The sequence below is a fragment of the Phaseolus vulgaris genome, chromosome 8 (assembly GCF_051622355.1).
Source record: "Phaseolus vulgaris cultivar YP4 chromosome 8, ASM5162235v1, whole genome shotgun sequence".
In the NCBI taxonomy this organism is placed as follows: Eukaryota; Viridiplantae; Streptophyta; class Magnoliopsida; order Fabales; family Fabaceae; genus Phaseolus; species Phaseolus vulgaris.
Genome location: NC_143505.1, coordinates 2,647,368 through 2,705,709, shown reverse-complemented (window position 1 = coordinate 2,705,709; position 58,342 = coordinate 2,647,368). Strand labels below are relative to the sequence as shown.

The 58,342-nt window shown below is 29.8% G+C and overlaps 6 protein-coding genes across 13 annotated transcripts; 3 read left to right on the top strand and 3 right to left on the bottom strand.

The window, feature by feature from the left end:
* Window positions 1–6,281: 6,281 nt before the first annotated feature.
* Window positions 6,282–11,727, bottom strand: LOC137825685 (putative FCP1 homology domain-containing protein C1271.03c). 4 transcript variants are annotated; one of them, XM_068631423.2, is made up of 8 exons: window positions 11,263–11,727; window positions 8,539–8,567; window positions 8,099–8,265; window positions 7,929–8,010; window positions 7,716–7,782; window positions 7,216–7,401; window positions 7,037–7,097; window positions 6,282–6,764 (listed from the first exon to the last, which is right to left on the bottom strand). In XM_068631423.2, the coding sequence occupies exons 2-8, from the start codon at window positions 8,550–8,552 to the stop codon at window positions 6,604–6,606; spliced, it is 738 nt and encodes a 245-aa protein (XP_068487524.1). In that variant the 5' UTR covers window positions 8,553–8,567; window positions 11,263–11,727; the 3' UTR covers window positions 6,282–6,603. The 4 variants fall into 4 exon arrangements, with proteins under 4 accessions (XP_068487524.1, XP_090150580.1, XP_090150581.1 ...); XM_090294454.1 differs by lacking the exon at window positions 8,539–8,567 and adding an exon at window positions 9,739–9,867 and having other exon boundaries at window positions 11,263–11,709; XM_090294455.1 differs by lacking the exon at window positions 8,539–8,567.
* An 11,866-nt stretch (window positions 11,728–23,593) lies between these two features.
* LOC137825594 (putative methylesterase 11, chloroplastic) lies at window positions 23,594–29,292 on the top strand. The gene is made up of 5 exons (XM_068631293.2): window positions 23,594–24,276; window positions 25,577–25,813; window positions 27,076–27,219; window positions 27,508–27,639; window positions 28,388–29,292. Exons 1-5 carry the CDS (start codon window positions 23,962–23,964, stop codon window positions 28,658–28,660), a joined length of 1,101 nt encoding a protein of 366 aa, XP_068487394.2. The 5' UTR covers window positions 23,594–23,961; the 3' UTR covers window positions 28,661–29,292.
* Window positions 29,293–30,841: 1,549 nt separating this feature from the next.
* On the bottom strand, window positions 30,842–33,912 carry LOC137827095 (receptor-like protein kinase ANXUR2). Its single transcript, XM_068633309.2, has 3 exons — window positions 33,730–33,912; window positions 31,946–32,614; window positions 30,842–31,291 (listed from the first exon to the last, which is right to left on the bottom strand). The coding sequence occupies exons 2-3, from the start codon at window positions 32,595–32,597 to the stop codon at window positions 30,924–30,926; spliced, it is 1,020 nt and encodes a 339-aa protein (XP_068489410.2). The 5' UTR covers window positions 32,598–32,614; window positions 33,730–33,912; the 3' UTR covers window positions 30,842–30,923.
* Window positions 33,913–35,038: 1,126 nt separating this feature from the next.
* Window positions 35,039–42,732, top strand: LOC137823652 (putative disease resistance protein At1g50180). Of its 5 annotated transcripts, none has more exons than XR_016514837.1 (5): window positions 35,041–35,109; window positions 35,951–36,979; window positions 37,858–39,633; window positions 39,911–39,964; window positions 41,513–42,732. XR_016514837.1 is itself a non-coding variant. In XM_068628871.2 (4 exons), exons 2-3 carry the CDS (start codon window positions 35,968–35,970, stop codon window positions 39,627–39,629), a joined length of 2,784 nt encoding a protein of 927 aa, XP_068484972.2. In that variant the 5' UTR covers window positions 35,039–35,109; window positions 35,958–35,967; the 3' UTR covers window positions 39,630–39,633; window positions 39,911–40,195. The 5 variants fall into 5 exon arrangements, 2 of the variants coding, with proteins under 2 accessions (XP_068484972.2, XP_068484971.2); XR_016514836.1 differs by having other exon boundaries at window positions 39,911–39,986; XR_016514835.1 differs by having other exon boundaries at window positions 39,911–39,997.
* LOC137823511 (receptor-like protein kinase FERONIA) lies at window positions 41,509–42,507 on the bottom strand. Its single transcript, XM_068628684.2, has one exon. The coding sequence runs from the start codon at window positions 42,505–42,507 to the stop codon at window positions 41,509–41,511; it is 999 nt and encodes a 332-aa protein (XP_068484785.2).
* A 2,731-nt stretch (window positions 42,733–45,463) lies between the features above and the next one.
* Window positions 45,464–47,972, top strand: LOC150025348 (PI-PLC X domain-containing protein At5g67130-like). The gene is made up of 8 exons (XM_090293575.1): window positions 45,464–45,605; window positions 45,677–45,799; window positions 46,316–46,453; window positions 46,804–46,902; window positions 47,028–47,331; window positions 47,426–47,649; window positions 47,756–47,842; window positions 47,937–47,972. The coding sequence occupies exons 1-8, from the start codon at window positions 45,522–45,524 to the stop codon at window positions 47,970–47,972; spliced, it is 1,095 nt and encodes a 364-aa protein (XP_090149701.1). The 5' UTR covers window positions 45,464–45,521.
* Window positions 47,973–58,342: the final 10,370 nt, after the last annotated feature.

The window sequence follows — 58,342 nt, the reverse complement described above, 5'->3', positions numbered from 1 at the left end:
ACAAGGTAAAGACCAAATAGAAAAATTTGATTATGGGACATTGTTGTTGTGATTTTTTATAAAAACAACAACAATAAAAGCGTAGTAGAATCAAAAGTAGAAGACCTTGAAAGACTTATCTCTGAGACTTAGCATGAAATAGGTTTAAACTCAAAAAGTCCAATCTGAACCAAACTGCATGTCTCAGAGTTTGGTCCAGTTTTTATGAAATGAGGTTACCCTTTGGAAAGGTCAGATGTTAAGCTGGTCACGAGTTCAATAAATGAGTTCATTCGTGTAAAAAAATATGCAATATAAATTGGAAAAATATAAACATATATCATTTAGTGCTTTTAATAAATAGGGGGAAAGAGTAATCACAACAAAATATTCAATAAGAATAAAATTTAAATACAAGTTTTCTTAGCCTTTCCATATTAAAATTGTATCGGTACTGGGCGAGGCCGGGACCCACCTGCCTGCCCGACTCCCAGTCAAGCCTGACCGAGAGATTGATAAGTCAATATCTTCAGAAATCCAAGGAGTAAGGTATGTCATTATTACTGTTCACCTACCTGAGAGCTAACCACCCGCTTTACTGACTTGAGCGTCGGAGTGCCTTCGCAGGTACCCCACCATCCGGTGTTCACCCGACGACCGAGTCCCGAGTGCCGAGGGATAAGCAGAAGGAAGAGAAGGATCTCAGTTCATCACTCAGCCACCTGCCCGACCGAAGGAAGGAGAAGAAGACTTCAACAGTTCTCTAGATCCCATCTCCCTAGCAGGAACAAAAATAAAGTTTCATTATGACAAATCTGTGGAACAAATATTTATATTAAATGTTGGTTTCAGGGTATACTCCAATCTAAATTAGAGAACCGACAAAAAAATATTTAGTTTTTTGTTCTTCAATTAAAAAGTTGATGTTATAAATGTAACAAAAATACATAAATGTATCTTATTTAATGAATTATTAAATTTAAATAATTTTAAAATAGTGTGTACATTTATAAAAGTAACCTAATTAATAAGAACTTTAGATCGAAGGTTGGACTCATAAAATTATGTGCAAAAACAATATTTCTTTTAAACTATAATGTTTTTAAGGTTTTTTAAATCGATTAAAAATAACAATTAATGTGTTAGTTTTTTGACAAAAAAAAACATTTCCTAAGTTAATTCATTATTTTCATCGAGATACAAATAATTAATGCATTAACAGATTAAAAAAAATTACTGGAAAAGTAAAAACATCAATTAATTTTTTTTGAAAGTGCATTTATTTTAAGATAAAGAGAATATTAAAGAAGGAACTTTACTCTCAGAATAACTTTGACACTTTATATTTTAATTTTAAAACTATTTGATAGAGTTGTTATATTCAACTATAATGAAGAGAATAGATGAATAATGTCTCTTTGAACGAAAATATTGTCCCCAAAAAAAAGTCAATGAACTGATAAATAAAAACTTAAATATATTACCTACCAATCCTGAATTAAAGTAGCAAAACAAGTTTCACTTCAAATACACTTATTGTTCACATGACTTCCAGAGTCCAATTTACGGTAAATTTATTGGAATTTGGAACGGATAATGATCATCTATGAAATTTTGAGCCACTATATGTTTATGCATGCTGCATACAAACTAAATATTCAATGAAAAAAATCACTAGAAACAAAGTGTTCAACAATGTTAATGTTAAGTGAGGTTTAGGATTTAGGATTTGTTGTTTTTTTATCTATCAACACATGTTTTAACATACTTAGCTTAATTGTAATTTAAAATATAATAATCACATATTATTCATTTTTACTTTAAAATTTTCTTAGTCTTTAAAAACACATCGATAAATTATAAATAAAATATATATTTAAAGTATTATTAATCTCGACTTTTAATATATATATGAGATTATTGAATATTAAAATAATAAATATTTTTTTATATAATTTATAATTAACTATAAGTCAAGTTATAATATTTGGAAAAAAAAATTATAACTTGAAATGTAGTTTTTAGGTACTTAAAAGTACACTTGGTTTCTAGAGTTACAAAATAGCTTCACACATCCTCCTTAAGTTTATGGTTTACTTTTTCACCTCTCCTTATATAAATGAAAATACATGCTTAACTAATCATAAAATTCTTTTTATTTCTATTTTATGCTAAAATCTATCGTTATTTCGTTAAATATAAGGACAATAATGGTATCATGATCACATGCATTAACAGAAATTGAAATAAAATTAAAAATAAAAATAATTATTATAAGTAAAAAAGTGACATTCATGACGACTAAAAGAGAAAATAATATATGTATAAACACTAAAATAAAAATAAAAAAACATGTTTTCAGAAGAAAAATAAATAAATATTCAAAGGTTAGAAGTAAAATATGTTGAAAAAAAAAGAGATGGGTTGAAGCATATGTAGTCGATTTAAAGAGGGTTATGCACTTAAGAAGCATGGAAGATGAAAAATGTTTTGATTATTGGTGCATATAGCTAAAGAAAAGAAGGTTTGGGAAGTAGGAGGGTTGAAGTGGAAGTTTGAAAAGAGATGCTGAAAGCACATGCAAAAAGTGAAGCATCACGAGCTACCTTACTTTTTATTGCCCACGTACATCTATTAACTAAGCAATCTACATCATCTTAATTCCAAACCAAGCTTCCAAACACACCTTTACTCTTTCTCTTATTGCCACATGATCCATGTCTCATCAAAGTCTCCACTAATTAATATCTTCTTAATTCACCAAAAAAATTAGTTTCTATCGTCTCACTCTCATTTTATTTCAATTAAGAGTAATGGAATCTAAGCAATTAACATATATGGGATATACAACCTTTCAAAATACTCAACATATTCAAAATATTTAAGAATTATGCATAATTGAGTTTCGATAGGCTATATACACAAATCAAGTTAATAATTTTAAGAAAAGATTAAGAGTGTAGTGTTGGAGAGTTCCTTAATCTTAGACTTGTTTCACTTTACGAAGATAGAGTGATATTTCTTGGATGATAATGAGGTGAATCCTATAATATTTATTATTGAGAAATTGTATTAGTAAGAAAGGTTTGTGTTAATAAGTGACCGAAGTAATGTGACACATACCACCGAATCATTGTGACTATGTGATTGACGAGATATAAGTATATATGATCAAATATTTAAGGGTCAAACAGAGGTTGATCATTCAAAGATGCTAAAGAATGAGACAAAAATATTTCACACATTTTCTATCGAAGAGTACAATAAAATTTTAAACTCTAAACCTTAAACCCTAGCGAAAAATTGGATTCATTAATAATTCTACGAAGAAACAACTCATTCTCAACCGGTGTAAAATATTTTTGAGTTTCCAATTTTTTTAGACAAAATTTGAAATAAGTTGAGTATTTTATGAATGATAGATGAGAAGTAGAGAGGATGAGTTGGAAGAATGAAAGATATTGATCTTAATTGAAAAGGGAATAGAGAGGGAGGCAAAGGTAGAATGTTGTTAAGAAATAAGGGAGTGGCCAAAAAGGGTTTTTAGATGATGTAACCATTAAAAAAGGGACAGAGCATTGTTAAGAGAAAGAATCCTTGATTCTATCTTATCCTATTCCTATTCCTATTCCTTATTCCTATATCACATCACATGAGGAGACAGCCTTTCAAATCTACCATGTGGAGCACATACTCATTAGAGATTCAATTAGAACTCATAATATCTTATTTCTCTTCTCTTACACCTTTCTTACTCAATTCCAATAATTCAATCATATTGCTTTTCTTTCCCAACATTTTCAAGATGAACAAGATATGAATGTGCTTCGGCATTCACAGGTGCTCAAATAAATACCAAAATAATCACACGTGGAGGATTGTGGACCTAGCTAGGTAATTCATCACTTCTGGACGCTAAACTTTTCATTTTTCTGACAAATTCTTTTTCTTATACCAAATGAGAAAAAGATGAAGAGTGTAAAGTTTATCTCAATAATAGGTGGTCACGTGGAGTAACTATTATTTCTAATGTATTTTGCGTATAAACAAATTTTTGTAGTAAGAGTGTTACAAATCAAACAGGTCATCACAAATCAAAAGTTTTCATCTTCACATGCCCCAACCACGAACCTCGCAATTTTTTTTCCTCAAAATATGAAGATTCCATTCTGTTTTCTGGTCTTGTCGTTTCGATATTCAATGGTTCCCATGGGGGAAATTTAGTTTATTCATGTACCAACTATTTCATATATTTTTGTAAAAAATTAATTTACATAGAGAGCTATTGAAATTTTCGTTTTCTTCTTTTCATTGGTAAGTTGTTAGAGTTTCATCAGAATCATTATGATCTTCGTGCTACTCCTTAGTCTCGGACGAATGCCAAATGGGGGAGATACCTGCAGAAGACACTCCGATGCTCAAGTCAGTAAAAAGGGTATTCGGCACTCGGGTAGGTGTACAATAATAATAACATACCTTGTGTCCTTTGAATGTGTGTTATTTATATTATTTTAATGAACTTACTTCGTTGAGTCTTATTAGTGGAATGATAGTTTAACTTCACTGACCTTAATTTGAATAATTATATGTGTCGGTCGACCAGACCGTCCGTAGTATTTTGGTCAGCTTAGTCAAAAAGACCGAACTAGTCAGCTTGATCGGTCAGTCATACCGGTACATTAATCATACCAATTAAATCGATATATTAATAAATTAATTATAATTTTGACGAAGTTAATATTAATCTACATTAGTAGTGTTAATCATGTCTTCGTCTACTACCAATAAACATGCTAAAAATCGTTACCGTTGCAAAAGAAAAGTTAAAACCAATCATGGCATCAACACTTCTGCTAAGTTTGGGTTCTAATTATATGAAAACGGAACGACTCTCAAGATTGGCATCATTTTTCACCATTTTTTTAATAGTGATGCAACTATTTATAAATAGAATTTTCTTTAATCATTTTAAATTAAAATAAAACTAAGTAAATATAAATAAAAAAATAAGTGGTTGAATTTATGAAAAAATTGTTTAAATATAATGTAAGATTATGACTGGGACTTAAATTAATATTTCAGTATACTATAATGTCTTCACAGTGACATAATCAAAAGTTATGGAAAAGTATGATGGTAAGAAACAAAGTGAGAGCGTTGGAGCTGCGCCAAGACAGTGTGATTTGGAAAACCGTACAAAGGCGTGCTCAAAGAAACTCATCAATCCCTGCTACAACTTCAAGCTGCCATCATCATGGCCAAGGAACTAAACCTTGTCCTCATTATAGTATAATAAAATCGCTCTTTAAATGGATCATCAAAATAAATTAAAATTGGCATTCGTATATTTTTACTTTTTCCAGTAACATTTGATTTTTAACTCTGTATATAAATTGGTAAGAGGTGGAATGCAGAAAGTTTTCCCTGTTCATAACAGAGATATTATTCTACGAAGCTCAGGAAAAAAAAGGTTAATATTTGCTGCAGTACTTCAGTAATAATTGAAGTTATTTGGTAACCAGGGTTGATGGATTTCATTCAGACGGAAAGTTGAAAGTAACTTAACTTCAATCCAATGAATTGATCGTGAACTTTTAACGCATTCAGCATTAGCTTGTACTTTAAGCTGAAAATCGAAATTGTATTCGTTCACGAAATTGCACCAAAACGACTTAAGAACGTGCGAGTCACATAGCAAAACTTGGCTACTAGTTATTGCATTCTGTTTGATAAAAAAAGACTTGGCTTGTAGCTAGTAGTAGCTAGGTAGATTTGTCAGAGATGAAAAGATTTTCACGTGCAAAGTATTAATGGGAAACGAAATATCATGAAACAGGGACATTAAGACTCATTAATCAGACTCACATTTACACTGAAGCTTGTCTCCTTTCCTAACCATGCTTCCATTTGACTAGGGAATAGCCCTTACCATCATTTCCCACAGACTCATCCACATTAAATAGGAAATTCCGTGCCTTCGTCCTGTGATTCAATGGGCTCAAGCTTTCCAACAAAGTTTTGGCCCATTCCACGTGAAGTGGACCAAACAAAATTTAAGGCCAGATATAATTCGGCCTAACGCCACATGCATAGTCTCAAAGTAATTTAGGAACAGCATAAGGAGATTTCATATGTTAAAGCAGTTATAAGACTGAAGACATCAGAATTTTAAGAAGTTTCAGCTCTTATTCTTTTTAGTTCATAAAACAAAGTTAATGAACCATCATCAAAAATGCTAAAGTAATCGATTTCGTTACCTAATAAACAAGGTTGTTGTCTATTTAAAGAATGAATCAAATGTGTACTAGTGAATAAGCAGATGTCGTATATAGATATAACGAGTGTATAAGAATTGAAAACACTAATAGAAAAACATTCAAATTCAATGGTAAACATGCATACTACTTCAGTTTTGAGGTCTCACTCAATGTTCCTTTCAATTCCAATAAGCCGTCTTGCTGTTACAGCTTTTCTTCCATATAAATTGTTTTGTAAGATATTCTAAGGTTAAAGAATGGGGAAACAACAGCTACTGACTCCATTTCTTTGGAAAACTGTGACTCTTTCCGTTGGCAGATCAAAACATTGAAATCCATGTGGACAGACACCTTCTCACTTTTCAGGTTAGCAGGTAGAAAGACTATTGAGAACTCCGCGGTAGAAGCTCCAAAATTTACTTTTTTCATTGATAGCATTTTGACCAAATGGGTGTTGCTTAACATACTTCTGCATATTTTCAGCATTTGCCAATCCCTCCAAATATTGTTGCAGAGCACCTCCAGCAGCTGTCATAATTTATTTGTGATTAATTAATAAAGTCTTGCATGAGCTTTGGAATTCATAGAAGGGAGCGTACACTAATCAGCGATTACCACTAGAAAATAGTGCTCCAACGAGAAAACAAATGATCCCTTAATGCATTTTTTGTGGTTGAAAAATTATAATGAACCAAAATTATAACTTGCATACAATACCTATAACATTGGTGATGTTCTCCAATCATATTTAGATAATTACTTTGATAAATTAGAAGGTCATTTTGTTGTTTGGACCATACCTAGTGAATTGTCTCTCCGATTCTGATATTTGAATGTGCGCGGGAACACGGAGGTGTATGGCTAAAATAATTTATTGAAGCATTCAAGAGCAAGTTAGTAAAATAACAGAAATATGCAGGTAGTTTAGATATTATTGAATGAAAATTGGAAGAAAGAAAGAAAGAAAGTAGTTATTTACAGGATTAAGTAATGCCTTGTACGGAGAATCATCCAACAGCAATGTATTTGATTCATTATAGTATCCCTTCTCCCATGGAAGATTGGAATCATACTTCTCCCAAATTTTCCTCAAATCTTTAAAAACCAATGGCTTGTTCTTGTTTTCAAGAGTTTTGAAACTTGTTTGAGTACAATAAGAAAGATCCTACCAAAGTCAATAACATTTATATGAGATGCAGCGAGTAGGCCATTATCTCAAGGTAACTCCATCAAAAACAAATAATTATGTCGAAGAACAAATAAATCAAGAACGAACAAATTCCCATTCCATGCCATGATAAATAAGAAGGAAAAAACTGGATCATTGTTAGCTGTTACTCACATGGTCGGTCGAAATCCCACAAGCCCAAACATATATAATTTATACCAAATTTACTAAAACACGTTCTCCATAATTTTTTGAAAATGAGGAGCTAGAGTAGCCAAATGAGTTTCAGAGATAACGGATAAAATACTTACCCAACAAAAAAGCAACCTTTGTTTCATATTTCCCATCAAATAATCAATGACTTTGTCGATATTTTTCCTGAAAAATAGTAATATGAAAAATCAATACGACACAGATAAAATATCACTATAAGAAAATGGAGATAGCTACTGAAAAGATGATGCAGACAAAGTGAATACCGAAGTTTTTAACTGACATTTTAGAAAAAGATGGTTGTAGACTACCTCATTCTTGAAGACCATATGGCCACTTCAAACTTCTCAAAGCAGAAGTTCAAGAAGTCAAGATAGAAAGGCCTCTTGAATACTGAAATGAAGCATAACCCAATTAGTAAAGAATGCATAAGGTACACCCTCTTAGTATACAAAAGTAGAATAACAGAGTTGTTTCTCACGTGCTTTCTTTCCTATGGTTGCATCTGCTTTACGATGCTTTGGAGGGGGGGAAACTATGTCCACAAGAAGCCCATTTACATCAAGAATAATAAGCTTTTTCTTCGAACATACAATCGATGGTCCAACTAAAGAAATTCGCAAAGTTTTTGGCCTATCTTCTTCATTCCTGGTAGAAACAGAAAATTTCCTCATTTCATTCCTGTCAGAAACCTGTCTGCTATTGTTTGCTTCATGTAATACAGTCGACTCAGTATTTGTAGTATTTTTCATATCAACCTTTGGTATGCCACAAACTGCTCTTTTGTTTTTCTCTCTAAGGGGTTTCATCCTATATATCTTTTGTTGTTTAGGTAAATTAATGATGCAAGTAACACTATAAGGGCAGTATAAATGACAGAAATCTTAATATGCTCGGCTCCCAAAGTTGATTATTCTCTACCGTTCCATCGACATTAGTCCAAATGAACTCTGCAAATGTAGACATCAAAGGATTCAAATGATATATAGACTTATATTTATAAAAAAATAAGCCAGTAAAAACAAAAAATAATTTAATAAATAGTTTAAGATTACGATAAAATACACAACTACTAGATACAAAAACTCCAATTGTTCCATAGAAAGATCAAATAAAACCTTGTGATCTTCCATCACCATAGTATGGGAACCTTCTTCAATATTTTGAAGCATGCAAATCCCCTCTAGTCAATCTATTTTTTAGTTTACTAACTAAGTGTGCGCATTCTCCATTCCGGCTGTGCAATCATCCACTGGAATAGAGAAGGCACTTTAAAATGTTAAGCTGTAAAGAGCCAGAACAAGTTCAACATTTTAAACCTACTTCTGTGTTCTTTGAACTCTAGCAGCTGTATTGTTTACTAAACTAAAGGCGTAACTTTCCTGCCCTGTGTATGGTGTGCTAGGTAGCAGTATAAATGGATTGAAGAAATAGGAAAATATGAGAATGACCAACATAAGTATATTATTTAATTCCAGTCATGAAAAACTGAAAGTAAAAGAAACTTTGTTTTGCACACTGCAGTGTAGATTACTTAGTTCTGTATAGCAAATGCAACTTCCATCCAAGTTCTCTTGTTCCCGAAGAAAGAACATGTGTCTAAGACTAAACCACTAGTAAATAGAAAAAATATTACATGATTAAAATGGTTTTGGTACAGACCAGACATATTTCCAAATTCAAGACTACTGGTTTAGAAGGAGCAACTCTATACCAGTTTATACTCATGCTCGGTGCTATATAATTAAAAATTATACTTATATTACAAAAAGGTAGTCACGAGAATTAAAAAAAAAAAAACAGAAGATCAAAATAAACAACCATATCCAGTTTGGGTGCTGAAAGTTTAACTGATAAAAAAAATGGAGAATAACATAGACTGAAAGATTCCAAATAATCAAAGTCATGCATATACAAAGTACAATATATACAGATGAACAGCTTAAATGGATAAGCCATAAGAATAGAACAAATTATACCGTAAAACAGTAAATAACATGAGTTCTAGCAAATTTGTAATAAGAATAACAGTTGCAACATATGGCTGCCAAAGAAAAAGAAAGAAGAACAAAACAGAAGTGCAGAAGTTTTAATATAGTGTAATTCAGGTTAAGCAAATACCGGTGAGCAAAGCAAGCTTTGGAAGATACAAGGTAGAAGAGAATGACTTTTCTTCTTCTTCTTCTTCTTCTTAACGTGTAGTCAAAGAAATAGTAGACGTAAATAAAGAAAAAACATTGACCAATTGGGCTGAAAAGGAATATGAAAAGTTTTACTTATAGTAATAAAGCTTAAACTGGAAAATTTAAAACCTGGTGCTGCCTACAATTAATGCACTAAACTTTAAAGATTTACCTTTAGATGATTTGATAGAAAAAGCAAACAATTAAAATTAAAATAAATTTTAAATTAAAAAAATAATAATAATAATATTAAAATAAATTTATTAATATTTTATTTATTTTATTTATTATTTATCTAGAAAATATTATTATAAATAAAATATTAACGTATATAATTGATTATGATTTTATGATTTTATGATTTTATTTATCATCTTATTTTTTTCATTATTTCATTTCATTTTTTGTAAAGTATAAAAAAAATAACATAGACTCTTGTAAAGAAATTATGGATAAATATAAGGATTAAAACCAAGTGAGAAAGACAATTTTTAATATACAATAAAAACTTTAATCTAATTTTTATGCGGTATAAAAAAAATTATATTGCTAAAAAGTAATTTAAAATAACTACTATAAAAATAAAAAATTATCATACTAACAATATGTTATTAGATATTTATAATATAAAAAATTACATTATTTTGGTAACTTTTGAAACCTTTTCATCTTTATTGAATATTTTCAATTTTACTTTCTTCTTTAAATTCTCTTATCATTATTTACTCTTTCTTTTTCTTACTTTAACCTTTTATTTATTTATTTTACAGTAACAAAATCAATTGCTTTCCATTAATGTATTATGATTCTTTTCTCCTTATTCCTATTCTTATTTAAACTTATATTGTTTTCCTTAAATTTCTTTTTAAATGATAAAATTATTTTCTCTAGCAATTTATTTTAATTTTAAACTTTATATTTTAAAAGTTAGATTTATAAAAAAATTATTTCAATTCTTATCATCAATTCTAAATCATTCTACATATTGCTAGAGGATCAATCATCAATAAATATCTTGAAACTTAAAAGTTATAAAGATTAAAAAATATATACAAATATTTTTACACTATCATCTATATAATTCTTCTATGTTTTATAATATAATTACTTTAAAAGTTACACATTCAATATTTTTTTTATCAGTTAATAATATGAAAATAATTACCTTAACAATAGAAAAGGACACACAATTATATAACAGTTATCGCACCAACCATATACATGTATACAAATTTTTATTTTTATTTTATCAGCAAAAAATAAATATAATTAAAATTGAACATTTAGGAATATCTCAGCCCGTAGAATAGGTGTTCCTAATTGAGATAAAATTTTGGTACCATCCTTCACATTCAGGGCACCCAAAAATCACATGTACACAAAATTAAACTCATGGAATATTGCATAAACGATTCAGATATTCAATGCTACAAAATTGAACTCATTGTATTGTTCTACTAACCTGGCAGTGGGAGACGGTTGACGGAGCCTGCCGTTTCAATGTCCTCTGCGGTGGCGCGTGGGTGCTGTTCAAACCGCTCTTGGTTCTCCGTTGGTTTTCGTGGCGTTGGAAATGGTGGCGCGGGTGGTTTAGGTTTGGCAGGGGGTTGAGATCTGTTGAGTATTGAGTATGTTCTTGATAGGACAAAGTGATGGGACGGTGACCGTAGACGATGCAGATGAGGTGTTTGATGGAACGGAATAGCGGCACTTTAAGCAAATTGATGTTTTCGTGTTCTTAGGTTTTCAAATAGTGAATGAATGATGGTAACCGCAATCGTAAGTAGATCCAATTCGCAAGAGTCAACTTATTTCCGCTGCTTCACTTTCCTTCAATAGGGTTGGGATTTTGGGAATGGGAGGGAGGGGATTAGATTAGAGAGGAATATACGAGGATGTGTGAGGTTTTTTTAAATTTAGGAATGGTAGAATGGATTTGTAAAGATTGTTTATTGAAATTTGTGAGTGATGTGATAATTATAAGATAATTTATAAATTATTTTAAAAATATAAAATGTAAATTTATAAATTTAACCTTGTCAATAAAAAATAGTTTAATAATAAATTATGACATTTTAAGTTTGAGTTAATTATTTTTTTTAATATATAATATTCATAATTACTAATAATAATTTTGTGTTAAATTCAAATAAATTTATAAATATTAAAAGTATAAATATAAATATAATAAAAATATACATATATTTATAAAAATTAAAAACAATAAATACATAAAAAAAAATAAACAACAGAGTACAAATATAACAAAACAAATGTAAATACAAATATTAAGATTAAGAAAGTAAACATATAAAAAAAATTAAACAGTATCTTCTAAATGAAAAATATATAAAAACAATAAAAACATAATATATATATATATATTTATTTATTTATACAAATTAAAAACAATAAAAACATAGAATGAAAAACTAAACAACAAATACAAAATAATAAAAAATATAAAAACAGTAAAAAAAATAATAAGAAAATATAAATAAATTTATAAAAATTAATAACAATAAACACATCAACAAATGTAAATGTATTTATAACAATTTAAAATAGTATTAATAAAATTAAAAATAATAAATACATAAAACGTATTAATAAAAAATGACATTAAACACATAATACTGTAAAAAACAAAAACAAATAAAAATATTAAAGTTATAAAATAAAAACTAAACAATAAACATAATAATTTTTATTTTTATTTTATCAGCAATAAACAATGAATAAATGTGAGTCACTTTAGGGGTGACTCAACCCTTATACAAAACACACGACCTTTAACCTTGTTCACGACACACACCCCGCCAACTCCTAAGAACTTAAATAAAACCGAAAAGAACAGCCAACAACCCTCACTCTTATATCCAAATAAGACATCAAAACATCATCTTCATACAGACCAAAGGATCAACACACTAGTCAGAGAAGGAAAAGATAGCATCCTGCGACTTATAAGTAACCCAAGCTCATGTCTTTAGTTGCACCAACGCAAATACTTCCAAAACATCTATTACACCCCCTCTAAAAATTACTCTGTTTCTATGTTTCCAGATTTCGTTGACAACCGCGATCCAAATCACTCCCCAAACCTCATTTGCCGAAACAGACACGTTACTCAACCTAAACTGAGAGAAATTTTGCAGTGGAACATTATGAAACACACTTTGCACGCCCAACCAAGCACAACAAAGGTTCCACACTCGCCACGCAAAACTACACTCAAAAAACAGATGAGTGTTAGATTCCTCCTCCACCCCGCAAAGACTACACACAGAACTTACCACCGTGATCCCACGTTTTTTCAAGTTAGCCTTAGTAGCCAACTTATTTTCCAACACCCTCCACACCGTAACATGTGCAGAAGGTACAACCTTACACTTCCAGAACTTCATAAACTCCCCCTCTCTCTCCCCTATTCGCCCCCCCCTAGACGGAGATATCCAGTTTTAACTGAATACCCTACTTCCTCCCCTTCCTTCCACTCCCAACTATCTTCCTTCTCCAAATTCAAGCTCACACCCTGAACTTCCTAAGACAGTAGACACACTAAACTCTTTTCCCACTCAAAAAGACTCCTTCTCCAACCAAACTTCCAAACCCAAACATTGTTGTTCCAAGCCCCTACCTCTGCCACCGAGGAAGCTTTTGAAACACTAAGTGAAAACAGCCTCGGGAAAACACTTTTCAACGCCCCCTACCCACCCAATTGTCTTCCCATAACATAACTTCATTCCCATTACCCACCTTCCAAGCCACGACATCTTCAAAATTCTGACTCCACCCTTCTAAGCTCCACACCTCCCTTAAATCTTTCCCCCACAAGGAATCTGAACTTCCTCCCCTTCCCTCTCTCAAAATTCTCCAGCCCTCGTACTTGGAATCAATTACCTCTTTCCACAAACCACCCTTATCCGACCCCAGACGACAAATCCATTTACCGAGTAAAGCCAAGTTGAAAATCCTTAAGTCAATGACGTCAAGCCCTCCATCCTCCCGCGCTTCACACACCTTTTTCCAAGAAGCCCACGCTACCTTTCTTCCATCAGAGCCCCAACCCCACAGGAAATTCCTTTGAATACTCACTATCTCGTTTGCCACCCCAACAGGCATTTTGAAAATAGATAGGTAAAACAAAGGGATAGAAGAGAGAACCAACTTGATCAGGCAAATTCGCCCTGCCATAGACAATAGCCTGCCTTTCCAACTACTTAGTCTTCTTTTCGCTCTATCTATCACCCCAGCCCAAAACTCCTTTTTCTTATGACACCCTCCTATCGGCAAGTATCATCACCATACTGTAACATGTTAACCTTCACCTTCTCTCTGCCAATCTCCAGACTATCTATCATCTTCCTCTCAGTTGCCATTTTAGACACGCCTGCCAAGCCTTTCGCCGCAATAAGGAACAAAAAAGGGGCTAACGGATCGCCTTGTCAAAGTCCTTTTTTTGGGAAGAACTCCTTAGACGGACTACCATTCACTAACACAGACACAGAAGCAGACTCCAAACACCCTTTTATCCAGCGAAACCATTTACCACAAAAATCGAGCCTTTCTAACATATAATAGATGAACTCCCATCTCACTGAGTCATACGCCTTTTCAAAATCGGCTTTGAAGAAAACACAACTTTTCTTCCTTCTCTTTATCTCATCCAGAACTTCATTGGCGACTAACACACCATCCAACAAACCCTTCCCCTGAAGAAAGGCAGACTGCCTGACATTAATGACTTTTGCAATCACCTTTTTTAGACGCAGCGACAGAGCCTTCGAAATAATTTTGTACAGACATCCGACCAAAGAGATAGGTCTAAACTCCCCAAGCCGCATAGGATTTTCATATTTAGGGATCAAGCATAAGAACGACACATTTGAACCCCGAGGCCATTTTCCGAAGGATTCGAAATCCTTTACTGCAACCATAATATCTGCTTTGATGAGATCCCAACAAAACTTTATAAATCCCATATTAAAGCCGTCTGGACCAGGACTCTTCGAGCTGTCACAACTCCACACCGCTTCCTTAATTTCCTTTTCAGTAAAATCTCCAACCAACATCTGATTATCCTCTACGGAAATGGAATTAAAACAAACGTTGTCCAGCCTAACCGGCAACTTTTCATTTCCAACAAACCTGGCTTCGAAGAAATCTCTGACATTAACCTTAATCTCATCCTTACCCTAAACAATAAACATAATAATAAAATATGTAAAACCAACACATAATAATGAAATAATGAAGAAAAGTAAATACATTTAGAAAATTAAAACTGTAAACAATAAACATATATAAAAGAATATAATTACATTTATTAGAAATAAAAAACAGTAAACATAAAAAAAAAAATAGTAACCACACTCAATAAAAAAAATTCTAAATAAAAAAAAATATTAAAAATTTACGTGAAGGATGAAGACATTAGAGAAGAAGAATAAGAATAAACTGAAGAGAAGAAGAACAAACTTGAGAACAAAAAGAAAAAAGTTTGTGATGAACAAAACCAACCAAAGAACCACTCCTCCAAGATGCAATATGAAAAAAAATAAAAAACAAAATAAATTTCAACACTTTTCTCACAGAGGAAGAATTGATTTTCCTTCTACCTTTAAAAGGCATAGAATCGATTCTCGTTTTACCTTTAAAAGTTATAAAATCGATTATCTCATACCATTAAAAGTCACAAAATCGATTCTCTCCTACCATTAAAAGTCACAAAATCGATTCTCTCCTACCATTAAAAGCCACAAAATCGATTCTCTTCTACCTTTAAAAGCCACGTAATCGATTCTGCGTCATTTCAAAAAATCGATTCTCCACCATTTCAAAAAATCGAAAATCGATTTTGCACCAATTTACAAGGATAGGAAAATCGATTCTGAACCATTTGGAAAAATCAAAAATCGATTATGCACTAATTTACAAAGAGACGAAAATTGATTCTGCACTTCCAAAATTCGGAAAGAAGAAGGAAAAGGCACTGTAATAAAGAAACTGAAAACTCACTAATACCCACATTATTTAATATTAGAATTGATAAAAGGATAACAACGTAAATGTTTGTTTGTGCCTCTACAATCATCACACATCTTCTCAATTTTACGAGAAGTGAAAAAACTATGAACTCGCTCGCTCGTCCGCACTCACGTCCTCACATACCCTGATCCAAACAAAAGTTCTTCCCGCTTGTCCCTTCCTCCTCCGCTATCACACCTAGAAGCAAACAGAGTGGAAGAGAAAAGGTGAAGTGCTTCAGAAACATTTTAATGGCAGTTATTAAATTCAATTTAATTCAATTTTAAAATTGAGATTTGTATTTTAAAAAATAAATTAAAATCTCAATTATAATATTAATATTAATATTATATTATTCTTGTTTTAAAAAAATACTAACATGCGAATCATACCTAAATATTGTGTGTATATATACACATTATTCATTGTAAAAAATAATCTAATTACATTGCATGAGTTAACAACAATATGTGACCAAAAAAAAGTTAAATCGATAACATTTTTTTTCTTCTATAACATTTACATGTATAAAGACAAATATAAGAAAAAATAATAAATTGGTAATATTTGCACCATAACCACTCATATTTCGCACTCTCTGCTTTTACATTGCGGACAAGTAGTTTTTTTTCCTGCTTTTTGTTATACATGAAAACATATTGATGTATAACAAAGAAGGGAGTGAGAATAACATGAACTTGAGTTTCTGTTGTATACCACCAGCCTAAGCCCAAATATAATTGTAAAGGCCCGTGCTAAATACTTCAACACTTCTTTTAAGCAATTTCTTCTTGCACCTCCAAATTTCTTCCTGCACCTCTATACTTATTGAAATTCAAAAAATACCCTTTTAAATTTGTATTTTGAATTTTAAAATTTGAAAGTCATTTCTTAATTCATAAATGAATTTTAATTGTAGAATTCGAAAGTTAATATTTCAAATTCTAAAACTTGAAAATCATTATAACTTTTAAATTCTAAAATTTAGAGTACAAAGTTAACTTCAGAATTTTATAATTCAAATCGAAAATCATTTTTAAATTAAAATTAATTTTTGAATTGTAAAATTTGAAACAATAGATAATAAAGAGTGCAAGAAGTTAGACTTAATTTTTTATTTTATTAAAAATAAATCTGACTTTTCACCAAATATGGAGGTGAAAGAAGAAATTGGCCTGTATCGAATGTAAAAGGTAGTTTAAGTGTGTAAAAGCATATAAATTTTATAAATTGAGTGAAGAATGTTGCAAAAGAACATTAATTGTATAATTAAATGTATGATTAAATGTATGATGGAGTAAATATGTTAGATTAGGCAATGTGATTATTGAAGACGTTGAATCTTTAACAACAATGGAAACTTATTGATAGAGGCACAATTATTTGGATATTAATGTTTTAATTATTGGGCATAGCCAGATTGAAGTACTGCAGGAACAGGAAGGTGAAGGACACTTAAGAAGAATGAAAGTTAAACAATTTGCAGCAGATTATGAGAAAAATCCTTCCGTGCATTGGTTGGTGCATCCATTATTAAATTTAAATCAAATAAAGTTAATTCTATCATACTAAACCCACAAAAATATATATCAAAATTAATTAATAATAACCTTATCTATTTTATATTAGGTATTAAATTATTAATAATTTTCTATTTTTAAGTTAAATTATCTATTTTATGGATGTGTATAGAAAATAATAAGATTAATTTATTCTAGCTCTTAAATTATTAATAATTTTCTATAAAAATACTACTGGAACCTTCCCTATACATATATTATAATGTCAAGAATGTGTGTTAACGAAGCCCAAACAGTCGTTAGGATATGCTTGAAATGACTGTGATACCATATTACAAAGCGAACTTTAAGCCTAATTCAACCCTATAAAACCAGTTCATGGGGTGATGTTTGCACCCACTTATATACAATGAAATATCATAATCTCTAGTCGATGTGAGATCTCTAACATTTAGATTCATTTTAACTAAATTAAATTAATCAAGTTAATTTAAATTGGAATAAATTCAAATTGTAAGTTTTCATTATGTACTATTTATATAATATAATTTCGATATAAAATATTAAATTGTAAGTTTTCATTATGTACTATTTATATAATATAATTTCGATATAAAATATTAAACAAATATATAAAAAGAAAAGTTGAGGATAAAGAGAAGAAAAAGTGATGAGAAGGTTTATTGAGGAAGGTTTTAGTGGAATTGGAATTATTAGCCATGAAAGTTTATTAAAGGAGGGCACTTCCCACCCACTACTTGCAAATTAATAAGGAAAACTAAGGTACCAATGAGCATCATATGATGCATCATCTACTCAAATCTCACACTATGCTTCCAACCAAATAACTTCCACTCTACCCACCGACATGTCCGTGAAAACAGTTCCAACCATTTAACACATTCATTAAATATATCAAATTCATAAGTATAATAGTAAAACATAAACCTTAAATTTAATTTTCCAATTTCACTGAAAATTAGGAAGTGATGATGAATAAGGTGTACGTGTAGCCACGTATATTCAGCAAAGAATTAAAGGAAGTTCATTATATAAGAAGGTACAGTGAATGATTGCAAGAATAATCCATCCATCCCTGTCTTTAAAGTTATATAATCATATGTTATAATAGCATTTACCAGAAAAAAGTTATCATTTGTAATATAAGTTACTAGCAGTTTTCATTGACCAGATCCTTAAAGTTAATTGGTTGTGTTGCGATCACTTTGCAGAAGGTTCACTGGGATCATGTGCACATTTCATGCACGCCATGATTGTAGATTCACATGCTTGAGAAGATGCAGTGTTCATCAAACCTATTGGAGGATTTGTGAGATATATAAAGCTTTTTATGACCCTCTTGATGATGCATTCTTCAGCTGAAAAGTTGCAGAAAGAAAAATGGTGGTCCTGGTTGAGAAATGTATATTTAAAGAGTGGTCCTAGTGGTTTGAAATCTGAGGAAATGGAATTGGTTTGTGTGTGGATTGCTACAACCGAGGAAAATAGTATATGCTAGTGACCATGTTTGTAAATTAAATGCTTTCTTTGCTTACTATACCATTATCAACACACTTTAGAAACATTGTTTTGTTTTTCCAAAAAAAATCACAAACATGTTATTGAATTAGTTTGTTTTTTTTAAGAATTGCTTACTCTTTGCTGATTCTCCTCATAGATGTTTTTAACTAATGCTTATTTTAATTTAGTTTACCCCTTTTCTGTCGTATCGAAATATGCAGGAATTTTATAAAGTTGTAATTTTAAAATTGATTAATTTAGCTTTGAAAAAATAAAAAAAGGTACATTTTAATTATCAATTAATTATATTATACTTTACAAGTCAAAAATCTAATAGATTAAATTATTAAATACAAATACTTGAATTACTAATTATCCCCAAAACTTTTAAGATGATGAATTTATGAATCTTTTTATATAATGTTTAATTTTTAAATTTTAGTTGATAGAAAGACTTATACTCATACTTGAATTCTTTTTTAATTTCTTCTAATTTTTTCTATATTTCCTTAATTTTTTTCTATTTCTTTTTAAAATTTTAAGATGTTTTTTTTTAACTTCTTTGTTCTAACATAAAAGTTAGAAGGTGATAAAATTCAAATCAATCTTAATATTTAAAATTTTGATGTGAGTAAATTTTTTATTTTAATTTTTTTTTAATAAGTCTTTTGTTTTATGTTAATTTGTATGGATGTGGTTTTATTGTCATATGTTTGATTTGTATTACAAAGTGAACTTTAAGTTTAAGTCAAACCAATAAAACCGGCTCATAGGGTTGAAGATTGTCCTCATCGGGATATCATATTACGAAGTGGACTTTAAGCCTAACTCAACCCCATAAAATCGGTTCATAGGATTGAGGTTTGCACCCACTTATATACAATGAAAGATTCTAATCTCTAGTCGATGTGGGATCTCCAACACACCCCTTCACGCCGAGAGTGACAACCGCTCGTGCGTGGGATAACATATTATGGGTGATGACCTGATAAACCCAACAAACACTCGTTAGGATAGAATCGAAATGACTCTGATACCATATTATAAGGTGGACTTTAAGCCTAACTCAACCCTATAAAACCGAGTCATATGGTTGAGTTATGCTTAAAGTCTACTCTGTAACATGGTATCCCATTTGACGTAAAAACATATATTTATGTTAGATTAAATTTATAGTGAAATGTTTACTTTTTAATCAGACTTTTCCGTAAACAACTTAGATTATTCTTTACTCTTATGTATTTAGTATATTTATACGATCGATTTTGTGTCTTAATTAAATTATATTAGTTTATTATATTTTGTTATGTAATGATTATAATTAATAAGAGAATAAAATATATTATATATTTAAACAATCATTCTAGACTAGCATAGAAAGAAATGTCTACTTGAAAATTTTAAAATTTGTGTATATTTACTCTATATACATGTCTGTTTTTTTAAATAATAAATATTATGTATTTTATAATAGTTAATAACTTGGAAGGTTACAATTAAGATTAAACACGTTATACACTACCTTACATGTTAAAAAATAGTTTAAAATTTTAATTGCATATTTTTTAAAATGTTATTTGTATAAAAAAAAAATGCGAAAGTAGACATTATCCAAATGAAAGGATGATCATCCTATGGAAAATATTTCTGAAATTTATTGGAAAAAATTGTAATGGAAATGGTTTTAAAGTTTGCGAACAAAGTTTATAATCTTATTGAAAAAAATGAATAATTATTGAAAAATTTACATTAATATAAAGAATACGTATTAAACTATATTAAATTTGTGTTGTTTTATATCATGTAGTATCGTTGTGCTCTATAGTTTAATCTTGAATTATTGGTCGTGAAGGGATTTATTTCCTTAACATTGAATAACTAAAACACCATTTTACTCCTTTAGTTTTACCTTTTGTTTCATGTTACCTATATAATTATAATTTATCCGATAATTTTTTTTTTTATCAAGTATGGTAGTAAATAACATATACTTCAAACATTATTAAATAATAACTATTTTTTTTAAATAATTAGTTACTATATTAATTAAATTAAATATTATTTTTTAAATTAAAATACTATTGATATTCTAAATAATTTATATTATTATTAGAAATTTATAAACTAATTTTTAAATTATATCCAACTTAACTACTAACTATATATAACTTTAAAAAGTTACTTAACCCTTTAAAAACAATAATAGCTAACTTAATATTTTCTTGAACCATTAAACACTCTACATTTTAAAAAAATGTTATTAATGAATTATTTTTGTATTTTCTTAATATTAATCTTACTCATTTAACTCAGCCAATATGGTTTATACAGATTGAGGAAAAGTAAATACTTAATTTTTTTAAAATAATAAACTTTAGTTGTCCAATTCGATCATATAATAAAATGGATGGACCATAGTTTTTATTATGGGGGTGGAACACAGTTAAAATTTGCGTCCATTAATAACCAAACATCGACAAAATAGGATAAAATATTACCTCAATTTATAGGCTAATAAATGAAGACTCTCTTCTCATTAATATTTATGTAATGTTAACAAAAAAATCACATTAACATTTATGTAGTTAGATCAATTTGTTTGTGAGGTTCAACTAATTTTGCTAGCCCTATTTATTCTAAGGGACATGGTATATTATATAGTCAACCCTTCATTGTGTACCATAGAAAAAAAATGGCTAAAGTAGGTGGAAAGCATACTGAATGTGACACATGCTAGTAAAAGCAATTGCTACTATTACTACCAATCATCTACATTTATTAAGGGATTGAAAATAGAAATATAATAAAATAAAAATATATTAATTTATCATTCACCTGTTTAAAGAGGAACGAAACAATTTACAGTTTCTCACACTCCTTTAGTTTATTTTAATAAGTTTGTTACCATAAATTTAATGAAATTTATAATTTATAAGAGATAACTTGTGGATTAAGTTATAAAAATGTTGAAATAATTATCTATTATCTAGAATATTCAAAAGTTCAAGTGAGATAATAGTGATTAGTGTTGAGATGTGATAGTGATACATGATGTTAGTAAAACTTGTTTGAGTGTGCAACAATATATTCATTAAAGTCATAAATTATCTTTCAAATATTAAATTGATGCTTAAAGCGTTGAGAGATTGAAATTATGGTTACTTAAGCAACAAATGAATGTTTAAGTAAGATATTAAACCAATTTATTCTTTATCGAGAATGATCGTTCAAGCAATGAGAGGATATTCAAGAGAGAAACCACATCAATTTCCTCTCATTTGGAAATGATATTACTCAAGTGATGAGAAGTAACTCGGACGAGGAAGTCTTCTTCTGTAAAAGGGAACAAAGTCACTCAATAAATATGAGCTTGCTTATGCGATGTGTTTAAATAATTTTATTTTAGAAGCATGATGATAAAATGCATGCATTTGTACGTGAATAACTATATAATATTATGACTTAATGTAATTTTGTATATTAATACCTAATGTAGTAGTATTACTCTTTATGGGTGTGTGATGAGATATAATAGAATGGTATTGTAGACCTAAAGATTATGGTATTGACTACACATACTTATTAAGAAAAGAGGTTTACATTGTTCCACTAATGCATTATTTTGCTGATAATATTTGTCCAAAGAATTTAGGATAAACTAAATGCTAATCTTTGAAAATATATGTTTTTTTAAAAAACATAAAGTATAATAAATCACCCAAAAATAAATTAAATGTAATATTTATCTTTAAGTCACGTGAAATTTATTATAATGTTCACGTTGATGCTTTTATTATTTTAAATTACTAATTTACCTTAATATGACTGATATAAATTGCTATTCATATTCGTTACATGCAACAAATTAAATATTACACATATTAATTAAAAATTAAAAATATTTTAATGTTAAAATTTATATAGTATATAAAATGTCACAATATAATATTAATATCACTTTTCAATAAAATTTGTTTGAAAATCTTGAACTAGTGCTCGTAGAGTAGAGTACTAATTACATTAGCTTTACTATGGAATATGTAAAATTTAAAATTAATCCACATTGTATAAAGTAAATTCCATGTAACTTCTGGATCAGAGATTTTAAAAATTGCAAAAGACACGTCTATAGGAATCTCCAAATAAATAACCAAATCATTCAAAGCCAATAAAGATGCCTTCCTCTTAAGCCATTTTATTATCAATAATAATGTGCTCATCGTGCTCTAATTTCATATTCTCTCGAAATAAAAATATTTAATCCTATTATGACTACTAAATTTTATTTAATTTTATACAAAAAATATATTTTCAAATTATTCTTAATCATATTTATTAAAAAATAACATTTATATATAAATTAGTCTAGAATACTTCTGAAAAAGAAAAAGACTGTTAATTTTTTGAAGAATAAATCAATTAATTTCAAAATATAAGAATTAAAATTAAAATATTTGTACAATTTTCCCTCTTATTTTTTTCAACGGCACGACGCATCGTCAATATATATGATCAAATCAAATCCGATTGCTGATACGAAAATCGTTGTTAACGAGTAATTTTTAAATAGTTTGGTAACAAACTTTGTTTAAAAAAAATCCAAACACCTTTATATTAAGTCAAGATTACGTGTGAACAATTTCGGAAAAAATCTGTGGAAAGTAAAATACGTTGGTGAGAGAACGTTGTTTTAAGTTTTGAGAAAGTGAAAAAGTTTGGTGAAGCGGAATTTGTTTGGAATCGGAAAACGAAATTTTGGAATTTGTAACTATCAATTCGCGATCATAATTATTAGTAACTGTTAATATATTTAGTATTGAATTTGGAGGACAAGTATTTGGACGCGTACGTTGTCAAAACAAAGCAACGTTATTTCCTGTAAACAAACAAAGTCTCTTTTTCCCTGTTTCTGCCAACTCCACACCTGACTGAAACTTCCCAAACCCCACCTCACCACGCCACGCTTCGCTTCTCTCTCTCTCTCTCTCTGTCTTTACTTTCGCTCTTTTATTGCACACTCTTCTCTTTTTTTCTTTTCTCTTCTTTTGCATGCACCACCAGCACCATTCAATTCAATTTCGATTGTTACAATGGGTAACATCTGCGCTCGCTTGAAGGCGAAGCCCGCGCCGCCGCACTCCTCCGCCGCCAAGAAGCGCTCTGTTTCCCGCAGAGAGAGGAAGCTCGATGACGCTGCGATTCGCGAGCAGGCCATCGCCGCCGCGATTCTCTTCAAGCAGCATCAGCAGCAGCAGCAGAACTTCGATCGCTCCACTTCGCTTAGGTACCCGAATGGAGTCTCCAAGAAGAGCAGCAGCAACAGCAACACCTTGCCGAGGAGTTCTAGCTCCAGGGCCAGGTCCCTCACCGACCCTCTCCTTCAACCTCATCAGCTTCTCAATCAGGTGAACCTTCTTGATAGTTTAAATGGAAAAAAATTTGAAAACCAAGGTTTCTATTTTTTATTTTTATTGTGGGGATGCAATTCGAACTTCACGGTTTTGATCTTTAGGTCCTTGTGGCGGTTTTTTCGCGATTATTGATATTAATAATGTAGAGAATTGTGGAAGATTATAGCTTCCGAAATCCGAAAAGGAAAAAACCTTGACTAAATAGCTATTTAAAATCTTTGAAGAAAAAAAAGGAGTCTTTGCGTGATTTTTGTGAGGAATTATTTTCTTCGGTTGATTTGGTTTGTTGTGTGATTTTGGAATTTTTGAGAATTTAGTTAATTTTGGTGGATTTGGTTTGTTGTACCTGTGTTGGGTGATTTTGAAAATTTTGATGATTAAGGTAACTTTGGCGTAATGAGGGTTATTGTTTTATTAGATTTTTTTTGTAGTTTTTAAAACCTTTTTGTGATGTGAAAGGAAATGCATGGATGTCGGCGTTTTGAGATGTTTATAGTATTTTTTAAAATCCGAATTCGGGCTTTGGTTGAACTTATGGTGTTGATAATTACTTGAGGGGGCTTCTATGATGATGTGGTTTCTTAGAGTTAAAGTAGATGAAGATGTCGAAAGTGGAATAGAATGTTGAAGGAAGCGGTAGGATTTTTGAATGGATTGTCTGTAATGGTCAGTTAATTTTTTCTTCTGCCCCCGAGACTTGTATCAGAACAGTGTTGGGAAATAAAATAACTTGTTTCATCTGCATCTAATACTATTGTGCAGACATGTGTTACAGCATCCCGGGGCATGTCCTCTAGATACTTCAAATAAAATTTTGTAAAGAATTATGTGTTCTAGTCTTGAATAATGGCAGGCGTATGAAGGAGGTGAAGTTTGTCCCTTTGAAGTGCTTTTTACTGGAAGTTAGGGGTAGCTTTGAAGGGAACTTTGTTTTGCCTCTTTCTTGTCACAACATAGATGTCAGGGTTACTAAAGTGACATTGAATTTCAGATGGATCTAGTACCGATTTTTCTGATTTGAATTTGCACTTGTTGTGTCATTTTCTCAGTCAAACATTTATATTACAAATCTCCTTTCTTCTACTGACTCTATGATGTTGCATAAAACAGGAATCCATTACTTTTTATTTATTTATTTACTTATTTGGAGCTCTAGCAAAAGAATGGCATGCTGTTAACACTTTCATGTTGTCTTTGCCAGTTCAAAATTAACTTTTCGTTATTTCATCCTTTCGTTGTTATCTTTGTTGGCGTGTTTCCTTTATCTTATACATGCAGCTTTTCAATTTGACAGGATGTGAAAGTCGATGATCTTGAGACAAATCATATTGTTCTTGTTCATGGAGGTGGCTTCGGGGCCTGGTGTTGGTATAAATCTATTGCACTTCTAGAAGAAAGTGGTTATAAAGTTGCTGCAATAGATTTAACTGGTTGTGGAGTGAGTTCATTTGATACAAACAGCATTACAAGTTTGTCACAATATGTGAAGCCACTCACTGACGTCCTTGAAAAACTTCCTGAAGGCGAAAAGGTACTTACACTGCCTTCCATTTTTTGTAAATAATCGATTGATCTATTCTATCCTTATTATTTATCTCCATTGACTGTGTTGGTGTGGAGTATTTTAGTGGAGATATGATGTTTGGCTTTTAGCTTATATGACACTTTCAATCATCGCCAACTTATGGTGAAAGTCATGGTTTTGTGACTTGACATCAGGGATGGCAATAGGATGCGTGTGAATTTGACTATTCCAACCCCATCCCCATCCCCATCCCCATCCCCATCCCCATACTCAACAGAATGAGTATACCCATACCTGCATCCGTAGCCACCTCGTTATTGTTTCATATATTAATTAAATAATTTTTTATAAAATATAAAAATTACAGCAAAGCAAACATGATATTATCAAGTATTCAATGCCAAAAGCATACACATTTTTTTCCAATGTCAAATATCAAGAAATTATAATTGTAGCAAATGTCAGTCCATTCCCATATTCAATCTAAAAAATTGAGTATTACCCATATACTCTTACCTAGTAATGCAGAGATTCCCTGTCAAAACTGGGATGGATTCGGACAGTATGTGTAGGTACCAGTTCATTTGCCATCCGTACTTGCCACTCCCATCCCCTCCAAATACACTTTGTAGTGTTGTTATAAATTCCATAGTAGATTAATGGTCAAGAAGAGAACAAGTAATATGTATTCTCATGGCTAAAAATGTGGAAAAAAATCAGGACAAAAAGAGGTGCTGAAAAGCAAAGAAATTGTACTAACAGGACAAAAAGGTTCCAGAGAAAATTATTGATGATTTGGGTTGAAGTTTGTAAGTGCAATTGTAAAAATCATAAAGCTAACAAGTTATTTCCCGACTAGTGGTGAAGTAGGGATAGTACAACTTCCCTGAAATTGCTTAGGATATGTGGTAATGGGTCACATTGTTAACAGTGTTGCAATATTTTGTTTTCGTATATATTTTTCTGAGGGTTAAAATGTTTATCATGACACTAATTGTATTTGGAAACACACTCAGATTTAATTTGAGGCAATCATGTTCGTGTTACAACTTGTAGTTTTTTTTCCTCTATAGTTTTAGTTTGTTCCAATTAAATTTCACTTTGTGAAATGTAAATGTTTCACCCTCACTTTGCTCCTGGGAGGACACTCATAGTTTTGGGTCATTTGGCGTCGTTGCTTGCTAGGATGCAATGTTGGTAGTACAAGGTCTGATCTCTCTAGGATTTTTTTTTTCCATATATTTCTTACCTTTTGAATTCTTATGAAGGTGATTTTGGTTGGGCATGATTTTGGTGGGGCATGTATATCATATGCAATGGAGATGTTTCCTCTTAAGATTTCCAAAGCTGTGTTTATTGCTGCAGCAATGCTGACGAGTGGACAAAGCACTCTCGATATTATTTCTCAACAGGTGTTTCTTCTCCTGCTAGCTTTAAGACTGATGCTTCTTTATTTTACTCCAACTGTGATATGAAATCTGAAAATTTCTACGAAATTTTTTTTACTCTCATATTTATGAAATCACGCTACTTTGGAGTAGAATATTTTTATTTTACAATGGACTAAGGTTGAAAACAGAGACAGAGGGCATCTGAATTGTTTTATAATTTCTGCTGGTTATATGTGCGATTTTAATTTCTAAAGGTGAAGAATTCTTCTATCCTTTTAGTGATGATTTGCTTGTGGTTATATATTGCAGGAAGGTTCAGACGATCTTATGCAACAGGCTCAGAATTTTATATATGCTAATGGGAATGATCTTCCTCCCACTTCTTTTGATCTGGACAAGTCATTCTTGAAGGATTTGTTATTCAACCAAAGTCCCTCCAAAGTAAGTAGTTTGGGTGGTGGCCGAATTTCCTCCTTTCCATTTTTGTCCAAGTGAACAATCAGAAGTCTTCCCTTGCTACTGCTGCATGAGCATTTTTTATATTTAGATGACAGTACATGTGAAAGTGACTCATCATTACTTCTTATCCAATCTCTTTTTCAGTCTGAGTTGGTATAAAGATTTGCAAAGTATTTTTTAACATTTGATTCCTGGATTTTTATTTGTAGAGTGTAAACCATATGATTAGTTGATCTTCAGATTTATTGGGGACTCCACTCCATTATAATCAGAGTGAGAATTATCACATAAATATATGTTGTATGATAATTGAAATTGTGCAACTAGTTGAACTGCAGGCAACTGCTTTATCAGTGCTTCATAATTTTCAAAATGGATAGTTTTCAGTGTTGTCTGTTGAACATATAGCATTTTCAGAAAGATTTCGTTGTCTTTTATCTGTTACTTCAAATAGAGGCTTTACATATGCTTTGTGGACCATAGTACTAAAAGTATAATATATTTTGTATTACAGTCTTCTGTTTAAATTCTTGCTGTCAGGATCTTTCCCTTGCTAACCAAAAATGTTCTCTAGCATTAGGGGATGCATTCGTAAATATGCTGACTATTATATACATTTGTATATGTGATTCAGAATCTAAGTTTTGTTTCTGTTCTTTTTAATAGTTTTTTGCGAGCTTATATCTATTTTCCCTGACCCTCCTTGTTTCTTGTTGCTTTCTAAATGCAGGATGTTGCATTAGCATCTGTTTCCATGAGGTCCGTACCATTCGCACCAGTTTTAGAGAAGCTTTCCCTTTCGGACCTGAAATATGGATCTGTAAGGCGGTTTTATATACAAACTCTTGAAGACAATGCCATACCCATTTCACTCCAGGAGAACATGATAAATGCAAACCCCCCAGAGAAGGTTTTCCGTTTAAAGGGGGCTGATCATTCTCCTTTTTTCTCAAAGCCTCAGGCTCTGCATAAGTTATTGGTAGAAATCTCAAAGATCCTCTGAGAACATTCATTGGCTATATTGTTTGTGAAGCCCTACCCACATGAAATAAGAATGTGCATTTGGCTTATTAGTTTAAGTCTAGTATTGTGTGCAAGTTACAGGTTTCATTCTTTTTCCTATTTTTGGAGTTAAATTTTGGAAGTTAGCTTGTATATCTTGTAATTTGTACCAGGTCTTTATATTGCAAGTATCACTAGTTATAAATGTCGGTACCTGCTGATTAACGTTGCAAGTTACCCTCTTAGACAATTAGAAAAGAAAACCTGTAACGTACTGATCCTATGGCAACACTGCGTCCACCGTAGTAAAGATATCATGATGCAGAGGCACATTACATGAAAGGAGTCCTTGGCATCAAACGTGTTTTCATTCTTTTTTATGTTCCATTGATACTGCTGGTTGATGGAGATTTACATTTTGAGATTCCTGGAGACTCCATTGAGCTGCTGCTGCTACTGTTCTCTACACCTACTTTTTGTTTAAGCCAGTTTGCTCCAATATTTTTACTTACGACTCTAATAATAAGTGTTTTCTACCTTTAGCAACACGAGTGAATAAATTCCCCGTGCTTGCAAAATTGTAAGAAAGCTGATATGTTCTAGTGTTCTGCTGAATCTCTTGGCAGTTTGTGATGATTAGTGTTTCTGTTGCTATCCAGCATGGATTTGGAGGATTTAATGATAAAATTTAGTAAGAATAACAGTTAAATCCTGCTTGGAGTTACTGAGTTTTATAAAATTAAACTAATATCGCTGTTGAATGAAAACTTGTTGTTTCCTTGAAAAATATTGGAAAAGTAACATCGAAATAGAACTTCTTTCTCCTTTGTAATTTGGTTAGAAGAAAGAGGGAAATAAGAAAATTTGAATGTTGAGAAAACCTGAGACTAAGAGATTTATCTCTTACATGAAAACATTACATCTCCAGATTTTGAGTTTTATAGTGGGTAGAATGAGAAAACTGATATAATGATAATAACTTACTGTTTTAAGGTTTTTGAGTTTGAAAATGATGTTATGTCCTATTGAATCTCTCAATGTATTCCTTTCAAAAGATGTTATCAGCAAATTTCTAACTTGTTTGATGGTGTTGATGTAACCTCTCTTTTTAGTAATTGGAATAATAATTTTCAGGTTTTAAAATTTTGTTATTATTGTCATCATTAAAACAATGATCTATAAATTGAATTAATTTTATATGATATTTTTCAAATTTTTTTTTCATAATTTTGTATATACACCCTTAGAATACAGTACACCCTTTTCACATTTAATGAATGGAAGCCTCCTCGTCCAATTACTCGTTGTATTAGTCAAAGTTGACGGCATAGCTCTTTTCTTATTTGTGTTGTGAGGATTGCCTTTTAGACGAACTTGTAAACTTTGAAAACTAATCATGATTCAAATCGTTGATTCTATCTTTCAAATAATTGCTAAATTGTAATCTATAATATACGTTTTATTACCTCTTTTTCTTTCCAAAATATGAGTAAAGAGTTGACTTTTAAAAAATAAATTCTCAATCAAAATTAGTAACAACTTTTTTGGTATATTTTTGACAAAACACATGTAAAGTCAGAAGAAATGAGTAAAGATTCAGGACAAAGCCTAATATGAACATATTTTTTTTAAAAGAAAAGTCTTTTATGTCGTCTTGAAGAGTTTTCTCTCTGGATATTAGAAAACTGATAAATGTATAACTACTACTTACCAAATTATACAATGCATTTAAAAAATAGTGAACGAGGGTTAATAATATAGAAAATTTAGAGGAGAAAAAACACATCACAACACATATTCTCTTTTGGAAAATGATATTGTGAGATCTTAGAGTTGTATATAAAGATAGGCTTAAAAGTAAATATATATAATAAAAAGTAAATTTAAATTTAAATAATATGAAAAAATATTAAAAATATTGAAAGTTGTAATATAATCATATAAAAAATGTGAGATGTTAATGTATATTACTCTATTCTCTTACATTTTTCTTGCTCTATTTATGAGATAAATAAAAGTATTATCAAGTTCGTGTTTTTTTAATAATATATTATTTTAAGAATTTAATAGAATAATTTTCAACTAATTTTCGTATTATCCTCCTAGCTTTTTGAATTAGGAAATTATTCATCCCAAATTTTAGGATGAGATAACTTTACAATTTTGCCCTAAATGCGTAAACAACGAGTTTGACTGTTATTATTACCACCCATCAGTTTTGTTTTCAGCTAAAGATTGTGCCTAGTGCTTACTGTAGTTGAGGATTAACTAATAATGGTGATAGATAATAGGGTATAATCATCACAAATATTTCTTATATCTGCTTCTTCCTGCAGTGACAGAGCAAGCTCAAGTTGAACCTGCACTTCACCCATTGATGGTCGTTCATTTGGATCAAACTTCAAGCATCTTTCTGTGATATCTACAAATACTTCCCAGCTTTCGGGTGCAATCTTTCCTTTAATGTTTGGATCAATATTCTCCTCAACAGGGTGTTGCTGCCTCTTCTCAACACTGTTTAGCTTGTCTTTGCATACCACTTCTAGTAGAACTACACCAAAGGAGTAAACATCGCTTTTTTCTGTTAATGTATTGTTCTGTGAAATCTCAGGAGCCACGTAGCCATATGTACCTATAAAGTGAAAGTATTTTTTGGATTATTATTCTGTAGAACACTTTTCAATAAAGTAACATGTTGCATCGACATCCAACACATCTAGAGATTAGGATATTTCTTCTTTATAAATGGGTGCAAACCTCACCTTATAAACTAGTTTTATGAAATTGAGTTAGACTTAAAATTCATTTCTTAACATCCATTTAAAGTCTATCCTAACAAGAGTTTGTTAGGCCTACCGTGTCACTCGCTATCGGACTGTTATCAGACCACCCATAACATATTTCTACGCACGACTTACTAATCTTGGCGTGAGGGAATGTGTTAGAGATCCCACACATCGACTAAAGATTATGATATTTCATTCTTTATAAATAGATGCAAACCTCGCTTTATAAGTCGGTTTTATGAGATTGAATCAGGCAAAATCCACTTCTTAACACTCATTTAAAGTCTATCCTAACGAGAGTTTGTTGGGTCGTGCCACTCGCTATCGGACTGTTATCGAACCACCCATAACATATATTTCCACGCACAAGTTAGTAATCTCAGCATCGACTAAAGATTAGACTATTTTATTCTTCATGGATGCAAATCTTACCTTATAATCCAGTTTTATGAGGTTGATTAGACTTAAAGTCTACTTCTTAACACAACATAAATAAATACCTGTAAAGCCATCTTTTGATATTGTCTTTGGTTTTGGCTTTGATGAATGATGTGGTCCTGTTAAGGAAACCCGAAAGTCTGAGAGTTTGGCCACCATGTTGCTATCCAAAAGAATTTTATAAGGTGTTATGTCACGATGAAAGATTGTTCTTTTGACACCTGTGTGAAGGTAGTGTAGTCCCTGTGCTACTCCTATGCAGATCTTTAGCCTTTGCTTCCATGTTAGTGGCTCCCTTTTCATATCACTACGATAAAGGATATCATGGAGAGATCCATTGGTCATGTACTCATATACAATATTCTTCTCCTCTTTGTGATCACAAAATCCTAATAGAGTGACCAAATTTGGATGGCGAAGCTGACAGAGCAACTCAATTTCGTTCTTGAACTGCTTTAGTTCGGACTCAGTGATCCTGTATATTCGCTTGATTGCAACTGTACACTCAGTAACACAATTGTATTGGAGAGAGCCTTTATATACAGTACCAAGGCTTCCACTTCCAACTATTTGTTTTTCGTCAAAGTTGTTTGTGGATTTTCTAAGATCGGCTAAAGAAAATTGAGGGCATAGCTCTTCTATCACAGTTGGATACCGTCCCCGAGATGAACCAGTATGCTTAAAACAGCAGAAGATCAATTTTTTTATACACATTGTCCAATTTTAGATACCTGTTAGAAAACATGACTCAGGAGAAAATTGGTAGAAAAGTATGTAACTGAAATGTGATTGTATAGATAACAAGAGAAGTGATAGAGGAAATGTACTCATATTTCCCTGTGTTTCATTTCAAAATGGAAAATAAAGGAAAGATAGAGGAAATAATGTGTCTTTAATTCTAATATTTTGCATATCACCATCAAATAATTTGTTCAGCTAGAAGTGATGATAGTTTCATAGATTGAGATTCATCTCCCCCATATCAGTAAAAGTAACATTGCATCCATCTATGTAATGAAAAAAGATAGAAAGCAAATTACAATCAAACAAACATATGAAATGCAGATGGCATATGAATTAGATACATAGAGATTCAAGAAATATACTTTCTTTATGTATTACTCAATCTTTTTTGCAGTAACTTATTGATCATTCATTTCCTTATTAAAGCATCTGAACTTTTGTTTCCCTGTTATTTGTTTGAGAGGAGAGGGGTGGATCAACTGAAATTAGTCACAAACTAAACTAGCCCTAGTGTGGTCTCTTAAAATTTACTTGCTTTGTTAACAAGTATCCAGCTTTTGATTTGTCTGGACGAGATTAACCTTGCATGTTCTGATATGTTGATTATTCAGGAACTGCTATAGGGCAGAATATAACTATATAGTTCACACCAAATTCTTTCACGGGGATTATTCTTACATGGATTTACAAAGAAACATATTTTATACGGCTGGACTTGACTACATAAAACCGGCTTATAAGATAAGATTTGTACTCACATCCTTCACGTCAAGGTTACAACTCGTGTATGAAAATTTATGTTATGAGTGATTCGATAATGATCTGATAATGGATGGTCCAATAGGTCCAACAAACTCTCGTTTAAGATATGATTTAAATGACTCTGATAACATATTAAGAAGTGGACTTTAAACCTAACTCAACCTCATAAAACTGACTTATAAGATGAGGATTACACCTAGTTGATGTAAGATTTCTAAAAAAAAAAACATCAATAGATATCTCAGAAAAAGAATACAAGTCGGGGAGTTTTGCATATTTTTAGAAATAGAGAACATAACTATTTGGAATATCACACAAAATGTCATATTGGTTGGAGAACCTGGAGATGAAGAGAAAGGCAGAAACGTGGTTGTGTTCAGCTTAGGGATCCTGCTGCTTCTGTATCTTCTCTGCTTCTCAATAAGCTTGCCAAAAACTTGACCTCTGATAATTCCCTCTTGCCACATTAATAATAGATAGAACCTCTCGGTGTTAGTATCATGGAATTAAGGAGATTTGACTTGAGATACTAAAGTGAGTTACAGTTATTAAGTATTCAGATAATTATTGTGCCGTGTTTGATTAATCTACATCAATTTCTTTATTAATACTTTAATGTTTATATTTTTCTGATCTAAAATAGTTAAAGATACAGACAATGTTTTCTTTTAAATTTCTTATATTTTGCTTTCTTAATAGTATTATCATTTTAGACATTTTTCAATTTTTATAAATTTTCAACAATTTCTTAACTTTTATTTTTTAAGTATATTTATGTATTTAGTATGTAGAATAATTTATTGGTTCTCCAATCTTGCTGGAAACATATAAAATAAAATAAAAAATAATTGGCGAGTCTGTGTGGTGTAATTTATTTAACTTGAATTCATTATAAATCCAAGTAGTTGGATTAAAATTATATTTACATTAATATATTCTAAGAAAATCAATTTAAAGTTTTATAATTCCAAATTTAAATAATTGGATTGTAAACTAAATTTATATTTTTTTTAAAGAAATAGTTATAAATCAGTTTGATAAGAAAATTAAACTAGTTTTTTTTTTCAAAATCGATTTTAAATAAAAAAATAAAATTAAACCTAACAAATAAATTAAAATGTACATTAAATATGTGAAAACATATAAAATTTCATTGCACTCCAAAATATACTTAACAATATAATATGATAAAAGGGAAACAAATATAATAATATTTAGTGTTGTTTTAATAGGCTATAAGGTGTATCCAATCAATATTTCAAGAGTTGCTAATTTCGTATTGCAATAATTCTTAACAACTCAAATGTTTATTAAGTTTTAACGATGTTGTATTAATCTTGTTTAATGACTTAAAATAAATAATCTATTTCCTCAGCTCAAAATACTGAAAATGTTCTGATCATCACCATTATTTTTGGTATCAGTTTCTTGTTCCCATGACAAAGTAATTGTTCAAGTTAAATTATAGAAAGAGAAAGTAACTACTAATTTATAGATAAAAGTATAAAAATATCATTATTAACTTAAAAATTGAAAAACATTGTTTTTCATCATAAATTATTTTATTTTAAAATTAATTTTACTCGAAATTATTTGCTGACATTTTTCTTATTATATATGCAATAAAATAGCATTAATGGAGCATCCAAACTCCAAAGCGCTTGGTTGCAGAACCACACCACACCACACATTGGGTTGAACAAGAGGCACTCCATAGAAGGTGGTATCTTCTTCTGCTTCTTTTACAAGCCCTACTTGTTCCTTAATCTCTTTTTGTGTTCTATGATTTGGCCATCCTTAACTGGATCTCGTTAATTATGCTCCCATAATTGATTCCATATCTAATTTCACTGTTATGCTTTTCGGCTTTAAATTTATGCTTGCGAAAAATTTCTAGCTGTAGATTCCTGCTTCATATGAAATCGTATATTATTTAGCATATGGTATTCTTCAAGAATTTGTTAAGCATACATTATTTTTTCAAAAGTCAACACTGGTCTGCTTCTGGCAGTGTAGGGATTTACTTTGTAGTTGAAGTAACACATGCACAAAATTTAACAGTAACTAGATTTTTATGGTTTCTGGAACATGGATTGGAGGAATATACTATAGATTTAACTTTGTATAGAAAGTTCAACTGCGTTCAGTAACCTTTTCCATTTTTTCTTCTTCTTCTTCTTCTAACTGCTTTTCAACCTTAAGTTTGTCCTTTCCTTTTCAATGTTAGCATGTTTTTGTACTTGAAGTTTACATATTCTAGGTTTTCCCAGTTTTGTTTTTAGTTCCCCTTTTCCAATTTGAAATGGACAATGAGGGGAAGAAGTATTTGATTGCCAAGAATTTATGCATTAGACTCTTCATGATCTGTTTTGCAAAATCTTATGACAATTTGACTAATTAATACACATTCATAATTTCATATATCACCTGCATAAAAAAGGCTTCTATCTATCGATTTAGGCGTAAAAAGAATGGCTGTTTTATTAGAGTAAAGTTGCTGTCTCATATGTGAGGCTTAACGATATGAGATGACGTTTTATCTCATGATTTTGTTCTTGAAGGAGACAGAATAATCAAGATGGTTGAGGCAGTTGTGTCCTTTGCAGTTGATAGGCTTGGTGATCTACTGATTGAAGAGGCCAGATTGTTAATCGGGGTGAGTGACAAAGTCATAAACATGAAAAATGAACTAAAGAGGATGCAATGTTTCCTAAGAGATGCTGAGAGCAGGCAGGATGAAGGTGATACTATAAAGAATTATATTTCGGAGGTTAGAAAATTAGCCTTTGATGCAGAGGATGTGATTGAAATTTATGCTATTAAGGTTGCATTTGGAAGAAGTATTGGAGCTAAAAATCCAGTCTCTAGAACTATAAATATTCACAAAGTCGGCTATGATCTCATATCAATCAATTCTCGAATATCTGACCTTACAAGAAGCTTACAAACTTATGGTTTGACTGCAACAAAGGACAATGAAGAAGCGTCTGAGGTGAAAAGACAATTGAGATGGTCTTATTCTCACATTGTGGAAGAGTTCATTGTTGGCTTAGATAAGGACATAGAAAAAGTGGCGGAATGGCTATTAAATGAAAATATGGGCTATCGATTTGTTTATATTTGTGGAATGGGTGGTCTTGGTAAAACTACACTTGCCAAAAGCATTTACCATTACAATGCTATTAGGCGAAACTTTGATGGTTTTGCTTGGGCCTATATATCTCAGCAATGCAAGAAAAGAGATGTTTGGGAGGGGATTTTACTAAAGCTAATTTCTCCTACGAAAGAGGAAAGGGATGAGATTACGAAAATGAAAGATGATGAACTGGCAAGGAAGTTGTTTAAAGTTCAGCAAGAGAAGAAATGTTTGATCATCCTGGATGACATATGGAGCAATGAGGCATGGGACATTTTAAGTCCTGCCTTTCCATCACAAAATACTAGGAGTAAGATAGTTTTTACGTCCCGCAATAAAGACATTTCATTGCATGTGAATCCTGAAGGCTTGCTTCATGAACCAAGTTGCTTAAATGCAGACGACAGTTGGGCATTGTTTAAGAAAAAAGCTTTTCCAAGACAAGATGACCCAGGTACCTAGAAATGTCTTCAGCGAGCAAACTTATTTAACTCTTAAAAATGCTCAAATAGTTTGTTTCATTATTTCATATCTAATTTCCCAATTTTCTCATTTATCTTTCATATTTATCAGTTATGTGATACCGGGAGGAAAGTGATAAAAGCACTTTCTTTCTTTTTTCGAAAAATTCACACAATCATTATAATTTTTAAGCATATATTTATGAGTAAAAATTAGCACTTTTTGTTTTTTAAAAAAAGCATAATTTCCTTAAGTTGATTTTTTTTTGTTGTTGTTTATTTGGCTGTAATAAGTGATAGTTCAGGTGTCTAAGGAATAAAAACACTGTCATATATTGCAATATGAAATTCAAAGGAAGTTTGAGTATTGTGAAAATGTAAAGTGCTCTGTTTTCATGTGAAACTAGATATACCCCATTCTGTGGGAATAGATGAATTAAATAATCTTTCATTTTATTCAATCATAAACTGTTTTTTAATTTTTATATATTTTAAATTTTCTATATTTAACTTTATAATATGTGTTAAGAGTCAAAATGGGGAACTTTCTGCATTTGGTCTCCTTAATACCATCTGGCTTTTCTAAAGGTAAGATATGGACCTTTTTATTGAATTATATTTAAGATTATGTATCTTAAATAAGTGTTTTCTGCTCTTTTACAACTAAGTATATGGTTAGTAATAATCGTTGTTTAATTTACAGTTGAATCTGTAGATGTTTCTGCATAAACAAGGAAATGTGTAATGACTTCTCTCATGTTTGATATTCTGCATAAACAAGGAAATGCGTATACTTCGGAAGAATTTCTGTATTCTTGTTTATGGTACCATCGTTTTAGTTAATGCGATAATTTCCTGTTACTTTTTGCAGAATCCACGACTTCTGATGACTTTAAAAGATTAGGCAGAGAAATGGTTGCAAAGTGTGCTGGTCTGCCTTTGGCTATCATCGTTCTAGGAGGCCTTTTGGCTACAAAGGAGTCGGTCAATGAGTGGGAAAAAATACACAGGCATCTAAGTTCGTACCTGATAGGAGCAGAGGTTCGTGATAGGCGAAGATTAGATGAAGTGTTGGATTTAAGTTACCAGGACTTGCCTTGTCAACTGAAGCCATGCTTTCTCTATTTAAGTCAATTCCCTGAAGATTCTGAGATACCAAAAACTAAACTACTGCAGTTATGGGTGGCAGAAGGTGTTGTTCCATCTCAATACGAGAGTGAACGGGATGAGACAATGGAGGATGTTGCTGAACGCTATTTAGGTAATTTAATTAGCCGCTGCATGCTTCAAATTGGTCAGATGGGGTCGACTGGTAGGATCAAAACCTACAGGCTCCATGATTTAATGCGGGATCTGTGTTTGTCAAAGGCCAGAAAAGAAAATTTTCTATACATTATTAATGGATCACAAGAAAGTACCATTGATGCTACTCATTCATCTAATGTATCAGATGCAAGACGAATTGATGAAGTTCGTAGGCTTGCTGTCTACTTGGATCAACATGTTGATCAATTGATTCCGCAGGACAAGCAAGTGAATCAATATCTCAGATCCCTCGTATTTTTTCACGACAAGAAGTGTAGGATGGAAAATTGGGACCTAGTCAGAGGTGTTTTTGTGAAGTTCAAATTACTTAGAGTTCTAGATCTTGAAGGAATTAAGGGGCTGAAGGGACAGTCATTGCCTAAAGAAGTGGGAAATCTTTTATGGTTGAAGTTTCTGAGTCTAAAAAGGACTCCTATACAAGTACTGCCATCTTCCTTGGGCAATTTGGAGAATCTGCAATTCCTAAATTTGCAAACAGTCAATAAAGTGAGCTGGGATTCAACAGTGGAAATTCCAAATGTAATTTGTAAGTTGAAACGGTTGAGGCATTTATATCTTCCTAATTGGTGTGGGAATATTGCTAACAACCTGCAATTGGAAAACTTGACTAATTTACAGACACTAGTCAACTTTCCTGCCAGCAAATGTGATGTAAAAGATCTGTTGAAGTTAAAAAAGCTCAGAAAGTTAGTCCTGAATGACCCAAGACATTTTCAAAAGTTTAGTGAAAGTTTCAGTCCCCCTAATAAGAGGTTGGACTGCCTTCAATCCTTGTCTTTAAGGACCGACATGCTTTCCTTCCCTGAAAATGTAGTAGATGTTGAAAAATTGGTGCTCGGCTGTCCTTCCCTCCGTAAACTGCAGGTTGAAGGGCGGATGGAAAGGCTGCCAGATGCCTCACTGTTTCCTCCACAGCTTTCAAAGTTGACTCTATGGGGTTGCAGACTTGTGGAAGACCCAATGGTAACATTAGAGAAGCTTCCTAACTTGAAGTTTCTAAATGGGTGGGATATGTTTGTTGGAAAGAAAATGGCATGCACACGAAATGGTTTTCCTCAGCTAAAGGTTATTATACTTCGTGGCTTGCCTAATCTAGATGAGTGGACAATAGAGAATGAAGCCATGCCTAGTCTTTACCGATTGAGCATATCTGATTGCAACAATTTAAAGACGATTCCTGATGGGCTAAAATATGTTACTAGTCTTCGGGAGCTAGAAATCAGGTGGATGCCTAAATCATTCAAGACCAGGCTTGGAACTGCTGGAGAGGATTACCACAAAGTCCAGCATGTTCCATCTATTGTATTTTTGAACTAAGGATGTAAGTTGAAAAGTTTAAATACCGCGTTGAAGTAATTTGCTCAAAATTATTTTTTGTAAGCTTTCCTTGTGTTTGTTGTTTCAGTCTTTCATGTTTGGTTGATTCTCATTTCTATATTATGACAAACAAATAATTAGGGCACAGTTGATCACTTGTTCTCCAGTTGTTATAAATTTGACGTTGCTTGAACTTTTAGTGTTCCATGAAACAGGAAGTTATTTTCTTATGATTTGTTGACACAATAAATTCATGCTAACAACTTTTTGTACATTTGCAGTGAATCAATAACTATCCTCCTTTACCCTCGTGCTTTCAGTCTCCAGAATCTGAGGTTTAAACTTGGAACTTGCTATGTTCGTGCCTGGTATTTTTTTGCATTGTCATCGATGGATTCAATTATTTTTATTTAATATGATTTTTTATATTTGCGAGATTGTTTGTAGAATAGATTTTCCGAATCCTATTTAGTGAAAAAGCTTGGTTGTTTTATTATCACAAACTTGTAAATGTAAACACTGATTTCTATGTTTTCAGAATGTATTACATACTTCATTTCATATAACTTTCTTCACTCAGTAACATTTTTTTTTTCTTTTTTTCATTAAAATTTAAATTAGGAAAAAAAATAATCATAGAAAAATGAGTGTTGTTATTTTAAGAGAAGAAATATATACTACCGGAGGTTAGAAAATTTTGTCCAATAAAAGAATGTCTTGGGTTTTAATGTCATGAACATACTTGACTCTTGTGTGAAGAAAATAGTGCAATCCGGGTCCCATGTATATGTAAATGTGAAGCCTCTCTTACACAGAAGTGAACCAACTTTGTTAGTACTTTAGTGATAAATGTAATCATGAAGGGAACCAGCAGTCATGTACTCATAATCGAGAACCAACTTGTTTCCTTCATTGCGAAATCCAATCAAAGGCACAAGATTGGGGCGGTGGAGTTGTGAAAGCACCAACCTAATGCTGTTCTGGGAAAAACCATAAAAAGAATGTTTATGCCACCATTAGACAGCATCCACCAACCGGGATGATATTACCACTTTCTTATAGATGTTTAATCCAATTACTCAACTTTGCTTGAAGTTCCTTCTTGCTGATTGTAACTCTTCAAGGGAAAAAGCAATGACAAAGTTCTATGATAATTGACTTTTCTTTTCCTTAAAACATTTGCTTGATAGCATGAATTTGCTCACTTGGACTCAGTATGAGAAACAAAAGAAAACAGAGGATACCCTTTTGTTTTGTGGTCAAAGAAGTAAAGGTTGTAATATAATAGAAAAGGAAAAAGACAGGCTAAATGAGGAAGGGAATGAATGTCTCATGTCAAAGTATCTTATATAGAATTTTTTTTTATAAATTGCTAAAGCTTTAGACCTTAGTCATTGTCTTATTGACTTACACTAAGCAATCTCAGCTGCCACCGTATTCTATTCTATTCCTTGCAAAATATGCCCAGAGAATTTGAAATTAAGAGGGACACTTCAGGGTGTCCCAAGCCTTATACAAGAATAGGCAACCACACGAAAAGAAGACATTCAACGCAACAAAAACAAACCATAGATTTTGATTTGCCATGGTTGCTGCAGAATTTTGCAGAAAAAAGTGTCTAAGCAGTGGTTAAAACCCTTTTAATTTGCCATGGTTGCTACTAAAAAAAGTAGAGAAAAGTGGCAAATTTCCTCCCGAGGATTCCCATGTATAAAAGAGAATTTGAAATATAAAATACATATATGTAGTAACACTGGTGCAACAAGCTGATTTTATATTGTTCATTCAATCAATGTAGAAAATTATCAAAATAGGACATCAATATATCTTTTTCCTTCATTTTTTTAAATCTTGATATTGTCGTGTGTTGCGACTCCTCCTAGGTTTCTGCTTTCTCCTGCAATTGAAGCGCAAACTCAAGCTGCATCTCCACTTCGCCCATGTTGGGTCGTTCCGTTCCTTGTTTATGCAAGCACCTCTCAGTAATCTCAATGAACGTTTTCCAACAATCTGGAGCAATTTTGGACTCAAGAAACGGATCAACTATCTTTTCTGCATGTACCTCCACTGAATAATTGGGGTTGTTCACACGTTCCAAGTACAAATCTCGCGCTTGCTTTGCACTCACAACTTCCAATAGAACCACACCAAATGAAAACACATTTGATTTCGCAGTCAAGATGCCAGATGCTGCATACTCAGGATCACAATATGCGAAAGTATCATGGTTTCTCACAACAAGAGATGACCTTACAACATCAACAGCTCCCCTTTTGGACAACAATAAACCAGAAATTTTAGGCTCCCAGTTTTGATCCAAAAGGATGTACTGTGTTTTCAAAAAACTGTGTATCACAGAACACCTGCCTCCTGTGTGTAGATAGTGCAACCCACGTGCCACACCTATGCAAATTTGAAGCCTCCTTTTCCACGAAAGTGGAACAACTTTGTGATTGTTTCTATAATGAAGGTGATCACTGAGTGAAGCGTTAAGCATGTATTCATGTACAAGAATCAGACGGGGGTCTCTTCCAATGCAAAATCCAATTAAAGGCATGATGTTGGGGTGGTGGAGTTGACAAAGGAAGAGAACCTCGTTCTTCAACTGTGATTCTGAGAGACCAGAAAGAGAACCCTTTTTGAACCACTTTATTGCAACAGTTGTATCACCTTTTTTCAGGTAACCCTTGTACACTGCCCCGAATGAATCTTCTCCAATCACCAAAGATTCGTTAACACTCGCTAGTGATGACTGTATCTCTGCAAGTGAAAAGTGGTGGCAAAGTTCTTCCATGATGTTGAAGGTTGTTGTCATGAGTAATCTGTTTTCCCCTGGTTCAGGGTTAGAGAAGCAGGACAAAAGTGAAAGAAGACCCATTAGTGTTGAGGAAGTCTAGGACTGTTCATGATAAGATTGTCCATAAATTGCTAATTAAGACTTAGTTTTGGAGTTCGTCACACGCAATTAGAAAAAACTATTTTTAATTGTGTATATAGAAAAATAAATATTCCATGTTGCTGAGTCTTGCTTGGGTTGTCCCAATAAGAGTACAAGACTAAGCCAGAGAAAGCTACATACATGAAGTCTTGGACTTGGTCATTATGATTAGGCAATTTCTTCATGCAACATATCACTTTTAACTGCATCCTATCATCTTTTAAAAATTTCAAAATTATCTTTATTCTGGATTTTCAAATCCAAAATAATAAATATAATACAAAACTAAAAAAATACATTCCAAAAAAAAAAAATATCTAGAAAACATAAAATTGAAAATGCATTCTGATAAGAACTTTTGGAATTTAAAAATGTGTTCTAGAAATTTAAATTCAAAATATTTCTGAAAAAAGAGTTCTGAAAATGATTTTTATCCACAACCTCTTTTTATTTAAGGTTATTTACATATTTTAATAGAGGTGTATGTTAGAATTGATATTGAATTTACATATACTGTAGTTTTATATTTCTTATATTACTTACGAGTATAGTTTTAAAAACAGATACGATCTATGAATTTTGATTGAATCGAGAATCTGTCAAAACATTGGTTTGCATAACTTAAAATTACAGAAGTAAAAATAATAAAAAACTCATTGAACCAATAAAAAACGAGCCAAACTATAAGAAAGGAGGTAATAGCTACAGATTTAATTAGTGTTTTAAAGTCCATTCATTTTAAAATTAATTCATCCTAATTTAATATGTTCAAATAAAAATTTCCACAACTATTTAATCTCAAAATTAGATTATTAAAATTTCTAACTTTAAATAAAAAAAAACTTATAAAGAATGGCTCAAATTGTTATAAAATCCCTGTGTTCATATATATGCTTATAGTTTGATGTAGCTATTGATATAAGTTTTAGAAGAAGAAATTATTTCATTTTAAGCTAAATTAGTCCTAATTTAATATATCTTTTTACTAAAATCATTGATTTGTGATTAAAAATAATATTTTTTAATTTTTGTAATTCTAAATTAAAGCTTAAGCCTTGTTTAGATTAAGGGGTCCACTACTCTGTAGAAGGTGTGAGTGGATTTAGACTGTTTCTTCCTGCACCACCGCCATATCTTTTTCTGCCACCTCCATATCTTTTTCTGCTACCTCTATACACAATATGAAAATACATTTTTATCTTTTTTTTTTCACCCTCATAAACTAGTTTCCGGATTATGTAATCCAAAACACATTTGAAAAAAGGCTTCTGGATTACATAATCTGGAAGCTAAATAAAACTTTCGGAATGCATCTGAAAAAAGGTTTCTGGATTACATAATCTAGAAGCTAATTATAAATTTGAAATATGACTTCCAGATTATGTAATCAAAATATTATAGATGGGCATTTTTGGAAATTCAAAAATATATGGAGGTGAGAGAAGAAGGTATGGAGGTGCAGGAAGAAACAGTCGTGGATTTACATGCATTTGTTGGGTTTGAATTGGCTCACTTACTGAAGAAAAAATGGTGGAAAGATGCTAAGATACAAACATTTGTCCAATTTCTCTCTTGCCATTCCCATTTTTTCATCACAGTATTTTTATTTTATTTTTGCATTGTTATTAACAATATTATATGTTAACGTCGTTCACATAATGAGCAATGAGATAAACATTCTCCAACATTCATTGATATGACCACTCAAATGCCAATGGATTGTTTTGTATGTGTGTTGCTAAAGCTAAAAATATAAATATAATAAGATTAAACATGTGTTTCTTACTGTTATTATAATATAAAATTATTTATTTTTTTAAAAACTTTAAACCATCTATATATTTATAATATAAAAATAATTGAAATTAATCTTCTTTATGTAGAATGATCACTAATTTTTTTAAATATTATATTTTTTTAAAATTCGTTATTGTTTTAATAGTAAAGTGATATCCACTATACCTACATGGATTAATAAGGTGAAACTTTAAAGATTATAATGGATATAAAATAATTTGTGATTATTTTTTAAGTAGATAGTGAAATAATTTTTTAGCAAGATAAGTATTTAAATATTAATTTATATTTACTCATATTTAATGTTTAATGAAAATAACACTTTTGATAATTATTTAAATTATCAAATCATATATATATAATTTTAGTATATAATTAAATTATTGACAAATTTTTACTTTTCTTTTTTCAGTATTTTTTCTCCATTCAAAATAACCACATTTTCTATATATTCTCTCTTCTTAATTTTGTTATCTTACATAATTTTTTAGTCTTTAGTATAAGAAAAAAGTTATTATGACATTTCATTTTCTTCCAATGTGCAACCTTTTAACAATCATAAATAATAATAAAATATTAAATTAAGTCATTTAATCCAAATATAAACTAAATTATTGATTATAAAATTAATAAAATAGGTTGTAAAATAGCGGTGAAAAAATTAATCGGTTGTCTATCTTAAGTAAGTTAATTACATCTAATATACGTAACATCACGTTCTTCAATGATAATTCAGATGCATTGAAATTCCATAATTACTTTTGATTCCGAATAAAATTAATTAACCATAGTTACTTTTGATGTTCAATTTGGATTAAAATTCTTCTCCATATATAAGTTATGATGTTTTGATTTAATACCATGTTATTCTTACATAAAAAAAAAGAGTATAGAATTAAATAAACATTTAATATTATCAGGGAACTTGTGAATATTTCCCATAATAAATATTAATTAAAACTTTAAAACTTGTAATTAATTATTCATTGTGTATTAATTAATAAACATTACTGAAAAATTAATTTAAAGCGAGGGACCAAAATGGTTCAGTCCTATGTTTTCCTTAGTTTTCTCAGCCCAGGCAGAATAAAACATCATTGATTATTCATATCATATTGTGTTCTGTGTGATTGCTCTTTTCTTCGATCATTGTCGAAATGAGTTCTCTTCTGTTCTTGCTTCTGGCTATTCTTCCACTTCTTTACAACATGACCACTGCTTGTTCTGATGGAACATGCAAGGTTTGTACCGTTATATATGTTTTCTTGTTTTCATCTTTTGTTGGTTTCAAACTAATCTTTGAACATTGAAGCTTCTTGATGAGTGCTCATCCGATGGAGATTGTGAAGCTGGGCTCTACTGTTTTTCCTGTCTATTAGGGTTTTCAGGCTCTAGGTGTGTTAGATCAACTGTTACAAATCAATTCAAGCTCACAGTAAGATATCTCTCTCTCTCTCTCTACCTTTTGCCTAACTTTCACAATGGCGTTGACTTTGATTATGAAAACACATAACTCACAAAGAGTTAAACCTAATTTTCACATCACCTTCCAATGGAAAGAGGGGTAGGATAAAAATCAATAATTTGATTAAGACAGATAATTATAAGTATAACTACCAAAGTCCTAGATTGCACAAACTAATAATTCAACAACCACGTGGTTGGATCTCTTGGATGGTTCTTGTTTTGGTGAAATTGGTCTCATAACCACTATTATTATATTTAATCACAATCATCTACATCAATAGGTATGATCATAGTGAACCAGTGTAGTGAAAGTCTAAATGATCTTTAGCAATTGAAAAATAAAATGAGATCAGCAAATTTATAAGCCATGTAAGTTTTGGAAGATAGATAAAAACATGTTTTATTTATTTTTTGCAGCTGGTCAAAGAAAAAGAAAAAGATATGTTCGATCATAATGCATAACTGCTCTTTTTCTTTCTGACAGAATAATTCTCTACCATTCAACAAATATGCATTTTTGACAACGCACAACGCTTTTGCCATTGATGGGGAGCCCTCTCACACAGGCGTGCCTCGATTAACTGTTGACAACCAGGAAGACACAATCACCCAACAACTAAATGTATGTTTTTTTATCAGCAAAAATTAGATGAATTAAAATGAAATATTTGACGGCTGTTCCAACCTTATATAACTGTAAAAAAACCAGATCACTTATCTATAATCCACAGCTCTAAATGTATGTATTCACTACAGTTAGCTTAAAATATCATTACTTTTCTAATGCTAGATACTCATAAGAAATGTTTGAGCCACCCTTCATTTCAACAATGGTTAATTTGTTTAAAAAACAAATTAGATAAAAATATTGAAGGAATACTTCAATTTTTATATAAAAAAAAACATTTTTATCGTGCAGTTCTTAATAGTACATATATTTGACCTGAATCCTAAACAATGGTTAATTTGTAGAATGGAGTGCGTGGACTGATGCTAGATACATATGATTTTGAGGGAGATGTGTGGTTATGCCATTCATTTGAAGGCCAATGTCATGACATCACAGCTTTTGTATGTAAAATCATCCACCCAATTTTGTTTGTTTTTGTTCTATGTTTTCGCAGCTTATTTCGGGAGAAAACAAGTTTGAAAAATCGTTGGTTACTACAAGATCCTAACTTGTGATTAACTAGTAGGAACCCGCCATAGACACACTGAAGGAAATTGAAGCTTTTCTATCAGCAAATCCAACTGAAATTGTCACAATTATTTTGGAAGATTATGTTCATGCCCCAAATGGTTTGACGAATGTCTTCACTAAAGCCGGTCTGATGAAGTATTGGTTTCCACTGGCAAGCATGCCAAGAAATGGTCAAGATTGGCCTCTAGTCAGTGATATGGTTGCCAAAAACCAAAGATTACTAGTCTTCACTTCTGTTAAGTCTAAGGAACAAAGTGAAGGCATTGCTTATCAGTGGAATTTCATGGTTGAAAATCAGTGTAAGAAAAAACCAATTTCATTCTTAGGCTTTTACTTTTTCTCTTCTTATTGCCAACTTTCATTTTGGTCATGTTTTTATCTTGAATTGTGCAGATGGAGATGGTGGTAGGAAAGCAGGAAGCTGTCCAAACAGGGCAGAATCATCTCCTCTTAACGATAAAAGCAAATCCTTGGTGTTGGTAAACTATTTTCGATCCGCACCAATTAAACCAATCACATGTGAAGACAACTCAGGAGAACTAATTAACATGATACACACTTGTTATGGTGCTTCTGGTAACCGATGGGCTAATTTTGTTGCTGTTGATTATTACAAGGTTGGTTTAAGGCAAATTTTATGTCTTCTTTCCAAGTTTTGTTGCTAAAACATATATTGTTTTACCAATAACCCTTATATTTTAATGTGGGGTTTTTATTATGCAGAGGAGTGAAGGTGGAGGATCATTTCAAGCAGTGGACACTCTCAATGGAAAGCTATTGTGTGGATGTGATGATGTTCATACATGTGTGGTAAAGCAATTAACTTCACTCTTGTTTTCTGGAAAGCATAAACAAACACTTAATACATAACTCTAGTAACACTATATTGATTTTTGTGTTTCAGCCTGGATCAACATCAGGAGCTTGCTCACCACCATAGATAAAAATCAGAGTGACAATGCCAACCATCTAGAAATATAGTGATTACCATTAGATATAGTGATTACCATTAAATTGGATTAATCTCTTTGGTTTGAGGTGGTTGAGATGAACATTTTAAGTAAAGAAAAAATGTGATATATCAGTGCCGACTTGTCACTACACTTTAGCATCGTATTTGGAATTTTTTTTTATTTCTTACAATCAAGATGGTTTGGATGCAGTTGTTCGATGGCAGTCATGCATAAATGCATAAGATCACTAAAAAAAATTATTAAACAGTAATTAAGTTTAAAGATAAAAAATAATTATTCATTATATTAATTAAATTATATATAATTTTATTGATAAAAAATAATTAGTATTTAAATTAATTTTTATTATTAATAAAAATTTATAAAATAATTTTTAAATTGGTATTTAAATTAGTTACCAAAATTTTATGTACGAGTATGTTATATTCTAAATTAGTTTATAAAAGACTAATAAATATTAATATAGAATATAAAATAATAAGTAGCTAAAACATTGATAAACTAATGGTTAAATATCAATTTAAAAATTATTTTATAAATTTTTATTAATAATAGAAACTACTTTAGATATTAATAATTTTTTATTTTTAAAATAGTATCTAATTTAGTCAAATAGTAATTAATTATTTTTCTAGTGAATTTTCATAACTTCTTTTAAACAAGATAAAGTCTATTCAACATTTGTTTTGTTTGCTTAGGGTTTAGGTTAAGAAATTTATTTAATACTCGTAGCAATAAATATTTTATAAAATATAAAATCAGCAATATATATTCTAAATATATGATAAACATTGCAAAATCTTTAATGAAAACTATATATTTATAACATACAAAACTTTTATATAAAATTTTGTCAACGACTATGTTATGTATGCCAACTAAACAAATTATATGATTCTCTTAGTATATACTTAAATGACAATTGTTTTCTTAGTGTAGAAGAAGTCAGTAGTTCTGAAGTTTCAACAAAACAAGACTTTTCATACTAAGCTTCCAATATGTACACATCATGGAAAGGCATGTTAAATCAATCCAGTTGTTGCTTATATGTTGAAGAATATCATATATTAGCAAAAGAGAAGAAAAAACAATCATCTTAAGAAATTTTTAAAGAAATCAAAGATAAAAGAATAAGAACACAACAACAAGTACATACACTACAAGAAAATCATGAAATAGAAACTAAATTTAAAGACAGAAAATAATTAGTTGTTATAGTAACTAAATTAGATATCATTTTAGAAACTAAAAAAAATTAATTTCTAAATTAGTTTTTATTATTGTTAAATAGTTATCTAATTAGCTACACAGGTTTTAACTACCAATTATCTAGATTTTAAATTTGGTAGCAAAAGTCTTGGTTTCTAATTAGATACCAATTTAGAAACCATTTAACAATAATAAAAACTAATTTAGAAACCAAATTTTTTTGAATATCTAAAATGGTTTCTAATTTAGTCAGTAACTAATTTTATTTTTTTTCTGGAAATTGATTTCTATTTCATTATTTTCTTGTACATGTAGTGATATTTACAATATTTTTATTTATTATATGATTTGTACAAGTATTATATATAGTAATTTATATTATCTTCTTGAACTAACAAATACAAAAGCCTTAAAAAATATTAAATTTCAAAACTAGAAAATATAAACACACAACAAATTATTTCTACTCAAATAAATATGTAATCCCAGATAAATATGTAATTCTAATTTTCCATTATGGATGAGAATATGTTGGAGAAGTTCAATCCTTATCCGGCCCAAATAAATAATTTGATAAACAGTTTTAGGTTCTAAAAAATAATAATAACTAAAAATAGTTATATATATTTAGAAAAATAAATATTTTAAATAATACATTAATTTTACTTTAATTAAAGGTAATTCTCTCATTACCGATGTTATAGGATATAATACCTTTTTCCTGTAGGTGATTGATTCCTGAATTTAAAATCTGATTTAAGATCACTTTTCTTTTTAATTTTCTTTAATAAACTATAATGAGAACTCCTTTATTTAATTTTTCACCATCTCTATCGTAATCCTCTTGCGACAATAATACTTGATAGTGATAACCTTTTTTTTCTTCTTGCTTCTGCATGTGATAGAAGGTCCCTCCTATGAAACTAAAGTAGTTTGAGGTTGATTTTCTGTCACTATATTTGAAGTCCAATCATCATCCATATAACCTTCAACATGTAGCTGATCATTTTTGTGTGAACATTAAGCCTTTTCAGAATGTTGACACTTCTATACCTTTGCTTATAGATAAACTACTTGGATCTATAATAACTACAATAATTATGAACAATAATTTAATGTTTTTACTAATACTAAGACGTGAGAATCAATTACTCAACTCAATTTTTTAATATATATTAAGAAAAAAAGAGAAATACATTAAATTTGCAAGTTATTAAATATTTGTTTATTAAAAACAGACTACGGGTATGTCTATATGTTCAACAATAGTTATTTTTTTAACTCATATTTCAATCCACTAGTTTGTAATACAAGTTTACTATTTTTTTAAGTTTATTTTATAAATTTAATTTTTAGTTTAGTAAAAATCAATACTAAATAAATTAAACTAAACTATTGATATGTTATAATATATATATATATATATATATATATATATATATAATACGCACTTTAATTACTATAATTAAATATGATTTAACTATTGATTTCTATGAACAAAACTTAGTCTATTTTTATGCAAGAAAAAAAATGATATAACAAAGTTTCTTCTATAATATAAACATATAATATATAATAAAAAGCTTATTGTATTTAAACTTTTTGTAGAGGTGAAGACAAAACTCATTAGTGAGATCACATGTGCACATACTTCCATCTTTAGGATGATATTGACTACGCACGTTTCAGTGCCTTTTTGAAGAGTATGCCCAATAACAGTAGGCCTACACGATACCTTTTTCTCCAATAATAAACCATTTTGTCTTAATTTAAGTCAATTTTGGGCCATTAATTAAAATAATAACTTTATTAAAATACTGCTAACTTTAGCATACTCCAATTGATCCTTTATAGCAAATATATATTTGTAATGCTAAGAATAATAATGATAATTAGTTTCATAATTGATAATTTTTTTTTACTGTATAATGACATTGATATCATGAAATATATTTCTTGCCTTAAAATTTTGTCATCATATATATTTAATTTAAAATTCATATTCACTTTAAATATTAAAATATATAAAATTATAATTGTGTTTTTAATATTGTAAAATTATGATATATTTTTTAAGAGAAAATTTAAATAAATTTTATATTATTGACAAATAATCGATCTGTGCATATATACTTAACTGATTAATTTTTTTTCACTTTGAGCACTCAGTATTACCATGAAGATGATGAATATTCCTTGTCTGATGTGATGGTAGCGTACTTAATCTCGCACGTAATCGTAATGAAGAAAGAGAGATTTTGATGAACCCTAATTGTAGAAAAAAATAAATATAAATTTTTTTTTTATTCACTTGTATATTAGAGAGTAAAATACATGGTGTATATATAAAAAAAAAAATTAAGACCTAGCTGAAACAGAAAAAGAAAAGTTGGATCAAACAAACAAAACTCAATAATTTAAAATAGAAAATTAAATATATTAACACTCAATTTGATATTTTAATTTAAATTTTATGTGTTAATCATGTTAATTTTATTGTATATGTATCCGTTAAATTAAAATATGTCAATTAATATATATATATATATATATATATATATATATATAAGTTATTACTTTCCACCAGCTAAATATTGCACTATATGATAAAAGAATATTGATCATTATGAAACAAAAAAAATAGAAATATTAGATAAATCGTAAAAGTATTTTTAAAAATTAATATAATAATAAAGGTAAAATAGAAATATTTTTTTCATACTTATAAACTGAAATTTTATAATTTATTATATACCTAATTTGAAAAGATATTATATACTGAATTAATTTTAAGAATTTTTTTTTTAACTTTAAAATACAAATTATTATTATTATTATTATTATTTTATGAGTTTAAGCATAGTTAATTAAACTTCATAAAATAAAGAAATGTATTTGTTAAATCATCTTCAATCCGATAATAAATAATCTGTATAAGTACATCCCCTACCATATTTATTGGAAATGATATTTAAATTTAAATATAAAATATCTTTGAAATAACAGTATTAGACAGAAAAAATAATTGAAATTTGTTCAGGATTAACGTGTAAAATCTAATAAACATTTGTATTCTTTTTATTATACTTTAGTACGATTTTAAGTGAAAGATTGTAGGTTACCTAGGTTCTACTCAAATAATGGAATAGAATAGTGAGAAAAATCAGGTGCTACTTATCCTTTCTTTAAAGATTTTTTTCTTTTATAAGTCATTTCTACTTTAAAATTAGTTTTTATTATAATTTTAAATAATCTTACTTAAAGTTAAAAAAAGAACATTTGAAGTTTAAAAGAATTTAACAAAAATAAAGTATTCTGAAGTCGATATCCAATTAATAAGAGCCTCTATTAAGTATTTAATATTTATTTATAATATAATAACACTTTAATAATTGTTAATATTATTAAATTATCATACATTATTATTTTATAGTATCAAATGAATTACTTATAAATTTATAATCTAAACATATTTCATTCTATTTCTTTTTTTAATTTTTAATTCAAACAAAATGTAAGTATTTGATAAATTATTATTTTTATTTAAACCATTTTTCTCTTCTAGTTTTATGTAAGAAAAGAAAAATAGATTAGACTATTAAACATATAAAAACCTAGTTAGTAACCAGGGATGTCCTATCTTTATATATATAATTTACTTTATAATAAGATATTAACGTATTTGTGTTAAGAAAATATTATATTTATTAAATTTTGAGTTGTTTGAATGTGCGTAACAATTATTTTAGGTGTAAAAAATGAGTTATGAGTTGAAATAAAGTAAGGTACCCAGATTCTTTAGTTATTATTGGTGGTTGGAGTGAAGCAACCACGCTAGCTCCTAATAAATTATCCAAGTCTTCGCTTTTTTCATTCTAGTGTATTAGTTAAATTTTAATATATATATTTACTACCTTAAAGTATTTCAATAAAAATATTTTACATTATATAACTTCTCATTAAACATTTCAAGATTTTCGATTCACTTAATTCATTTAATCTTATTATAGATAATATTTGGATAATTTTAATTAGTAAGATTTGAAGACACAAGAATAACTGTTTGTTTAGAGGAGAAGTGATTGATTATATTGAAGTATTTTCCTTATGCATTGTTTTATTTTTCAGTTATTAGTGTTGGGAAAGGAAGTAGAGGATTAATCTATGGGGTTTAGATATAAAGATGAAAATCAACTTTCGTCTTTTATTTTTTTTATAAGAGTTGAACCACTTCTTAAGTAGATCGATTTAATTTAATTATTTATTACTATATTTAAAAAAATTAAGGATTAAGATATTTTTTGAAAAGTTCACCTGATGGAATCCAATCTTAGAAGTCTGTTTGGTTGGATTTTCTTAATACTTTCTTCTTTTATTTGCAAGAGATGCGTATTTTGACTTTTGTCTTCACCTCTGCACACTAATATATTTAGTGTTGAAATGTTTAATGTTTATTGTAGTTTTTTCTTTTATACATCTTTTGTAAAAATAGTCCAATAGTTGATCAAATTATTTTTAAGTCGGTTGTAATTTTATCCAAAAGTGTATATGATTGTAGATTAAATTTGAATTCAACTATATTATATTTAAACAATAATATACTTTTAAATAATTTCTGGACTATTTTGAAACTATTCAATTATTTTTTTAAATATCCTAAATTTTTTGAACAATAATACAGAATTTTAATACTTTTTATTTTTGTAATTACACTTAGATCTTTAATTAATAAAATCTAATAAAATATTACAAATGATCATTAGGTTTTTATTAATTAAAATAATTTTAAAATTTTATATTTAAAGTTTTAAAGGTATATATATTTTGATACTTTTTTTTTGTATTTCTGTTATCATTTGAATAAAGTTATGTTGTTTAAATTAATTTTACTTATTTTTTATTTTTTAGGATTTCTTTATTTATTTTAGTGTTACTATTAGTTTAAAATATATATTATTTACTTTACCAAACCATTTTTAGCTACAAAGAGCTTCACAACTAACAAAAGAGGAAACAATCAAATCATAAACATGCAACCATGTAATGTTGAGCTCAATCAAATCAAATCAAACCCATAGGACTCGAAACCAAGCACCAAATAATGTTACAAGCAAACTGCAGCAGCCAGGATTCGAACCCAAGTCTTTCCAGTGACCCGGGGAAGCATTGACCACTAGACCAGACAAGTTCTTTGGTCATATTATCATTTTTATTATACTTATACATATTAATATAATTTATACATATTAATATAATTATTAATATTATATTCATATTATCAATATTATATTCATATTATTAATATTAATTTTGATATAAATATACATTTAGATATTTATTGGGTGTGTATAGTAGTTTTATTTGACTTGAGTAATATTACTTTTATCCGGATATAGATAGATAGAGAGAAAAAGGAAGAAATTATATAATATTAATATAACTTTAATACTATAAATACATATATATATATTGATTAATATATTTCTTTATTTAATCATTAATTTTTTAAAACTCATGGTTAAATTTAAATTTACTTTCATATTATATATATATATATTAATATAAAATTATTTGATATCTTATTTTCAAATATAGGTTATTATAGGTAGTTGTGAAGTTTTTGTTAGATGGCTATATAGGTGCTTGTATCTTACACTTCTTTTCTTATTTGAGATTCTTGTATAAGGATTGAAATATCCTTAAAATGTTTTGTTTAATTTTTTTTATTCTTTGTCGATAAAAAAAATCTTATTTTCAAATATTTACTTACATAGATTAAAATTGATATAATGTATAATTTTTAAAATATTTTAAATTATAAATTATTTAATCACTTTGTCATTATGATTTATATATTAGTTGAAAGGGTTATTTAGTAACAACTTTTTACATAGATTTATGGAATAATTAATATAGTTTAAACTATAATGATATGCTAACTAGTAATCTGTATTAGAGATTTAATTAATAGTTAATGTAAAAGTCATCATTTTATGTTAAAAGATAATATTGTTTGTTGACAATATTCTTTACTATATATAACACACAAGTAAAACCAACTACCTATAATGAACTTAATTAAGTCAATATGATCGTAAAATAATAATTAATATGATAGTTGATTTTAATGTAATAGGTAATATGATGACTATGAGTATGACATATATTAAATTTGATTCATACTAATAGATAATATAATAAATTATGTTTAGATTGAAGTAGATTATAGATAAATTAAATGTGATTCATATGTTAATATTGTTAGTATCATTAATATTGTTAGTATTATTATTATTGTTAGTATTATTAATATTTTTAGTATTATTAATATTGTTAGTATTATTAATATTATTAGTATTATTAATATTGTTAGTATTATTAATATTGTTAGTATTGTTAGTATTATTAATATTGTTAGTATTATTAATATTGTTAGTATTGTTAGTATTATTAATATTGTTAGTATTGTTAATATTATTAATATTGTTAGTATTATTAATATTATTAATATTGTTAGTATTATTAATATTATTAATATTGTTAGTATTATTAATATTATTAATATTGTTAGTATTATTAATAATAATAAGTATAATAAAACTAAAGAATTTGCTTAGTGTAGTGGTTAAATTTTACTTGGTTGCTGAAAGATTGCTTAGTGTAATTACATACGGAAAAAATCCGTATGTAAACAGTTTACATACGGATTTTGATTCCCGCTCCATGGCGCCAAAAATTACATACGGATATAATCCGTATGTAATACCTGTTTACATACGGAATTTAATCCGTATGTAATGTTGATTTTTCTTGTAGTGGTACCTCTCTAAACACTTACTGTAACTACCTATTTTTAGAAACCTTAGAAGGACCCTTCACCTTAGACTCTAAAGCTCGACCCTTCTGAAGACAGTAGCAACAGAAAAAAGTACAAAGAGGGAGCAAGGAAATGATAAAGACAAGGTGCTCATGCAATCAAATGTTTGAGAGTGCTTGGTAGTAGCTCAGACATGGGTTCTGATGCTTTTTGTTACTCTTACCATCCTGTGCAAACTGGTTTTTTTGACAGAAGGCTTCTTTTCTTTTCTGTTTATCTGGTTTGATGTTCAGAAAAGTCCCTTGCTGGTAGGTGTTCTGCTTTTGGGGGAGATGAAAATGAAGCAATACTGTTATTGTGATATTACAATGTTTTTTGTTTTTTAGATTGTAATATAGGATCTTTGATGTGATAGACTTTGGCTCAAGAATTTGAAGTTTTTTATACGGATTAGAGTACTAATACTCATTTTTATTTATATTATTTATTGTTGATAACAAACATAAAAACAACACTGAAAATGGGAGAGGAAGGGGATATCCTCAAATGGATCTTGTGTTGAGATAGATATGTTGCAACAAATTATGGACAATAATGGTTAAATGCGCAATGGTATAAGGTGGAAAATGTGAATCTCTAACTAAATGCACATTTTCTGGACAATTATGTAGATGAGTAGTGGAAATAATAGATTAAGAAGATGAGCTTGGTGCATCTTTACTTTCTATTTTTATAATGCAATAAACAACCTTCATTTAGATATATATCTACAACTTCATTTAAATCACCAATTAGCATCATTAATATGATTATGACTGGCAAGTTGGTCAATTGAAGGATGAGAAATATCTAGATTGTGGTTAGTTGGTTTGGGTTTCTTGGTTTCTGTATATGGGTTGAGATACCCCTGAAGTATCTCTTTTATTATATTTTATTCTTTGCTGATAAAAAAAATCTGGATTACGATGGTTATTGAGATTTAGAGTCATAGAAATAAGATTATTTTTAAATGTGGGCTCCTTGTTGGGCATCATAACGGTCCAACTAAAGACATTTTATTTCTGCATCTCTACGTTTTTTCCTTCATCCCACAATCTTATGCAAATACAAAATTGTTCCTATTATTTTTTAAAAACCTTAAAATGTACTTAAGTCCTACACTATTATTTTCTTCTTTATTTGTCCACAGATTGCACAGTCACACTCCACATACTCCATTCCTCTCTCAGCGGTCATCTCGTGTTTTTGTTGGGGTTTTAGGGTGGTGTCTCAACAACTTTGTGGGAGAATGGTGGTTTCTCTTGATGGTTCCCTGGATAAGAAAGTAAGTAAATATTTTGGTTTTCGGATTTGTAGTTCCATTTATTGTTTGATTTTTTTTTGTTTCCGTGATTCATATCTAGACAATGCAGTCTGATAGTTTTACACAATAGAGAATCCGTACTTGTTTTTTTACATTTTGAATTATGGAATCCACAAAAATCCTGAATTGGAAAATTAGTAAATCTTCTAGATCCATCAATCCGTAATTCTTATGCATTATGAATTCATAATTCATAGTTCAAAAAAATATTCTGGATCCACCAATCCGTAACAGAAATTAGACTTCCAGATTAAGCAATTTAAAAATCAACAATTTATGAAAAATTTACTTCCAGAACACCTCATAAAAAAATATTTACTAAAATGATTTACTTCCAGATTGATAAATCTATAACACTCCCAAATTCCGATTTCCAATAACCACAAAAACCCATAACCACAAATGCTCATAAAAAAATTGCACAGATAAAAACACAAATAAGTTTAATTGTAGTAGAGAATAACCAATAATAAAATAGTTAGGCTTATTTCTTTTATCATCGATAAAAGAATGAATAAATAAATATTCGAGAATACTTCAATTCAACTCTATTATAAAAGAATCACCTCTAATAATTTAACATACACATTTCACTAAAATAACAATTCCCATAAACTTACATGAAGCTACTAAAAATCGAGAATGACTCAATCTTAAAAGGCCTATAAGCTAGCTTACTTACAGGTGAAATGAATTGTTTTAGTAATTTAAGTATTAATAATAGTCCAATAGTTATAATGATTTATAATTTATCTATAAGTTTATGTATGCAACACAAATACATTGGTTTTAGACAATTAACAAATGCTATAGATGTTTATTTTAGTTCATCGATTAAAAGTTTAAGATTTTTAAGGTCTCAGGGGTTGAAGTAAATAATTAAATATTAAAATCATAAATCATTATTAATAATTAGATTGACATTACATTAATATAATATTAAAATT

Bases quoted from the DNA above. Each gene is read 5' to 3' on its own strand.
- LOC137825685 (XM_068631422.2), bottom strand. From the start codon at position 8,426: ATGAAACCCCTTAGAGAGAAAAACAAAAGAGCAGTTTGTGGCATACCA. The intron at 7,783-7,928 runs GTAGTCTACAAC...ACTATTTTTCAG, and splicing joins ATATGGTCTTCAAGAATGAG to GAAAAATATCGACAAAGTCA. The intron at 6,765-7,036 runs GTATGGTCCAAA...AAATTATGACAG, and splicing joins TCGGAGAGACAATTCACTAG to CTGCTGGAGGTGCTCTGCAA.
- LOC137823652 (XM_068628871.2), top strand. From the start codon at position 35,968: ATGGTTGAGGCAGTTGTGTCCTTTGCAGTTGATAGGCTTGGTGATCTA. The intron at 36,980-37,857 runs GTACCTAGAAAT...TACTTTTTGCAG, and splicing joins TCCAAGACAAGATGACCCAG to AATCCACGACTTCTGATGAC.
- LOC137823511 (XM_068628684.2), bottom strand. From the start codon at position 42,507: ATGGGTCTTCTTTCACTTTTGTCCTGCTTCTCTAACCCTGAACCAGGG.
- LOC137825594 (XM_068631293.2), top strand. From the start codon at position 23,962: ATGGGTAACATCTGCGCTCGCTTGAAGGCGAAGCCCGCGCCGCCGCAC. The intron at 25,814-27,075 runs GTACTTACACTG...ATTCTTATGAAG, and splicing joins AACTTCCTGAAGGCGAAAAG to GTGATTTTGGTTGGGCATGA. The intron at 27,640-28,387 runs GTAAGTAGTTTG...TTCTAAATGCAG, and splicing joins TCAACCAAAGTCCCTCCAAA to GATGTTGCATTAGCATCTGT.
- LOC137827095 (XM_068633309.2), bottom strand. From the start codon at position 32,597: ATGTGTATAAAAAAATTGATCTTCTGCTGTTTTAAGCATACTGGTTCA. The intron at 31,292-31,945 runs GTATTTATTTAT...TTCACTTTATAG, and splicing joins ATCAAAAGATGGCTTTACAG to GTACATATGGCTACGTGGCT.
- LOC150025348 (XM_090293575.1), top strand. From the start codon at position 45,522: ATGAGTTCTCTTCTGTTCTTGCTTCTGGCTATTCTTCCACTTCTTTAC. The intron at 45,606-45,676 runs GTTTGTACCGTT...TGAACATTGAAG, and splicing joins GTTCTGATGGAACATGCAAG to CTTCTTGATGAGTGCTCATC. The intron at 45,800-46,315 runs GTAAGATATCTC...TCTTTCTGACAG, and splicing joins CAAATCAATTCAAGCTCACA to AATAATTCTCTACCATTCAA.